Source organism: Ceratosolen solmsi, unplaced genomic scaffold, assembly GCF_000503995.2.
Source record: "Ceratosolen solmsi marchali unplaced genomic scaffold, CerSol_1.0 scaffold10, whole genome shotgun sequence".
Taxonomy (NCBI): domain Eukaryota; kingdom Metazoa; phylum Arthropoda; class Insecta; order Hymenoptera; family Agaonidae; genus Ceratosolen; species Ceratosolen solmsi.
In genome coordinates this window covers 10026718-10084217 of record NW_011948412.1, presented here as the reverse complement: position 1 = coordinate 10084217, position 57500 = coordinate 10026718, and the positions used below count along the sequence as shown (strand labels likewise).

At 34.0% G+C, this 57500-nt stretch overlaps 4 protein-coding genes across 5 annotated transcripts; 2 read left to right on the top strand and 2 right to left on the bottom strand.

Moving 5' to 3' along the window:
- The first annotated feature begins 4926 nt into the window (after positions 1-4926).
- LOC105359287 (multidrug resistance-associated protein 4-like) lies at positions 4927-19313 on the top strand. The gene is made up of 15 exons (XM_011495844.1): positions 4927-5084; positions 6469-6579; positions 8197-8331; positions 9629-9833; positions 10328-10550; positions 11094-11757; positions 12060-12558; positions 12791-13078; positions 13513-13742; positions 13936-14459; positions 15123-15353; positions 16558-16901; positions 17284-17529; positions 18217-18519; positions 19100-19313. The coding sequence occupies exons 1-15, from the start codon at positions 5011-5013 to the stop codon at positions 19238-19240; spliced, it is 4218 nt and encodes a 1405-aa protein (XP_011494146.1). The 5' UTR covers positions 4927-5010; the 3' UTR covers positions 19241-19313.
- A 4761-nt stretch (positions 19314-24074) lies between these two features.
- LOC105359276 (type 1 phosphatidylinositol 4,5-bisphosphate 4-phosphatase) lies at positions 24075-29169 on the bottom strand. The gene is made up of 7 exons (XM_011495833.1): positions 28895-29169; positions 27886-28138; positions 26507-26694; positions 26207-26416; positions 25817-25957; positions 24742-24796; positions 24075-24299 (listed from the first exon to the last, which is right to left on the bottom strand). The coding sequence occupies exons 2-7, from the start codon at positions 27956-27958 to the stop codon at positions 24214-24216; spliced, it is 753 nt and encodes a 250-aa protein (XP_011494135.1). The 5' UTR covers positions 27959-28138; positions 28895-29169; the 3' UTR covers positions 24075-24213.
- Positions 29170-33661: 4492 nt separating this feature from the next.
- Positions 33662-47301, top strand: Pur-alpha (Purine-rich binding protein-alpha). Of its 2 annotated transcripts, none has more exons than XM_011495820.1 (7): positions 33662-34315; positions 36762-36812; positions 41318-41436; positions 41570-41672; positions 43867-43985; positions 44178-44405; positions 46597-47301. In XM_011495820.1, the coding sequence occupies exons 1-7, from the start codon at positions 34279-34281 to the stop codon at positions 46915-46917; spliced, it is 978 nt and encodes a 325-aa protein (XP_011494122.1). In that variant the 5' UTR covers positions 33662-34278; the 3' UTR covers positions 46918-47301. The 2 variants fall into 2 exon arrangements, with proteins under 2 accessions (XP_011494122.1, XP_011494113.1); XM_011495811.1 differs by having other exon boundaries at positions 43867-43997.
- A 7549-nt stretch (positions 47302-54850) lies between these two features.
- LOC105359256 (uncharacterized) lies at positions 54851-56065 on the bottom strand. Its single transcript, XM_011495798.1, has 2 exons — positions 55787-56065; positions 54851-55702 (listed from the first exon to the last, which is right to left on the bottom strand). Exons 1-2 carry the CDS (start codon positions 55982-55984, stop codon positions 54902-54904), a joined length of 999 nt encoding a protein of 332 aa, XP_011494100.1. The 5' UTR covers positions 55985-56065; the 3' UTR covers positions 54851-54901.
- Positions 56066-57500: the final 1435 nt, after the last annotated feature.

The window sequence follows — 57500 nt, the reverse complement described above, 5'->3', positions numbered from 1 at the left end:
TGAAAGCAAAGACGCTAATCACACCCGGAAACCCCAAGTTACGCATCAAGCGATATTTAAATAATGCGAGACGTGATACCTCTCACGCATCTCCTTCACGCCCCTCCATCTTTATCCACGGAGTAGCGTATTAGGAGATCTTTGTCCTCCCTCCCACCTCTCTTTGAGCAACGCTACGTGTACAAGCCAATTAAAGTATTAATAAATACTCCATTCGTAAGTGAGACTGTACATAAATTGTTAACAAAAATTATATAAAATGCTGCAATTATTGTATGTACCGAAAATTCTAAGCACTTAAAACAGAAGTTTTTAAATAAACGGAAATATTTTTAAATAAAAAAAATACATAAAATTCAATTTGTAATTTACAAATTTCTAAAAAAGTTATGTATTAAAAAGGTGTTTTTGTTTGTTTGTTTGTTTTTTTTTTTTTTTTTTTTCATTACTTCTGACATTCTAATTTATAACCATAGGAATATTATGGTTTTAAATGTTTAACCATAGTAAAATTAACGTCATTTTATCGGGTGTTCTTGAATTATATAATAATTTCACATTCGCATAAACAACGCTTGAAGGCAAAAAAAAAAAATGAGAAAACACTGAAAAATCAAAGGGTTGTCATGCAAAAGAACTGTTAAATATTAATTGCATATAACTATCGATTATCTACACCTATTTACTTCAAAAAGATATTTTGTTGCGCTCTCATATACAACTATTGATACATATACTCTGAAAAAAAAAGAAAAGAAAAAAAAAATATATATATATATATACTTTTAAATATATACGTTAGAAAAAATTCCATTAATTAATAAGAAAGTTTAATTTCAAATCACCATTGGTCGTAGATCTTTTATACATATTTTATATATTATTTACTGAAAACTCGACAAATATATTCCATATGGATATAATCCAATTAAGCTAATAAAAAAAGAATATAATTTTAATTATTTCTTTAAATGAACTAAAGTAATTATTTAAAACGAATTACAAATTGCTCTTTCAATGTAAATTCTTTTCGAACGAAAATCTTTTATATTATAATATCTGGCTAATATTAATGTACTTTGCATGTTATTAAAGATAATTTAATTCAATAATATTTAAGAATAATTTTCAAGCTACGATTATGAGGACAATAGTGCTTTAATATTAATTAAAAATAAATCATTTGCAAATAAAATTATTTTAATGGCTAAGTTTTACTGTCATAACTATTAAATAACATTAATTCACAATACTTAGGAATGATGAATATTCAAGCGTAAGCTGCCTGTTATCTTATGTATTCAAATATTTAAATGCCTACGAAAATGTTTCAGTACCATAGTTAATTAGCATATAATATGATAATACAGGATTGGATAAATAGAAGAAGAAAAAAAATATTATGCTTCGAAAGGTAATAATTTGAAGAAAAAGTCTTATTACGTTAAAAGAATTTACTCATCTCTAAATCAAATAAGCCTCATAAATCTTATATTGTACGACTGTGACCAAGTTACTTTAATATTTCATGTCATTTAAATCGAGCGAGGGTAGTCAGTAATTTTGTTTATAATACATTTACTATTGGTATTATTTATTCTTATGTTGATAAAGTATCTAATTTCGACAAAATTTTATGATTTTACGTTCTTTTTTCTTTTTTCTTTTTTTTGTAAATTCTGTCTCGTATCTCTTAAAAATGTCGAAAATATTTATACAAACTAACAATTTCCATTCTCATAATATATATATATATATATATATATATATATATATATATTGACTAAACAGAATTTACTAATCTAAACTATATAATTTAAAAGTATGTGTAAATAAAATGATTATACGATATTATAAATTTATAATTAATTTCAATTGTTTCGAAAATATGCGATAGTTAAATTTACGATAATATTCATTAAGTATTTTATTCGAATGATAGTTTAATTTTTCAATTTCATTAAATATTTATATTAGACAATATGAATATTCTAAAAATTAAAAATAACAACAAACAAAAAAAATAGTTAAACGAACAATCTCCGTTACAAATAATTCAAATTTCATGCTATTTGCATCGTTATCATTGAAAGTGTATTAAAATTAATAATATAATACGACAATTTTTTATTTTTTCAATTTATTCGGTGCATCGATTTTGTTATATTAAGTGTCCTAAAAAGCTAAACACAAAATATGTATAATAGAATATAAATAAATAAACAGTTTCATCGAGTTCCGCCGTTGACCAAATTAATTAACATACAATTTATTTACTACTGTAAATTGCATTGATCACATGTTTAATAATAAAATATTAGATTTATAAATAAGTAAATTATTAATAATTTTTAGTATTTATCCCTATGATATTACAATTTTATTATATTAAATTGCCTTAGTTTATTAGAACTATCATGACCTTCAATATTTATTTTAATTAATGTAATCTACTGGATGTAATAGTAACACTACATTTATTAAAAATGTATTGAACTTTACCTATAAATATTTACTTAGATGTTAATTGGGTTGCAAATAAAATTAAATAAACATTCTGATTAAGTTTTACTTCAAATGTTATTATTACAAATAATAATAATAATAAAACTATAAAAAGGAATATACGATATTCAACAATGTGTTTGTGATTCATGTATTCATTATTACAGTCGAATGCCGTATACGAATGCCGTATCTGTATGAATATTTTTTTGATAATAAAAGGATAATTGTATTTACCCAACCCTATGATATGAAAACTAAATATTGACATTTATCGGAAAGAATAAAAATTCCATTTTTGTTTTCGTTCGAAAAATTATTATTATCTTTTTCCTCTAACATTTTAAGAAAATTAATCCTTAAAATGGGAAAATTGGTTTAATAATTATTTTGTAAGCAACTTCTGGGCATAATTATTTTACGAATATAAAATATTAGAATATCTTATGCCATTATATTTATCGAGTGGCGTAGAATGGATTGAAATCACATATTTATTCATTTAATAAAATGATAAATCAATTTTATTTTCGTTATTTATTTATTTATTTGTTATTTATTTATTTATTTTTTGTTTTGTTTTTTTTTTTTTTTGTTTTTTTGTTTTGTTTTGTTGTAAATTTACTTAACAACTAATTAGAAATAAAAGATAATAATGCTAAAGAAATAGATTTCTTTAATGTTAGTGGTAATAAAAGTAGCAAAATTTTGAGGAAACAATTGTTAATGGGACTTGTAAATTTACTAATCTCTTAATATCTTTAATCATAATATACTTAAATAATGTGTTACGACCGCAAGAACAAATAAGTAATAAAAAATAATTTTGTAATCAAAAACAAAACATGAGAGAGAGAGAGAGAGAGAGAGAGAGAGAGAGAGAGAGAGAGAGAAAAAAGTGTAAACGAGAAGCTCTTATTAATGACGAAAAGTTTTTAGTTGTTAATTGGAATAATAATTTCTTCACTGTTTACATAATCGATCACTTACACATATTGATTATTATTCGTAATATTATTAGGCATTTCTAAAACTCTTTTAAACGGTAATAAACAAATATAGACGATTTTTTTCATCTACATTATTAGAATTTGATTTAATAAAATAAGCCCTACATATCTAATTTTGTGACAATTTTATAGATTTCATATATTTAATAACCGTTTTTCCTTTTATTTCTCTTTTTGTAACTCTAATAATACTTGAATAGTTATTAACTTAACAGAACATTAAGTACTTTTCGTTATCGTTATGTTTTCTTATCATAAATTTTAATATTAACTGTCCTTTCTCTGTAATTTAGAATTACTATGCATCGTTAATCCAACATTAATTATATGGAATTCGTATCATCATCCTAAAACATGAAGTAGAATGACGAAAAAATTTTCCAAGAATAATATCAAGTAAGAGTGTTCCCTGTATTCGAATCACTTGACTCAATTGATCTTTATACGCAAAAGTAATTGATCGATTAATGAAAATTTACTATATTAACGCTTTGTCTATTTGTCTATTAACCAAGCTGTCGCTTACTGTAAGATTCTTTTGCTGCTTTCGCCATGTTCTGTTAGACATTAAGCATGATATATTGATTCTAAAGTACATTTGTAATTAAATAAATAAAGGGCATAAAAATCTTTTTAATGAGAATTAAATAATAAATTCAAGTAAATTATTTATATATATAAAGCAAATTGCTTACACGTGCACGATTTATTTGTTTTTCTCTACTATCGTTGAGAATAATACCAAACGACGACGATTATTTGTCTGATAAAGTCAACAAATTTTTCTTCGTTTGATAAGTGACATAGCATTTGTACACATGCATATGCATACCTTTATTGTAGTGAGAAGCTTTCATCGTAGAAGATAATTTTGCTCTGATAATTACATTTTATTTATTTTTTTTTTTTTTTTTTTTTTTTTTTTTTTTTTTTTTTTTTTGTACAAATAGGAATCCGAAAGCTCAAAGCAACAATCAATTGTGATCTGCTCAGTCGCAGTGCCGCTCAACAGCCGCCTAATACAGAAAATAGCTGAAACAATATCATATTGTAGAGAGGAAAATGTGGCAGCAATATAAATAGGCTTCAGAAATAATTTTCCACGGAAACGTCTAATGTTTCAAAATTATTGTGTGCCAAGTGATTACAATATACAAATGATTGCATAGCAAAATTAATGATAATATACTGTAGATAATAACGGGAGTTTGGAAAATTTAAGTTTTTCTTGCATTTTTACGGATTTTTTTTTTTTGTTTTTTTTCTTCTTTTTTTTTTTTTTTAATAATTTCGTATTAATAAAGTATTATGTAAAATTGTGTAAATACGAAGACTGTTATTGTTTCTTGCTTGTTTTTATTTATTTATTATTATTTGTGTTTTGTTTAAATAATAATAATAATAATAATAATAATAATAATAAAGTTAAGAATAAAAATCTAAGTGATAAATAAGTGTAAATACGTATGAGGGTCGATAAAACTTTTCAACGATCATGGACACGACTAAATCTTTCAACAATCCGAATCCACGAGAAAGTGCCAATTCAATTTCAGTTTTGGTATGGTGGTGAGTAATTTTTCACATTCCTTTGAGATTAATATAAATTTATTTTCAAATTCATTATTTCTTTCTCAATTTGTGATATAAAATTTAAATTAATCAATAGTATTCCAACAAATTAATTTCAATATACGTTCGATATGTAGAGATAAATCAATAAAACAATAAAATCTTGTAGTATGTGGGGATTGAATTGATTTTTTCGTTGTTAAATGTAATTGAAACGACAGATTTGTAGATTTGACAAAAATTTATATTTCCTACTAATAACTAAATTATCGATAGACAAATATCAACTTATAAAGTTTTGATGGCTAAAAATTTTTTTAAACTATGTATTCCAATATTTATATTTACTCATATGTAAATATTTAATTCATTTAATGAAATTGAAACGTTAGTTTTATTAGTTTTCATATTGTTCCCTATTAATAAATAAGAAAATATGTACTTCCTTTCACGAGTTAAATGATAATAGATTTAAAATAAAATTATCATAAAAAAAAAAAACTAACTGTACATTTTTACAGTAAATAATTTTTCAACCGTTTAATTCGAGAAATTGAAAACTTGTAATTACAATTTTTAATTATTTAATGAAAGGTAAACTTGATTTGGAATAGATAAAGATTCGAATATTTAAAATTCTTATTATTTTAATTGTAATGACAAAAATATACTTTATTACGTTATATTCAGACTATTCAAATAATTCAAACTCTTATTTTTATTTTTAGGGAATAGATTTATTTTTTCATTCATTTCACAATAAGAAAGTCAATATTTTTTTTTTAACATTATGTTTCAACTGGTAACTAGAAAAAATTTTTTCAACTTTTTTTTCAACTTTAAAATTTTGTATAATGAGCGTGAGCGTGGATGTTGAAGGAAAAGTAATCGATATATTAATGGAAACATTACGTTCTATAATGACTTTATTTGTTTAATGATTTGAGTCAAATTATCATAAAATTATCATAAAATTATAAATTAAGAAAGAAAAGAATTTTTTCTATTCATTCATAATTTATAAATGATGAATGCAATCGAAATCGATCGTCAATTCGAAAAAATCAGAAAATTATATTTGTAATTAATGGTTTCGGTTCTACTAGAGTTTGCATTATTCAATATATATCAACACAATGTAAGAAAACTATAATATAATAAAAAATTTAATTATTATTTACACATTGGAATTTTATATTAATAGATAAGATTTTCAGATAAGTTAAAAAAAAAAAAAAAATATTCCGTGAAGAAACATGGAATACTCAAAACATAATTTGTAAAATTCAATTCAATAAATGTCACATTGTCAAAAATTTGATAATCACTACTTTATCATCACAACTCTGATTAAAAGCTAACTATTCACTATTCATTTTAGGTGGACCCTCAGTTTATTCAAAAAAGGCTACAGAAAGATCTTAGGACCCGACGATTTATACGATCCCATACGTAGCGATAAATCCAATGTTCTAGGCGACCGTTTAGAAACGTTAGTATGACTTATCTTCTCTCCTTAATTCGAACGGTACTTTTCAAATTATTCCAACGTTCGCATGCGTAAACAAGCAAAACTGCACAATACGTAACGAGAAGCGTTGCAAGCCTCGTACAAAAAGGCGCATAAGCCGAATGCACGAAGCAGCAGCGAAGTACACCCCCCCCCCCCTCACCACCACCCATCCACCACCACTACGACATTTCAGAAACAAGTGACGTAGGCAGCTCGCGAGTACGAACATACGATGCTTATTGGCACAAAAGCGGTGATGTAAATATCATTATTGTCGGGGTTTGTTAGCCCCGCTATTTTTGGATTGGCCGCTGCCTTGGCCAGTCGTCGTACTCGCAACACTCGTTACTCGATGGACAATAATAGAGTGGTTTGCGAGTGGTAGTCATTATTGTCGTTCTTGAAGAACTTTGCTTTTGTTGACACTCGTGATTGCAATAATCTTGCCAATCAGCAAACGATGAAAATATGGAAAAATAGAAGAAGAAAAAAAGTACGCGCAAAGGACATCGTCGTTGCTTATTCATGGACATGGACATTATAACTGAGCAATCGCATGTTGCGGAAATTAATGTCGATTCTCATTGTATTCTAACTGATCTTTCCGATCTTCTCCCAATGCATCTCGACTAATGCATTTAAATTTCAATTTAATAGAGGGACTCTAGTTTCAACATCACCAACGATTTACTCATGCTGGATCATCTTCCAGAAAACATCACGATTGTTTGGGTTAAAAGGAGCCGAAAGTATTCCCCCGATGTGGCAACGAATTTCACGAACTTTACCGATTAAGATCGCTTCGCTACCGTCTGCTTAGTCACGAAATTCAGCTCTCGGGTATCGGCATCGTAATTAAAAAAAAAAAAAAAAAAAAAAAAAAAAAAAAAAAAAAAAAAAAAAAAACTTACAATTTCACTATTACCGCTCGATATTGACTGGCTCTTCTTCAGCATCGTACTTTAGCTTGTCCATAATTATAAATAAACACTGCATTTAAATCGATATGTTACTTCAATTAATCTCGCTCTATTATCTCGTAAAGTGCCGAATTTTATTACATTGTCGGATCGACGAGATTCTTCCATAAGACATAAATTTTTTTTTATTATCTTTCGCCGGAGTGGTTTTTTTTTTTTTTCGACATGATGTTCCGATTACGTTTAGCGAAGGACTTATCTCTAAAATCATTGAGTCTACTTCACTCTACATTTTATTCTTATTGTTGATATTTTGATATTAGACAGTAGAGCTCCGTTCATAAAACTAGAGCTATTAATAATTCTTTACAAAATTGCATTCGTCAGTTTTACGATTTTAAATTGTCCAAACCTGTCGTTCGAACCTTTTATGAATGACAATTAATTTCAATATTAAATGCATTATTGTTTTAACCAGCAAAGGACATTATTTTATTCGGCTTGTAAGACCGTAGAAGATGGTGCGTGGGAGGTCACTATTAGAATTAATCGTCTAAATTTCTATTGATCGTTATGTAAAAGAAAAAAGAAGAAGAGAAAAATTATAAAATATTACTTTAATTTGGTCATGTATTTTGTCATAGAAAGCTTTATATCGAACAACATATGTTTACAGGCAGTGGAAAGCAGAATTACAAAAGGCAAGAAAAGGAAAACGATATCCAAGCCTACTTAAAACAATTTTGCGAACTTTTATTTTCGAGTGTTTCATACTCGGGTGCGTTCAAATACTCAATGAATTTGTACTGAGGTATGACAACTATGTATTTTCCGATCTTTATATTACGAAAACCCTATTTGTTTATTATATTATCATAGTTAAAGCATTTTATTGCCTTGCTCTAGTATTATGCTATTAATCGTGTTTTTAATCCTGCAAGATAATTGTTGTTTTTGAGACGAATAATTTCACATTGGAAATCTTGTAAGATTCGTGTGAAAATCTATTGTTTTTTTGTTTATTTATTTATTTTTGTTTTTTTTTTTTTTTTGTTTTGTTTTCGTTCGTTAAACACGTTCCCTCTTTATAATTGATTATATAATATAATATAATTGTATACGCATTAATGCAACATTTAAATGAAATAAAAAGCCTCAATTTATAATATAAACTAATATTTTTCAATCGCATAAATACTTCTTTTTTAATAAGGAAAAAGTTGCTGAAATTTATTTGAAAATTCACCTTTAAAATTGCTATAAAACTCATGATTATTATTATTATTATTGTTATTATTATTATTATTATTATTAATGTTTTTTTTGTTGTTGTTATTGTTGTTGTTGTTGTTGTATTATTATATTATTATTATTATTATTATTATTATTATTGTTGATGTTATTAACTAGTTAATTATGTGCTTGCTGACATTTTAGTGATTCGGGAAATTGTTTATTACATCTTTTTTCTAAATTCATTGAAAAAATGTTATTATTTTATTAATTACGTACACTTGTAGTTAGTAAAAAACTTATGTTTATCAATTTTATCTTACCGAGTCTTTAGCCACTTAATTCCTTTTTTTTTTTTCACATTGACTTAATCTAACATAAGATCTTCTTCGTTACACAATGACTTGTTCTATAAAATCTCAATGTGCCACTAATTTTCTTATAATTTTTTTTACATGTGAAACGATAAGATATTTTTTTCTTTTTCTTTTTTTCTTTTTTTTATGGAAATTTTATTTACGGTGTAGAAAATCTCTATTTCATATCAAGAGTATATAAAATAATATATTTGTAAAAGAAAATTTTATATATTATAAACAATTGTAATTATAAATTATTACAATCGGTATGATTAAATATTTCGCTGTTAATCGTTTTTATTGTAAATTAAGGCGTACGTATACAACATTTACTTATAAAACAATGCTTTTCTTTCTTCATTCTTTTTTTTTTTTTTTTTTTTTTTTTTTTTTTTGTTTTTTGTTTGTTTGTTCGTTTGTTTGTTTTAAATCAAATTAAGCTTAATAATATTCGGCTATCTATAATGAACAAATTATATTGATAAATGAGCAATTAATAATTTATAATCTCCGTAGGTTAGGAACGCCGATACTTTTAGGTGCTCTTCTACAATATTTTAAGCCCGAGCCAACCACAACTTACGAGGCGGCATTGATTTATGCCGGTGGAATTTCAATTGCAACAGCCATTAATGTGATAACTATAAATCAACATATTTTTGGTGCATTCCATTTAGGTGGAAGAGTTAGAATAGCCGTGTGCTCCGTTGTGTATAGAAAGGTTATAGGAACATTTATTTTTTCTTTTTATCAAACTATTAATAGATATGATAATAAATCAACAATTTAGTAATTTTAATTTCAATTGCAATAATGGATTATGTATCTTTATTATTATGTATCTGTAAACGTAAATATTACAAACAAACAGCAAGAAGCATCTTATGAAAATTCATGATTAATTGATTTTTTTCTTTCTTTTTTTTCCTTTCATTATTTTATTTTCTTGTCAACCATTTGATTGATTTGTATATTGTGTCCTTATTTGGCATTCAAAGAGTGTGGCCATTAAAAAGGAAAAAGAAAAAGAAAAATCCATAAGGAAATGTGATGAACTGATTAATCATAATGTGATTTATACGTGACTTATATCAAGTATATAAAGCCATTAAGAATGAAGCATATTTATTGATTTCACTCGTGAAAAACCATTGACATTGGATGATTTACCAATAGTTAAATTTTTTTTTTTTTTTTTTTTTTCTAAAAAAACAGGCGCTTTCCTTAAGTAACTCGGCGCTCGGTGACACAGCTCCAGGTAAAATAGTGAATTTAGTGGCCAACGATGTCAATCGATTCGATCTCGTTTTCGTTTTCTTACATCACATGTGGTCGGCCCCGCTCTCAGCTTTGGTAATTGCATATTTCCTATACCATGCAGCTGGCTATGCTGGGATTATCGGAATTATCGCCGTCTTCATTGTCGTCCCAATTCAAGGTATGTTTTCGATGGGACAATACTTTAAGGGATTAATGGGAAACTTAACTTCAGCCCATGGTTTATACAAAAATGTTTAATATAAAATCGAATTTTCACTGATATTTTCAATCGAGTCGTCATACCTTTATAATAATAATTTATAATAATAATACAAACAAAAACAAAAACAAAGACAAAAAAAGATTTGACCAAATATCAAGCTAATGCCTGTGTTAAAAGTTATTGATAATATTCGATAATGAGCAAACGTCAAATATCTATTTGGAGAATGAACGAGAGAGAAAGTAGGACGGTAAATTAAATCATTAAAGGATACGTCAATTCGTTGCATTTATCGTTGTTGTCGTTGTTATTATCATCATTATAATCAATGAACCTAGAATGATAGTATTTGGTATGCTTTAAAGACAAAAATGACAGGTATAATATAGTATCCTCGTGGCATAACAATTACTTGTTACGTTAGTTCATCTACATTTTATTAGCTCCAAGGTCGTATTAATTGCGAATGGTTTGACATTTGGTTTGGCTATGTTTCAGCCTATACCGGCAAACTCTCGTCCAAATTCCGACTACAGACGGCTATCAAGACAGACGAGCGCGTACGTCTGATGGACGAAATAATATCCGGAGTCCAGGTGATAAAGATGTACGCGTGGGAGAAGCCGTTCTGCGCCCTCATCGAGCTGGCTCGGCGGCTCGAGCTCAAGGGCGTCACAAAGAGCTCCTACATCCGCGGCATATACATGACCTTCAATATATTCACCACGCGAATGGCCTTGTACTGTACCCTGGTGGCGATGTTGCTCTCGGGCGATAGACTGTCCGCCGATACCGTATTTGTATTCTCGGCCTACTTCGCCATACTCGCGCACACGATGTCCGGGATGTTCGTGCGGGGCGTCGCCGAGATCGCCGAGTGCATGGTCGCGGTAAACAGGCTCCAGACCTTCCTCACCTACGAGGAGTTCGAGTCAGGTAACGTCACCAGCGATTTTCTCTTATCGACCTCGAACGGCACCATCAACTCCGACTCGCGGTACAGCTCGATCAAGGCCTCTAAGCAGGATCTTCCCTATATCGACGAGGACGTTAATCATGACGAGGGATCGAGCGATAAAAGGAGGCAGAGCTACGTCCTCGCCAGCGAGCTATTAAAGAGGAATTCCGAGGATACCGATAGCAAGAATTCTAATAATACAAAGTGAGTCTCTCTCTCTCTCTCTCTCTCTCTCTCTCTCTCTCTCTCTTCTCTTTCACGATATATAATTTTAATTTAGACTCTGTAATATAGAATTCGTGTACCGATCGCGTGAAACTCTATAATAATTCGATAGTTGTTGAACTCTAGAATAATAATCGTACATAATATCTAAAATATCGTCGAAATTTAGAATGATATTAAAAATAAAAAAAAAAAAAAAAAAAAAAAAGATCGGTGATAAGTATAAGTATTAATAATAATAATAATAATAGTAATACAGCTTTGAAATTGTTATTATGCAGTCATGACGAGGTTCGTGACGAGTTGTATAGCGTGAAGCTGAAGCACGTCACGGCCAAATGGGATTTGCACTCATCTGAGACGACCACCCTTGACAATATCAATGTTAAAATTGAGAGGGGAAAGATGTATATAGTGATTGGAATGGTCGGCTCGGGGAAGACATCGCTCTTATCGACGATTCTGGGCGAATTACATCTACTTCAGGGTGCCGTGCGAGTCAAGGGTGGCATTAGTTACGCGAGCCAAGATGCCTGGGTCTTCGGTGCGAGCGTTCGACAGAATATTGTCTTTGGTCAGGAGTTCGATAGGCAAAGGTACCAAAAGGTCGTCAAGGTCTGCGCCCTCCTCAAGGACTTCAAGCAGTTCCCCCAGGGCGACCAGACGATCGTAGGAGAGAGAGGCAGTTCGCTTTCAGGTGGGCAGAGGGCGAGAATCAATTTGGCAAGAGCCGTTTACCGACAAGCAGATATTTACTTATTAGATGATCCACTGAGCGCTGTAAGATTTTGTTTTTTTTTTTTTACAAAAAAAAAAAAAGATTCTCCTCTTAAATATAAGACGTTACACCGAATTCATAACAATTCATAAAGATCACGACGTTTCTCTTGCGCACGATCTACGTACAACCGATCGCGCCTGTATTTGCCTAAATACGTACAATAGCAATTTTATGTAACGTATGCATTTACGCATGTGCGCGGGTGTGTTTGTATTTTTTATTAAATTATAGGTCGACACTCACGTTGGAAAGCATCTGTTCGAGGAATGCTTGCAAAGGTATTTGAATACCAAAACGCGTATACTAGCAACGCACCAACTGCAATATATCAAGAATGCCGATTCTATTATTCTCATGGAGCAAGGAAAAATACGGCAATATTCGGATTATCGTGAATTGCTCGATAAGCATCCGGAGTACAGTAGTCTAATAGCCGAAGAGAGGAGAGGAGAGACGAGTAACGAGTCTTCGATCGATGTATCGCACATTAGACGTCAATTCTCTTCGTCGAGCACTAGGGTAATTTAATCGAAAACTTTAATAGAGAGAGACCACCTACCACCTACCACCTACCACCTATCACCTACCACCTACCACCTACCACCTATCACCTACCACCTACCACCTACCACCTATCACCTACCACCTACCACCTACCACCTATCACCTACCACCTACCACCTACCACCTATCACCTACCACCTACCACCTACCACCTATCACCTACCACCTACCACCTACCACCTACCACCTACCACCTACCACCTACCACCTATCCCCAATAGACAGAGACCGTTTTTAATCTCTCATCCTTATACTTAACGATCTTCCACCCCCCCCCCCACCTACCACCTATCCCCAACCAAATACCAAATACCAAATAGCCAAGCTCGATGATGAAATATAATGAAAATTCTCTAATATCCATAATTGATAATTGTTTTATCGAACAGAGTCGAACGCCCGACGCCAGTGTCATTGACTCTGACGCGGAAGACGAAGAGGATGATGCAGCACAGTTGGCAGATTTCATCGAAGGCACCTCTCGTGGTACCGTAAAAGGAAGCATCATATTAAATTATTTCAGAGCCGGCTTGAGTTTTCTATTTGCCTCGGTATTGATCTTCCTTTTCCTCCTAACTCAATTTATGGCCAATTTCAATGACTACTTCATCCCAGTGCTGTACGTATTGCGCCCGACCATTTAATACTTAATATTAACAAGGCTAATCGTAATCGCTATATAATAGGCCAATAATTATGGAAATTGTCTATTGAATTGTATTATGGTGTAGCGAATGGGGGTATTACGTTGAAGCAAACTCGGCCAAAATTGCGACTAAACGATAGGCGGTTGAAATCGCTTTGGATTTCAGGGTCACGGCCGAAGAATCCCGAGCTTTTTACGCGGACCAGCGCAAACACGAGGCCAATAATTCGACGTTTTCCATTAACAAGAGCATGACGATAATAGAGGAAAGCAAAATCCTCGCTGTGGAGCAGTACATTTACATCTACACGCTGATCGTCGTTGCCGTCTTCGTGATCGGTATAACTCGCTCGTTCGCCTTCTACAATGTTTGCATGCGCTGCAGCCAGCGCTTGCACGACCTCGTATTCGGAGCCCTCATCCGGGCGAGCATGCGATTCTTCGACACCAATCCAAGTGGTAGGATCCTCAATCGCTTCTCCAAAGATATGGGCGCGATCGACGAGCTCCTGCCTAAGGCTATACTCGACTCGGCACAGATTATACTTATGATGTTTGGCTCGCTTATCGTCGTCTCGATTATCAATCCGATCTTTCTAGTGCCCATTATTTTTATCGCGTTCATCTTCTATTGGATAAGGAAGATTTATTTGAAGACCAGTAAGAATATCAAGAGACTCGAGGGAATGAGTAAGTAATTAATATATTATGCTGATTAATATACAGTCCGTTCGATAAATAATATGCAAATATCTCGGCCACTCGGATTATCGATAATTATTCGCCTCAATTTGCCTTAAAGCATTATACTATAGTAGCATCAGTAATTGTATAATTATTGAAATTTAAACCTTAAATATACGCATCTCTCGACTATTACTATAAATTTTATAAATTTAGCGTAACTCTATGTTGAGCCAACAAAAACAAAAACGAAACAAAAAACAAAACAAAAAAAAACAAATAAAACAACAACAACAACAACGACGACGACGACGACGACGACGACGACGACGACGACGACGACGACGACGACGACGACGACGACGACGACGACGACGACGACGACGACGACGACGACGACGACGACGACGACGACGACGACGACGACAACGACAACGACAACGACAACAACAAAATCAAAATCAAAAAAAAAAAAAATCAAAAAGAAAAAGAAAGAAAGAAAAAAAGTAAGAAAAACCATAATAGCTCGAGTACTTTTCTTCGCAGTATTACTAATCGAAATTAAGCATTAACGATTATTAACGATAGCCACATTACTTGGTGGGCAAATATTGCGATTTAATGACAATATTACATCGTCTAATATTAGATAATAATTATTTTCTACAGCACGATCTCCAGTTTTCACGCACTTGAATGCAACACTCAATGGACTGACAACCATAAGAGCTTATAAAGCGGAAAAAATTCTTAAAAAGGAGTTTGACAAATTTCAAGACATACACACCTCTTCATGGTACATGTTCATCGCAACCAGTACCGCTTTTGGCTTCTCGTTGGATATATTCTGCTTCATCTTTACCACTTTAGTCACCTTCAGCTTTCTCCTGCTCAAAGAAAGTAAGCAATTGTAGATGTAATTTCGTCATTGACATGTTTTTACAAATTTTCATAAATTATTAGTTAAAAGTGGGGTTTTTTTTTTTTTTTTTTTTTTTTTTCGTTTGTTTGTTTATTTGTTCGTTCGTTTCTTATGATGATATTAAGCATGTAAAAGTTTGTAATGTAATTGATATTGTGCGGTGGTAGGGTTTCTTTTTCTTATTTATTAGAAATTTATGTAAATTGAAGATAAGCGCGAGAGATTATCAGAGCCAAGCTCTGCGACCGGATAGAATAATAATAAAAAAAAATACCTAACTACCTATGAAACAACTATACAACATTTACATGGACTACTCGTTCGATTAGTTGACTTGTTCTTTCATTATGATACAATCATTTTTTGTTACATTTTTTTTTTGTTTTATTTTTTGTTTTTGGTTTATTTTTCTCTCTCTCGTTGATATCGATTATCTATTAAAATCTCATAATTATTTGATCTTTGCTAGTTCTATAAATGCAATATTCAAGAGCATGCATATAGGTAAGTAACTTAATTATTTTTACACCAATTAATATTATAAATAATGAATGGTTTACCTGAAGAGGGTGAAATGAAAAATTTTATATCATTAAGTTTTTGGTTTTGCGTAGCGTAAATGACTCCCATCATAAAATTATGACGAAACATTATATTTGACATTTGACGCTACAAGTCTTATTCTATTAATTTCCTATGCAATCTTACGTTACATTCTGAATCGAAAGTAACATTCTTTTAAGACGAGTTTAAAGTAATTTTTGTCAAATTAGTTATTGCAGGTAGTGTAGTAGATTAAAAATTTTTTATTAATAAAAATATATGCATGTATCGACATGATTTACTTTGGATCTTTTATACGATCTCGCTTAAGTACTCCATTATTATTTATAATTTACAAGGATTGTTATGCTTAGGAACTCTTGATTGCCGTATCATACATTACCCAGTCGATCTATCGGCTCGTTTTAATGTCATTATTGGTGGTATTAGTCTCGAATCCCTTAATAATGAATTTTAATACTTTGGAATAAGTCAGATTGCATAAAGTTTGCGGGCCTCGTTTGTACAGGCAATGATCAGTCGACGTCACTCAGACCTTAAACAAGAGCTAAAACGAACATTGATAAGGTCAAGCGACAAAGTCTTGACGATGATTGACTAATGAAAGGTTTTACTTAGCGTTCACCGGTGGCCAAGTGGGCTTGGCCATAACCCAAGTGATGGCGATGACGGGTATGATACAATGGGGGATACGACAGAGCGTCGAAGTGACGAATCAAATGATGTCGGTCGAGCGGATACTCGAGTACACGGAATTGGTACCCGAGTCAAATCTCCGTGATATGGGCACGATGACCAAGAGGAAAAAGAGGAAGCAGGTGCAGGAGAATATGCTGATCGAGACGCCAGACGATTGGCCGAACCAAGGCCACGTCGAATTCAAAAATGTGTATATGCGTTACTCGGAGGATGATGCGCCGGTACTTAAGGGCCTAACAATGTCGATTCGGCCGAGTGATAAGGTGTGTACATTTTTTCATGTGAATTAATTTTCTCGCGCAATACAATGAACAAGGATGATTAATTAATTATCTAAAGGAAGCAAATGCACAAAGTTATCAAAGATTATTAAAAAAGGCTGTCTAACGATTTTATACTCTTACTCTTGTTTATTACAGAAATTCAATTGGTCTCTCTCTCTCTCTCTCTCTCTCTCTCTCTCTATCTCTATCTCTATCTCTATCTCTCTTTAATGCAAACACATTTCCATATTGTATGAAATTAAAACTAGTAATTTTTTTATTTTTTTTTTTTTTTGTTCAATTGTAACTGTACAATATACTTGAAACGCAAGCCTCTAATTATTTCGAATTAATAGTATTTGCAATGAAATTTTAATTGCAGGTAGGAATCGTAGGGAGAACGGGTGCTGGAAAGTCCTCCTTGATTTCTGCCTTATTTAGATTGGCTAAAGTGGAAGGTGTTATAGAAATCGATGGAATTAATACTGGCAATATAGCATTGGAAGATTTAAGAAAACATATTTCTATTATACCACAAGATCCTGTTTTATTTTCCGGCACATTGCGTCGGAATTTAGATCCATTCGATGAATTTGCCGACAAAGTTTTATGGGATGTCTTGGAGGAGGTATGAAAAATCGGTCGTTAAACATTAACTTAATATATTATTAATTATTATTATCATCGACATGCTCATTATTATTGATTGCCATTACTATGAAAAATATAAATATATATATATATATATATATAGAAAAACATTACAAAGAAAATATTTTCCTGCAATTTGACATAGTAATGCTAATGATCATGAAAATCGTCAATCTTGTAATTTTCTCTTTCACAATCAAATATCACCATTCTTTCGACTTTCGTCTCCCAATTTCTAAAAGTATTTTTACTTTTCGCGCATATATAAAATGGCATAATTGCTTTAACCTGCTCTATTATTAGAATGAGATTTTTTCAACGCTCATTTACATTGAAAGTACTCGCGACCGTTATGTAAAAGTAAAGAAAATTATTGAAGCAAATTCGTAGTGGAAAAAAAAGAAAAAAAAAACGAAAAAGTGAAATGAATGAAATTATCATACGCGTCATTCATGACGTCGTGGTAATATTATCGGCTTATAATATATTTTTATAATCTTGGAATGTGGTGCGGTAGTTGGCTCCGGTCGTGTTTTTTAACGAAATTCCCAAAGCCGCGGACACTTGGTGCCCTAATGCCACCATCCCAGTTACGCCAGTCTCGTTTAAAATTAAAATCGCTCCTCGATAAAAAAAAAAATCTCTGTTCGCGGCAAACGCCAAGGTCGAGCTGAAGGACGCGGTAATGGCAAGTGGCAATGGGCTGTACAATCGGGTCCTCGACCGGGGCTCGAATTACAGTGTCGGCCAGCGGCAGATGATCTGCCTGGCCCGGGCGATCCTGCGCAACAATAAGATCCTAATGCTGGACGAGGCCACGGCCAACGTCGACCCACAGACGGACTCGCTCATACAGCGCACCATACGCAACAAGTTCGCGCCCTGCACCGTACTAACCATCGCCCACAGGCTCAATACCATTATGGACAGCGACAAAGTGTTGGTCATGGATAGGGGTCGTCTTGTTGTAAGTACATTTGAGTTGGCAGACGGTTTGTTTTGTTTTTTTTTTTTTTTTTTGATTTTTTTTTTGTCTTTAAACTTTGGTCGAGATCGGGTAGCGGGACGACTGCCGCTGAGTTTGCACACGTTAATAATTATTTATTCGTTTCTTTCGATCGTTTGACGTTGATTGACGTATCGCGAATTTGCCGGCATGTAAGATGCGCCTATTTAAATTTATTCGCTTATTCAAACGAAACTTATCGATATGAATAAAATCATCTTGTACGTGGGATATTTAACTTCGCTTTATAAATCGATACTCTCGGCAGAGTATTGCAAGTTGGACGTAAGTAATGTAAGGAAAAATTACGCTCATTTAAATGAAATACAATGCTGACATTTTATTGCTTTGAAATAAGTTTTACGTTGTAGACGAAAGGCAGCATTGCGTTTGAAATAACGAGAACAACAGGCAGAGACAGTTTTTAATAAATGTTCCATGGTCTTAATATTTTTTCTTTCCTTCTTTCTTTCTTTCATTCTTTCTTTCATTCATTCATTCTTTCTTTCTTTCTTTCTTTCTTTCTTTCTTTTGTTTTCAGGAATTTGATCATCCACACATTTTATTACAAAACGAGTACGGACAATTCACATCGTTAGTGAAGGAAACGGGACGCGCCATGTACGAACAGCTTTTCAAAGTTGCGAGCCAGGCTTATTATGCCAAGCGCACGGAAACATAATAATGCTGACTTTTACATCTCGTTATTGTTACAAATTTACCAAGAAATCGTATGATATGTTCAATTAAACAAAAACTCTTCATCTATCGTTCGTCTATTAAGCGATGGCTTAAATCTGAAAGCTCTCATCTGAAACAAATTCATTGCCAAGTAATGACTTTTGCCATTACTTATTTACAATTAAAAAAAAAAAAGAAAGAAAAAGAAAAGAAAAGAAAAAAATTATCGCATCAGACAGAATATTACTTCGAAACAATACTTCATTTAAGTAGATAAAATTTCATTAAATTTCGATGTTAGGAAATTTTTCATTTCTAAAAAACCAAAAATAATTTCACAAATCTTTATTAAATAAAAGGTAATTATATTACACGAGCGAGTAAATATTATTCTTATAGCATCATCAACTATCTTCCTTCATTATAACTTATGATTGATTACATTGATCGAAATTTGTGGGACGTTAAAATAATTTCAACGCACTTGAAACAATTGTTTGCTAATTTTCTTATACATAGATAAATATTCTATAAAATGAATAGTTTGGTGCATTGATAATTCATATATTAATAAATAATGTTAAATATAAATCTTTCATTATAAAAAATGCCCTTAAAATTAATGTTTTTCATCCTTTGGTAGGCCTAGTTAGTGGTTAAGTAGTATTATATTTTAATTAATATTTTATAAAATTTTTTAAAAATTCTTAAATCTTGTAGCTATCACCATTTAGTTATCAAAATGCTTTAATCTAAGATTCTATACTATTAATATAAATATATTAATATATATATATATATATATACAAAGTTTCTGGATTGTTAATTATTTGAACAAAGTTTTTGTCTTTTAATATAAAATAATGAATTTAAGATGTAATAATAAAACATTGCGATTAAATTAAACAAGTAATAATTTGGATAAATATTATAGAATTTTGAATAACTTATGAATCACATCAATTTTTTATTAAATGAGCAATTATAAAACTACAATTAACAATTAATAATGAAAAATTTCTACATTAGTTCGAAAACCATATATTTTTAAGCCATTTATAGATATTTACATTTACATTATAAAATTTGTATAAGCAGTTTATTTCAAATCAAAGGAAAAATCATTTGGAATAATCAGTAACTGATTTTTTCAAGTAAATTTTAGGAAACACCGTCAAAGAAAATCACAATGTTTTAATCTTGAAGATTTTTTATAATTATAATTTACCTAATTATCAGTTTAATTTTAATTTAATTATAGTAATAAAATATTTTAAAAATTTATCTGTTAAAAGTTAAAGCAAATATTCAATATATATTATTTGAATGATTATATATTAACAAATCTACATTAATAATTTAATAATTCATATTTATATGATACCATTAAATACAAAGATGTAATGTAATTTAATATCTAATGTAATTTAAGTTATATATGTGTGTGTGTGTGTGTGTGTGTGTTAAAAGAGGATGTTTATTAAAATTAAGATATTTCGAAATTAGGATTTAAAGAAATTCGAAATTATTATATTTATAGACAATAGTTTTTAAAAAAAATTTTAAGAAAAAGCCAATCAGGATAATCAGGAAACTGAAAAATTCATATTGCATAAAGAATCCATGTTATTATTATACAGAATTTATACTAAAAATTATGCAAGTATTATAAATATACTCCACTAGAAAAACATTGATTTGTTATTCAATTAATCAAAAGTTATTTATATAGTGTCATTAATTTTCTTATGTTTCTAATTAAAGCCTTAATAATTGTCTATTATTAATGCTATAAAATCTCATTTTTGTATCAATGTTATTGTATTAAAAACATTTCTATTTTCTTATTCTATTACTTAAGGATTTTTATAATATAGAATATCGTAATCTGATAATCAATTTTATTATATAAACATTTTCTATTTTCTTATTCTATTTAAAAAATTTTATATCGTAAAATATAATAGTCTAATAATGTAAATATAATTACAATCTTTCAGGAAGCTTCAAACTACTTCTAATGCATAACTTTACAGAACTTAAAGTTTTTGCGATAATATATTACTTATTTTTATAATAATTTTAAAAAAAAAAAAAAAAAAAAAAAAAAAAAATAAGCTAAATAAGCCGTCAAAATGATCTAATACTTTAAAGTTTACTTTGAGAACATCGTTATAAGCCTAATACAATTATATAAATATATATATATATATATATATATTTTTTTTTTTCAGAAAACTTTTATACATACTTCTGAATATATTTATATAAATACAACATAAATCGTACTTATATTAATATCATTTATGGTATTAATAAATATTAATATTAAACTATATTATACGTGTGTATGTGTGCGTATGAATGCACATGGGTATACATACATATATATATTTATATATATATGTACTCGATGCGTATGCTTATTATATTAAAATTAATCGTCACGTTAAATCTATGTACATAAATGCAAATTATTCTGTGAAAATATCTTTATTGTATAACAAATAAAATAAATTTACTATATCAATAATGGTTTTCAAATTTAAAAAATTCAACTTTTTTATAATCAGAATTTTTATTTCGTTACAGATATGCAGACGAATACAGATTTTATAAAATCAATTTTTGCATGAATATAAAAAATGTAGACATGCAAAAGTTGGATATACTTGTGCTGATTGATGCAAATTCATTTTACAGTTCATCAAATTAGTTATTAATTTTAGATAAATTTTATGAAACAAAAAATAATACAGTCGTAAAATGATTTTGTAACTATATATGCACATTTTTAAATTAATTATTAATACACAGGCTTTATACATTAAATCACATTGAAATATATGATGCGACGTATCATCATCAATAGGTTCATAAAATTATTACTCTTGTTATCAGACTATAAAGTTTTATCACTTTCTTTAAGATCTATTGCACGTTTTTCAATTTATATACAAAGTAAAGTGTAAAATATTTGTCTCCGTGTCTTAAATAAACAATGTTTTTTTTTATTATTCATTAGTATTTATATATAAAATTTCATTTATTTGTTTTCTGTCATGCCATTCCACGTCGTGAGTAAATGAATGTATGGCTAAGAAATAATTGAATGGAGTATTTTTTTTATTTTAGTTGAAGAGATATTTTGCAAAAGGAGTACTAGCTTCAATTGTAATTTATATTACTATTTAATGATGAACACTGATGCTGTCTAATATTTGTCATTTTATCTACAATCATTGCAGAAGGCATCAGTTCCTAGACATTTCTTAGATGCAAACGTTTTAAGAAAACAGTTGTTTCATTTTGTACACACTCTACCGACCTGACATTCACTGAATTTAAATAATAAAGATTCAAACAAACATTGAAATTAAATGATTGAAAATTAATTGCTTAAAATATTTATTTCATTATGCTCCAAAATATACTTTTTTTCTTTTATTTTCCAATACATTATCCATTTGTTTTCAATATTTTATTAACATTTTTATCGAAATCATGTAATGACTATATAATAATATAATATTTGGCAATGCTTCTTCAAATGCCTCTATTAACGTTCTTTTAAGTCGCATTCATAGAACTATATATTTTGAAATTAAATTGTTATAAAAATAAAATGCCTCTTTTCTTAAAATGTTTCCATTGAGAATAGATATTTTTAATTCATTTTTAAAATTTATACTTAAATATAAACAAAAATATCAATGTCTTAACATTATTTAACACACAATGTGCAATTAATTTTTCTATAATTTCAATTTAAAGTATAAAATATAACATATTTTTTAAAATGAATAAAAAATTATTTTTATACTTTTGTTATCAAATAATTTGGTTATGATTTTAAATAATTTAAATTATATTGAAAGTCTAGTAATACAAACAATTAATCGCATAAATTATTATTACAAAAAAGCTTAAAGAGTCTTTTAGAAAATATAAATGCCAAACTTGTTTTCTTTCCTAATTTTGACGGTAAAACTTAATACTCTATAATTATTCATAAATTGAGTATTAAAATAAAAATTTTAGCTACATAATTCCAATGTAACCCGTCTTCTTTCTAAAATCGCTTCATTACTTAGCGATTATGTGGAAGAGCTCTTTCATATCTTTCTCTTGACTGTTCCTCTGATTCACTCAATAACATGTATATTTCTCACATTATATACTCAGTTTATATGTGTTGCGCATAGACATAGAACCTGTTTGTACAATTTTTGTTCATATTTCATATATTTTCGTTATTATTAATAATCTTAAAAAATAACTAGATGTAAAACATATCATCTTTCTAACAAGGTAATTACAAAATAAGAAAAACGGAAAGAGAAAAATAACATGCTTTTTCTCGTGTATGTTTAAATACAAAATTAACGGTTTTTAATTAGATGATTTTATAAGTTATATAAATATTTGTAATGGTAATTGTGTAAAATTAATAATGGTGACAGAGATAAACAAAAAGTGCACATTACAAGGATTAAAATGATCCCATGTCTAGTGCCAAATTTAAGGATATTTAGCTCATTGTAACCTTAATTCAAGTATCATTTACAGTTATATCATTCAAAAATTTAATGTCTACTTTAATTTCTGATCCAATTAAGTCAAATAATGACTTATTATTTGTTTACCTACTTTACTTTTAAAAAGTAATATCAAACGTAATTTTAACAAAATGTAAGGTCAACCAAGAATTTGAAGAAGTTTCTTCAATTGTTTAAAAAAAGCATGTATATTAGTTTTTATAAGAAAAATACTTTTTTTTAGAAAGTGTTAAATTAAGTGTTAAATAATTTTCAATGGAGAACTCGTTTGTTTGTTTGTTATATCTTTGATATACATACAGCTCATTTCAATTCATCCTAATCAGATTAAATGTAAACTTATTTAAATAGATTATGCAATTATAATGTTAAAAGATATTGTATGATATAACAGTCTTAAATATTCCTAATAAAACTATACAACACCTTCTATGCGACTAATTTTCATTGTATAATAATAGAGGCTTCTTCCAAGAAAAAGAAGCGCAATAAGGAATGCACCTGGAAAAATAATATAATTGATTATTTATATTAAAAGTAAAAGAAAAGAAAAGACAGAAAATTTGTTTGCAATTATTTTTACAAAATGTATCTATTTTTTTTTTAATTTATCTATTTATTTAATAATTTAATATGAAATAAACATCTTGAGTTTATATAAATAAATTAAAGAAAGTATTCGATGAAATATAACTAGAATGCAATTACTGATTATTATACAAGAAAAAGTTGTTTACTAGGGAGTCATAAATTTATAAACATAAATCAATAATAATAAAGATATTATTATATAGATAAATTAACAAAAATTTTAAACTACTTTTACTTTAACACCATAAAGAAAAATTGTAAATACTACTCAAATTATTTCAATTTGATAATTTAAATAATAATTAAACACCAGACAGATATTAAACAGTATTGGAGAATTTATTATACATACCAACATAAGCAACATAGATTCCTTCATTAAGATATACAAGTGTGTATGTTGCAACCTGGAAATAAAATTTATTTAAAAAAAAGCTTTGAAAACTGATAACTTGAATAAAGTTCATTTGAATTAAAAATGTATGAATGTATAAAGTAATATATAAAGTATAAAGGCCAAGTATAACGATATGAAATAGTAACAACTACATATTACTATCTATATTTATTCTCTTTGTTTAATACACCATTAATTCCCCTTCTTTTGCTCTGTTTACTTTTCTCTGTTTACCGATATGTTTACCTCAATTCACAGTATTTACTAATGTAATATATAATTGCCTCATTAAAAATACAGTCAAATTAGTATATTTGATAATATTATAACCATTTCTTAAAATACCTTGCATTCAATATGCATTTATAATGAAAAATGATAAATATTTCTTACTATAAACAATTTAAATGTATTATTTAACAACCCAATTATATGAAATGTATTGTGATTATAAATGAAATTGTATAAAATGAACCGATATTTAATATTTATATTTTAGTAAAATTTATTATATAATAGACCCTGGGATGTTAAATCTATAATTTAATACAAGTTCAATTATTGAAAAATGCACTAATTCAACAAATTAATTACAATAATCATTTCGTATATTCACGCATGTTTCAATTGCAATGATATTATAATATATAATTAAATTGAAATAAAATTTTTTGAACAATTTATTATGCCGAGGAAAATCTAAGGCTCTTAATGAATTTTAATTGATTTAAAACTAATAAGAAATCATTTGCGATTATTTAATAAAAGATATAATTATTAAGATGAATTATGAAATGTACTTAACAATGAGTTAATCTACCAATAGTTATTAACACATACATATATCATTTGGATAAAATAACAAGAATGTTTTATTATTATAAAACAATTCTTTCGCACTTTTTTACAACTTGTTTTAAAAGCTTAAAAAAATATATATATAAATTCTTTTAGAAATTTATTATACAAACTAAATGAAAAAAAAAAAAAAATTAATCAATAGAATGTAATTAGTGTTTAAACAACTTACCGTTATAATAATTCCAAGAATTAAGCTAATGACTCCAAGAATAACAAAAAGGGTTCCACGTCCTCGTGCAAAATCTGGTCCAACGGATGATATTTTTCGACAGTGTGGACAGCGTGCCAAAGCATTATTTAATGTATTAAACTACAAAATAAAGCGTTAATATTATAATGACTAGGGATGACATCGTTGTTTTTCCAACATTTCTTATGCTTAATAAAAAGAAAATATATGCATAAGAGTACCTAGTGCGTAATATTTTAATTTTTCATTCATTGACAAAATCCGAATATATCCATAAGAATTTAAAAACTCATAAAATAATAAATTTCTTATAAGGGTCTTATTGATTAATATGTTAGCGGGTTTAAAAATTTTTTTTGCCAAATTTACCAGAAATGTATCATGACAATGGCCACAAGAAACTCGACACATTCCAGGCATTGACAGAGCTGGTGGCGTTACCGGACTAGGCGCTAAATTAATTATTTGTTTACAATTAGGCCTCGGACAGGCAATTCTCTGCGACGAACTTTTACATATGAGCAAACAGTTGCACGGACATCGTACATATTTCTTTCCAGCAGGAGCATTTTTTATGGGCTAAAACAAGTAAGTCAAGTACAATTATTAACAATTAGTCGAGAAAAAGTTAATATCGTGCTTATAAACATTTGAGAATGCGACACTTACAGTTGCTTCGTTACACTGATTACACTTGACAACATGCTGATCTCTTTTACCACATATATCAATCATTGCTTGACAAACTCTGCACGTGACCCTGTGCATACTACCCTGAACAGCTTGATAAGGCGGTGGTAATTCATCGGGACCAATAGAAGCAACCGTGTTGACTTGTTGCTCTGTTTCTGCTCCTCCTATATTTATATATAGTATACGATTGTATTGCGTTAACGAGAAAAGAATTAAAATCATTTGTTTGATTAAGCGAGAGAATGAGCATGATTTAAGGATGAGGTTAGATTAAAGGATAGAGTATCTTTTATAATGAATTGTATTATTAGTATTATCTATGATATTAAGCTAAAGAATCGATTAATAGCAACTATAAATGCAAATTAATTCTACAACAATGGAATAGATTATCGCTTAAGTTCAGTTTGGATGGATTATAAGAGAAATTTTGAATTTAACTTTGTATCAATCGAAGATTGAATTATTATAATACTTTTTATGTTTTATTGTAAGGCAAGAAATAAAAGATTGAATATCAGCACTGGCTAATTAAATATTTCAATGTCGTAACAATGTCAAATTGTGCAAATAAAAGTGTATAAGATTGTAATTGGCCCAAAATTCATATTAACTTATTTATAAGAATATTTATTGCCCGATCAATTTAGACACGAGACCTTCTTTATAACTCAAACAAACATAACTCAGGTAAAAGCTATTTTACACGAGGAAAGAAAACATTAAGTTTTTCTTATAAATGGATAAAAGAAAAATCGCTCCATGCTAAGAGATTATTCTATCGATGCTGTTTGTTGTTACTATTATGGGAGCAAAGTTGAATATAATATATAAAAGCGTACAATTTAATCGGGTTGAAACCAAGCATTACACCATAATAATTTAATCTAATAATTCGAATGAAGAAATTTAACGTACATAATTGAAAAAAAGCACTATTTATTGCAAAATTTCAAAGCTTTGGCCTCACTGTCAATCACGATTCAATAAACAAATCTTAACATCCTCCTTGCAAAATCCATCCACATGTATAATAAATTTAATCGAATGCAAAACTAACGTGCTCAACACTAATGATGAAATAGCTCGTCGGCACTGTCTCAATCAAATAAGTAATCATCCATCAAATTAATGACATTATAATAGCGATTAACATTATGCGCAATCTGGCTCGTCAGCATTAACACTTAAATCGTAAAATCCGAACACAATCCCGCATAGCGCGATATTTACTCACTACTTATAAACAAAAATAAACAATGCAAGGAACCGCGTAGTGCCCGTATCCGAATTTCCAATGAGCCATTCATTGGATGGTTGGGAATTGTTTTTGAGCTACTTGTCAGGCCATTTACCATACAGTTTCGGCAGGGTTTCATTTTCGCTCCTCAACAGTGGTTGCCGCTCGTTGTCTTTTTCTTCGTCCATAGTTCCTTATCCCTCGGCGACAGCCAAACCTACGGCAACGACGTTGACGACGTCGACGACGTTGAACTCAGAAATTCCTCGCTCTTCCACTCCCCCGTTGATTGTTGAGGCACCAAACACTGTAATGACGTGCTCTCGGTAAAGTCAATGCTGATTGCGGGAGGGCGCTGTGATCGCGTTCTGCCAGCATAAAGGATGAGAGAAATTAAATCGCAGGCGGGAGATTTGAACGTTCCGTCCCTGCTAATGTAACGACCGATCGAGCTAACGACGATTGGAAATAAATAATAGACGGATGTCGTGGCGTTTGAGTGCTATACTAACACGAGCAGGTCCCGTTCGTTTCGTGGTTGTCCAGTGATTATCTTAAGTACTTACGCACGATTATTGATTTAACGAGTCAGGGTTTTAAGTTTTACTTTGTCATTGGATGTACGTGCGTGAGTGCGTGCGTTAACTCGCGCTAAAAAAAACTATTTATCTTATTACGATCGGCAATATAGAAAGGGCACGGGATTTCTCGATAACATGTCATTTGCCAGCGAGTCGAGGGAACACTGATTGGCGAAACAGAAAATTTTTTAAATATTATTTATTTGAAATTGTGACTTATTCGCAATTTAGTAATCGACATTTCATCCTCGTTGTTTTACAATAACCATGCATAAATGATGAACGACGACGGGTAGTTGTGCCGAACGACGGAATATTTGACGAGAAGTGGAAGGGACAAAATGTCAAGGGAGGAGAGATAGAGAGAGAGAGAGAGAGAGAGAGAGAGAGAGAGAGAGCGAGAGAGAGAGAGAGAGAAGAAAAGGGTTACGTGGATGAAGTAACGCGATTATTACGCCCGTAATTCTTAAACCCGTATGTTAACGATCTTTTATTTAAAATTAATCGAACTAAGTCTGTTGATACGTCTCGAGAGGAGATTACCATGTCAAGTTTAGTTAATCGCTCGTCCCTTCATTATCGAGGCAGGATACATTATTGAAAGGTGTTGGAGTAGTTACGAGCGTACGTCTACATTATTCATTCGAACGATTCTTCCGGAATGCTGCGGTGAAAGAAAGCTCAAGAGGCTATCGCGATGAAAGCAATTGCACCGAGAGCACACGTATTTCAAAACACAGTGTCTACAAATTCACTGCACTAGTCAAATGTTGATTTAGCTAATTGTACATAAGTTCGGCCCCTTCCGCCCCGGTAGGCAATAGCAACCTAAGCCCGTAACTCCTTACCCTGCGCCTATCCCAAAGACGAGGAAAAGAAGTCGCCGATGTTGAAAGCTAGGACTTGCCACGATTATTAGTACTATCAAGGCGATGGCTGCAGCTCTTGCGGCTCACCACGCAACTACTAATTCGCAGTCTGATGCTCGCTACTAAGGGGAAAGAGGCAGTATTAGGACGCGAAGGGGAACAACACGTGCGCGACGAGTTACTCGACGACAAATGAGAATGCTAGGCGAGAGAGTCGAAAGAAAAAGTGATCGCGAAGGGAAAGCAAGTCAGCGAGACGACGGACGACGACGACGGACGACGACGACTGCGCTGTGTTGCTGGGTCAGCAGGCCATTTCTTCAATCGTCTACGGCTTATTCGCACGCGCCCACACCCAACCCACCTATACCTTTAATAAGCGCGTTACCTTATTCCGGCTTCTCGCCGAGAGAAAATCCCAACGCAACACTCAACTTCTCTCCCGAATACGAATAACATAAAATGAATAAGAGCTGCTTTTTGACGAATTTCAAACGATTTGGCATAGGGGACGGCATTTCATTTTTTTTTTTTTTCATATCACCAAGACTAATTCACGCACACGAGATTTGAGAAAATACTATTTAACGGCATTGATTGTTTGTTCGTTCTTCCCTTTAAATTGCTTATTTATTCTTATTTAAATTCATTTAAATAAGATTTAAATATTCATAATATTTATGATGATAACAATGATGATAACAATGATAATACAACTGAAGCTCGATATATATATATATATATATATATATTTATATATGTGTGCGCGTGCGCGTGCGTGTGTTGAATATGCATGTTATGCTATTCACATTATGAATTCATGAAGACTCTCAATGTTCAATTACAATTTGTTATTTCAATTCTTTAGTTATTGTTAATAATTTCATATTTTATTATTCGCAAATGTTTATGAAATCAATATTTACGAATACACGTTGTTAAAGAATTTTCCTTCATACCTCGAGAAGATATTGCTAAAATTAAACGTCACGAATTTTTTATTTAGTTTGCAAAAAAAAATTGTAAAATATCATAATCTTTATTTATCATTGAAAATAAATATTTTTCGTTATTAGTAAAATATCTTGTGCTTTATTATATAATTCTAAAAATTAAATTATCATAAAAATCCCTATTGGACGTGTTAAAAAAATCGTATTTATTATTGAAATATTGAATTCTCATTAAAAAGAAAAAGTATATTGGATATTTAAATTTAGAATGTATAAATTATGTAAAATAACATATTGAGTATGCAATTGGTTTATATAATATTACAAAGTATTTCATTTATATTTTTTCTTTTTTATTAAAATACGATATATTAAAAAAATATAGAATTTAAGATAAATTAATAAATATTTTTACAATACTGCTTCGTTTATTTAATAATAATAATAATAATAATAATAATAATAATAATAATAATAATAATAATAATAATAATAAATTCTTTCTCGAGATATATAATTTATAACAACATTTTTATGTATTGTTCGTACATAATAACTTGAATATTAATTATAATTGCCTATTCTTTTGTGAATTAAAAAAAAATCTCTTTCTCAGTACTATACGTATTCATAATAAATTCAATAAGCAATTTTACTCATATTATAATCGTAACGGAATTACAGTTGCATTTTTATTTATGAGAATGCACTTGTAAGTCTCATTCCTAAAATTTAATACGTTTTTGTAGTTAGTGTCGAGATATGTTGTCCATAAAATATATGCAGTTTAATTGGGGGGGGGGGGGATGGTTGCGCTAGTGGTGGTGGCGACATTGTTGCCATAATGGTCGTTGCTCTTGTTAATTAAATTTTATTTGAGAAAACATTTTGCCAATTACTGTACTTGATGTCGATTTTGCTTGAGAAAGACTACCAAAGTCAGATATATCGCAACGAGTTTAATACAGATTGAATTATTTTTTAATCTAGTATGCCGTCATTGTTGTTTTTCTCAAACGACGAGGCTGGAATTTACGACACTAAATTAATGCAATTATATGCATTCTCATTATTCTCTATTCGTTTCAATAATTGACTTACTACGAGCATAATTTTCTCATATTCGAAAAACACTTGTAATTCTTACATAATAGTTTTTAATGTTTGCGTATAATAATGTCTTTATACTGATTGTTATAGCTTTTAAATTTTCTGCTCTTTTGCACTATTTGCACGAGCGTAAGCGACAATGTGTGCGTACGACACGTGCTCGCGCGATGAAGTAAATGGTTGAAATTCTTGAAAAATTATCAGAACCATTTGACTAATTCCATAATACGGCAAATAAAGGGAATTGAGATGAGAGAGTAAGAAAATTATTTAATTTTTATGGTAATAAGCCGTAATAATAAGGTGTAATTTTTACATCTATAGATACATGTTTGAGCGAATGTGTAGTTTACTAGTTTTTGGTTTACAAAGCCTTTGGTAATGCGAGCCAAGGCTTTGTGCAATAATCCATTGTGTACGCGAATTAGCCGATGAAAAATGATATCACTTTATTCTTTCGACTCTTATCATTACACGCTTTTCCATCATTTTCCTCGTCAACTTATGATACAAGTGATCCTAATGTATAATGCACTGATCGAAAAGCTTTCTACATACGCGATTGTGGCGCTATACGGATAAGTTGCACCGAGCTTATTTATTATCTCGCGTCTACATCGAATTATTACGAATTTATGTGAATTTAATTGGGAAATTCATCTAATGACTGGCGCCGCCGTGCCCATTAATATAACATCTTCAATGTATAAAATTTTGGCCTTTAAAATAATATATTTACAATATCAGATACCAGCGATCCATCGATTACCACATAAATGATAAATGTCCGTGCGTGCTGCAGCACTTTCGTAAATTGCCACGGAAACATCAGGACAATAATTAATTTCTTCATAAGCAATTGTTCCTCTAAATGCAATGTCGGAAAGCGACGTGCGAAACTATTATACCAATGCAATTAGTATTTAGCCGATAGATCAACGATGAGATTTGCATCGAAGACTGCCGGTTTATTGGTGCGCGATGAGATCAATGGTATAGCGAAAACGAAGGAATTCACGATCTCTACGATTAAATTGACATCGCAGCAGCGTTGTAATTTAGCCGTCCATCTATTGATTAGCCAATCAAGTGATTTACGGTGCGAAGGTGGCGGCGATAAGGACACGGGGCTTGGGATATCACTTGACGACACGGAGCGAGATGACGTCCCGTGTCAAATGACAAGCTCCGTTCACGTTCGGCACGACGCCTGGCAAATTTTCGCAAGTCAGAAGGAATTGTTGGAGGACAATTTGTCGAAGGCTCTTTTCCTACTAGATGGCTAGATGGTTACATGGATGGATGGCCACCGAGTAGCGCGCGTTACAATACAAAGATGAAAGAAAGAAGAAAAAAAAAAAAGACCTCCACCACCACCACCACCACAAATCGCCAATCGCCAATCGCCAATCGCGCAACTCGCGGTCTTTGCAAATTTACCGCCTTTACCTCGCGCGCACTACACGATGTCGTGGATCGTGGCTGCAAGCTCCGCGTGTCCGTCGGTAAGTCGCTAGTCGTTGGGTTTCGTACGCAAGACCACGTTCCTACGGCTTCGTCACGGGTATGCGGGGAGGGGAAGCGTCGGTCTAAGCACGCAGTGCCCGTACCTTTACCACGATCCAAGCCACTCCGACCACATCGTCAACGCCAACGCGGCTCCGTAGCTCACGGGTACGCCTGGCAGCAGTCAGCGCCGGACAATGGCTATGGATTGGGTAGCGCCGCGAGGGGTAGGGGAGACAGCAGACGACGCTCGATAACGTTCCGATGGCGCCACCTGGAGGCAGTATCCATCGCCGTGTTGGTCGGGAAGCCGAGGATGGAGGACCGCGGACGATTATTCGGCACTAGCGCCTTTCTATCATCGAGCTGTCCATCGGCATAAGCAGCCCAGGTTCCGCGCGCATCGGTGACCCGCGAGGAGCGAGAAGGATCAAACGGTAACGGCAGCGGCAGCGGCAGCGGTAGCAGCAGCACTAGCACTACTAGCACTTTCACCACTACCATCGTCATCATCATTGTGACTACTATTGCCAACACCATCACGAGCAGCAGCAGCAGCAGCAGCAGCAGCAGCAGCAGCAGCAACAACAGTCGTATCAACGGCAACGGCAACGACAACGGCAACGGCAACGGCGACAGCAGCGGCGGCAGCAGTAGTAGCGGTAACAGCGCTAACAGCGTTAACAGCGCTAACAGCAGCAGCAATTTTAGTTGGGTGCGGCGGAAAGAGGAGAGCGAGGGGGCGCGCACGCGCGCGCCTGCGTGCGGACGAGCTCGAAAGGAAGGTTCGGTTTCGGCTCGGGCGCTGACGACAACGGACAGCGGAGGGAGCGGTGACTCGTTGGCGGCTCGAGTTGCGCGCGAATGAAGGAGCGAGCTGCAGGAGCCGAGGCGAGCGAGCGATAGCTCAACCAGCAGCACTGGGCCGCGACCAGGAAGTTCCAGAATTTCCGAACTCCGCGAAGGATCGTGACCGCGAGAGGAGCTAGAAGAGGACGAGCCGAAGGTGTGCGTGTGTGTGCGCGCGTGTGCGCGCAGACCCGCTCGGTTAAGCGCGCGCGCGCCACTCGCGCGTGTGCCGTTTTGCGCCCTGTGTGCGCCGCGTGTGATAGGGGAGAGTGCGCCGCAAGGAGATTCCGCCGTCGTAGCCGTCGTTGCCGTCGGCCGAACGTACGCGGAGACACGGCCCGGCTGACTGGAGGGCGCGCGTGTGTCTGCCCACGGCGGCAGCGGCAGGAACAAGAGGAGGAGGAGGAGCAGCTACAGGAGCTGGAGCTGGAGCTACAGTAGCAGCGAGAGTAGCGGTAGCAGCGGCGTCGACGAGGAGCCCCAGCGAGCCGTCGTACCTTTCGTGCGAGGCAGGGCGCGGGCCGAGGTCGGCGCTGCTGAGGAGCGGAGGTACGAGCGTAAGAGAGGGAGGGAGGGAAGGAAGCCCACGTCAAAGGCGACGGTAGAACAGCAGCCAAGCGGATCCGGACGAGCCGACGTCATGTCCGACCGGGAGAGTCTCGACGATCAGCCGCAAAGTGAGTATAGGCCGTTGCTCCGGCTGTCGTGGGCTCGCGAGGGGAGTGGCGGTTAGGGGGGACGACTGCGAGGGCTGTAGGACGGCCGGGCGGGAGGGAGGGAGCTCGCATGCACGAACGGACGAACGATGCGAGAAAGGTAATGCGCGCGTGTGCGTGCGTGTGCGTGCGTGTGGTCATTGCCGCGGTGGGGACAGGGGGGAGGACCCATGGGAGGGCCAGAGGTCGCGAGCAAGTAGCGCCGCGAGGCTCTGCTGGATCGGTGGGACCGATGGACTTTCCGGGCCTCGTGGCTTCACACGTCGCGATCATCGAGTCCTCGGGCCCACGTACTTCCTGCCCGCCCTTCTGTCAGGCAGCTCGTGAAAATTGCCTATTTCTTTGCCAACGGAACTCGGGGATCCAAGATGGCCGGTTCACCTATACGTCGGTACGTGCGGCGCATGAGCGCCTTCAAATCAACGAGGGCGCGCGCGCGTGTGTGTACATGATAGATAGATAGATAGATAGAGATAGATAGATAGATAGAGAGAGAGAGAGAGAGAGAGAGAGAGAGAGAAAGAAAGAAAGAATTCGCGTTACTACCCGTCTCGATGCTTGTGTTCTGCTCCATGTCTCCCACTCAGCCCGACCCCCTCCGCGCAACTCATGAGGCGTGCGCGAGCCAAACTATTCGCCACAGATTTGCAACTTCCGATGTTGCCGTTCACCATGGTCTCGTAGTAAACGTCGCTCTCACCATCCTCGTCTTTGTCCTCGTCCTCGTCATCGTCTTCATCCTCATTCCCATCGTCGTCTTTTTTATTTCATTTCATTTCACCGATGATTCATCATCGACATTATATATCATAAAGACAGAGATGGAGCCGTGGATGATATTGAGACCACGCGGTTAAAATGTATATTGACGAGCATCGGCCGACTCTCTATATCTCTCTTTCTCTCGCTGATACTCTCGCAAATTCTCTTCCTTCTCGACATCCGCCCCCCCCCCCCCGCCCACACACCAATCACTTATTTAGCCATGCCAAATGCTCTTTTGTCTCGTGGATGATCTTTTGTTTCGCGAGCACGGATCTTCGTAACAGCTGTCATCGTACGACCTGGCGTTCATCGCTCAAGAATCCAGGAACTTTGGCGGAGCTTTGTATCTAAACTGGTCTCGCGCTCCTCGCAACTTTACGGGTCGGCCTCTCGTTTGCATTTTTCTGTCATTCGACGACCATCGAGACTGCCATCTCTCTCTTACTCTCTCTCTCTCTCTCTCTGTCTGTCTGTCTGTCTTACTCTTTATCCGCATTTTATTCCCTGCGCTTCACACTGACATTAGCATTTTTAATCTCGCACGCAGAGACGAGACCAGTGCAACAGCCCAAACTATTTCTATCTTGCATAGTTAATGGCTAGAACTTGGTCGCGCTTCAAGTTCCGAAACTTATAAAGGTTATAAAATCGTTAAATGCCGCGAGCTTCGAGGGCTTTAGGAATAATCTCACTTATAATGAAACTCGGCTTTAAATAATCACAATATGTGCGTTTATAATGAGGTGCATAATATGGATTCGTAGGATTTTCACGAGAATGGCCGGTATTGCGTGCGAGTGCCTGGTAGAAGAAGAATGAATGAACCGTTGCATATGATAATCGAGGAAGATCCCCTATGAAAATGTTAAATATAGAAAGCGTCGGTCGCTTGTTAACGGGAATTACCCTCACATAAATATTTCGTTCCCCGAGGATATCCATCCGCAGGCGCCTCGACGACACTCTAAAACCTCGTTTCATCAAAACTATTCGCCATGATCGTCGGGCCATTGCAAGCGAGGCTCAATTAGTCGAGGAAGCAGCTGTTAATTTATCTCCGGAGTTATCGACTACGGTCCCACGTGTGATGTAATTCCCTGCCTCTAGTTCTGGTACACGAGCGCGCGCGCGCCTTCCTCCTTCTTTTATCCGTCCAGCCGCGCGACTCTCCTGTCCCCTCCTCCCGTTCACGCTTCGCGCGCTTGACCGCAAAAGCGGATTAGCGAAAGATGCCGAGGAGATGGAAGAACAACCCCCCGTGGCAGTGCGAGGAGGTGTAGGAGGCAACGGTCGAGTTGCGATACGGGAAAAATGATTTAAAAATTTGTCGCTCCGGGCGAGATGATGGAAACAGGCGGCGGTGGAGGCAGGGGGGAGCGGCGGGCGATGTTGGTGTCGGGCGCACGTGCCGTCGTCGAGGCTCTTGGCCTCAAGAACAACCCGACTATAGAAAAAGCTGTACAATGCGCTCGAGCCTCTCCGTCCCTTCGTCGTTCCCCCGCTCGTCCCCTCCGCCCAGCCACATGAAATAATTGCCGTTTGTGCGGTGCCCAGGCACACGCTTAATCCACAGCACCGACTAACGGGGTGAAATTGTTATTATTATTATTATTATTATTTTTTTTAATTCTATTTTTTGCAGAGTATGGAGCCTCTGGAGGTATGGACGCCACCGGTGCCGACTTCGACTCTGGTGAGTGGAACCGATGAAATCTTTTTGGCTCTGCGCATGTGCCCGTGCAGAGCCCGTGCACCTGGGCGGGTACGGGTCGCGGAGAAAGGAATGACGGGGGTGGGAAGGAACGCCCGTCGCTGGAGATACGGCAGCTGCCGATGGTGCTGGTGCTGCTCCTGCCATGGTTGCTGCCGTTGCGGCGGCTGTGGCTCTAGCTGAATTCGTTGTACCTGCCCCTCTTTAATCGGGACGGATTTATCTCTTTCGAATTGGGCGCCTAGTAACAGGCCTCCATGACGAGCCCCGTCGTATCTCCTTGGTCTCTTTTCTCTTCCGCACGGGAGCCGAGCTAATGGAAAAGTCCGCGGTCGAAACGTTGCTGAACAGTGCTCGAAAATTCACTCCGTTAACCGCATAAAATAGGAGGGTGGATGAGTGGGTGGGGAGGAGACAGAGAGAGAGAGAGAGAGAGAGAGAGAGAGAGAGCGATAGACAGTAAACCACCGATTTAGCCAAAGAGAAAAAATGATTGAAGAAGGGGGTGGGGCTGGACGTTGGAGGAGATGGAGAGAGAGAGAGAGAGAGAGAGAGAGAGAGAGAGAGGCGACCCCGGATGAAAAGGAAAAACTGGATATGCATAAAGCCTCTGGAGAGGATGGAAAAATTACGTTGTGTCGTGGCGAATGGCGGAAGACGGGAGGAGGGACGGGAAATGATTGCGCGCGCTCGTGAGAATGTCGGAGCAGCGGAGCGAAAGAGAGAGAGAGAGAGAGAGAGAGAGGCGAGTAGTCAGCTGTCTCGTGACGTCAGCGCTCACTGCGCCGCACAGACCACAGGGAAAGGGAACGAAGCCGATCACGTGGTACGTTCGTGTCACGTGGCGTTGGCCGCTGCCTCTGCCTCTGCCTCTGCTGCTGGTCGCCGCTTCCCCGTGATAATCCCTGGGCCATCGCGTTCCTCTCGCGTGACACCGGCGGCCCTCGTAAATGACCGGCACGTCATTATCGCGAATTTCGCATACTTAACGAGCATGCGGTTTCGCACGTATCCTGCGAACCCATCCTCCAAACACACACACACACACACACAACCCCCGATTTAACATTTTATTTTACCTGTGTATTGCGCTCGGACTATACTACGACTTCTTCTCTCATGCTTCCCCCCGTTTCTGCTGTATGCGCGAAACTTGTATCTGTGCTACCAACACCTCGACGCTTCATACACCCAATGCATAAGAGTGAGAAGGTTCTCGACTATTATCTCACTCACAGTCTTCCTCACCCCGTGCCTACGATTGTTCACCCTTTCTCATTTTTGCGCCAGTGTCATGCTTCCGGATGGCAATGTCCCAATAACTATTTCATGCAGTGGGCTTCTGTGTTTTTTGAACCAGCGGTTACCCGTAAATTATCTCCTGTCGGTATTTTCATCTGTGAATTCGGTCGTCAATCGCCACACACCACACGCTGCATGTGCGACCCACGACAGACGAAACACTACACTCAATACCACATACTCTGACAAATAATTCTTTCCACAATGTTTTCCATAACTATTCGAGCTTTCAATAACTTAACCTTAAATCTTTGCTTTGGCTGTGTTGAAATAAAGAATAGAGAATGTCTGTTTGTTGCCTGCAGCGTTTTCAATTAAGGCGTGGAAACACAATCAATACTAACATCATGCATCGTTAAAATTAAGTTCTCGCATCTCTTTTGTATTGTGCGATCACATTTTTTTTATTTTTTTTTTTTTTTTGCTTCACTTAAACATTATCCAAATGAATAAATTTAGTTTTTACGCTCGCATGTGTATGCAATGCCTATCAGTCTGTACTCTTGCTTGTACACATATTATGGCAACAAACTTATATAGACTGTGATGATAAAGCTTTCTCTTTCTCAGATAAGCCATTGACATTTAAATGTATTCTGTAAATTTTTTTAAGAAGTAATTTTACATTTCATCTTTTATTCATATTTCTTTTGAACACAGTGTATATGCGTGACATTAGAAAAATCATACTTTCTTAACGAGAGTTATTTTCATTTGAAAATTTGAAGGGTTGACAGCGAATGAGTGAGTACGCGTGCCTGATATTTTATAAAGTTTATAAAATCCTAATGGCATTACCTAGTCTATATAGAGAAACTCATGATTTATTTATCGATTTACATGGGCTGACATAATGAGAAAAATTCAGTATTGGTATCCCGAAAGTATTATACCTAATAATGTTTAGGTATTTGCCTAACTATTGTCCCCTTCCAAACTGTTAGGTAAATCTACGTGCGAACCTCTAACATTTCCATTGAAAAAAAAAAGTTCGTGTGAAACGTAAAATGATGCTGGATACATAAGAGTATATAATAACCAATCTTTTAATGCCATTGATCGACCCGTACGTTATTTATAATTTACTCCTTCAAAAGTCTCTAGTGACAACATTTTATACGAACTCGGAGACGGAAGATTAACATTAATTTAACCATTATTCTTAAAAGAAATTTCAACAATGTATTATACATAGAAAAACGAAAAAAAATTCGTTATTATTTAGTGTTTTTGTTTGTTGTTTTATTTTTTTTTTTTACGTGTAATTTTTGAAAATTCAACACTAAATTGTAGTTAAATGTACGGTAACGTTCTATTTAAAGAAGACACCATGACCGGATCGTCTAAATAACGTTCTATTAATAAATCTTAATCTTTAAAGGCTGGCTTACGGCACTTTTTGTAAGGGGAAAAACTTTGTAGAGCCATTTCGGAAGATCCTAGTAATAAATAACATAATGTATAAACGTTATTCGTAGCCTAAAAACATTCACATCACAGATTCAATTGATGCGGGATTCACATGCCCTCTTGTCGGCTAACACTTGAACACTTTACATCCCACAGTACTGGAAAAGTTTGGCATTTGCCGAAGGAAAGGGCACTTGGCTTTGACAAAGCGAACTAGAGAGATCTCTCGATCAAATTATTTAAACTGGCGATTATTTCTTAAAAGTTTCTTGAGAGGAGAAGACTAAGCCACGATTAATTAGCCTGTGCTCTAGATTTGCCCGAATACGAAAGCCCGGAACTTCCGATTAATACCCCCTTCCCCTCCTGCATCACCAATCATCCGTACGCACAAACACACATTCCGTTGCATATTCACATCCCAAGGAGCAGCTGGTGAGAGGAAAGATGAATCGGCCACGTTCGTCGATGCTTAGTCCTGCGCCCCAGGAGTCGCGCCCCACTCTCCTGGTGTCCTTGACACAGTGCCTCAACCCCTCCCGCGCTTACCTGATAAACGGGCCACACTTTGAGAGGAGCGCCACCGTCTTCGTCGACGTCTGTCGGTCATTAAGGAAGCGGGGATGTAAAGAAGCGTCTAAGATGGATAATGGGGCCGTGCGGGACCGCCTGCATAAATGGGTCTTTGACCCCTCGGTGCAGCTGTTATTGATCGTCCAGAGGACTCGAGCAGCATCGCTCTGCTTCTCGTGGCACATCACCAAACGCTACCCCCTCTGTTCTCCTCCAGCCCTCACGCGTTCGATCACATACATTCTGTGACACATACGTGTGACCATCTCCCAGCCGAATCGTCTTTTATCCTTGGCATTTATCGCGAGTGTACGAGGTTGGGAATTATTTTATTGCCCCACCTGCAGCCACCTCTCCAAGAGCCCACCACCACTCTCATATATATATATATATATATATATATATATATATTGATTGACAGTATTACGTTCTCGCCCTGCACTCGATCATCCTCGCAACGCAATGAAGAAATTCTATTAAATTACCCGCCCGTCCTTATTATTATTATTATTATTATTATTATTATTTGACTTGCTACGGAGAAGCTAACAGAAATGCGGCAAATTGATTGTTCGCACGCGTTTGCATTAGAAACTTGTGTGGGAGTCACTTTGCCGTGTCGTGTCCCAATATCATCATATCCGTGTCCGTGTTAACGCACACATTCAACAACAACGCTCCTAATATGGCATTATATACCTGAATCGTGAATTGTACGTTTTATCATCTTTTAATAATAAAGCCAAAGGCAGTCGTCGCGACACATTAATCCCCGCCTTCAAAATATCTTACTTTAAGCTAATAAAAACATTTACCGACGCGATTTTATCTTCTTTGTCAAATGGCTTTCGAATGCGAATTGATAATATTCTAATGGGTCTAGAGCCAAATGCTTTGTCGCAAATTGCGTTAATTGCCCTGTTAAATGATCTTGAGATGCTCGGATTGTCCCGTCCAAACTCTCGCGTTCTGAATCTGCTAATCTTTCGGGGCAAACGTTGGTATTTTCGTAATTATATTAAGACTTTAGGGTGTCGAGACTATGAAGCAAAGAGCCGTGCAATTGTCTCTGTATATAAGATAATTTCTCGCGGCTGTGAGAAAAGAAGGCCATGCCCGGTAGTGCGTGCGCGTGCGTGCGTACGCGAATGTAACCTTGATGGAACGTGGAGTAACATAGTTTTCGTTATCATGCTTTACAGGTCAGCAAGGGCAGCAGGGCGAACAAGAACTGGCAACGAAAATGCTTCAGATACAGAGCAAGAGATTCTATTTGGATGTCAAGCAGAACAAGCGCGGGAGGTTTATTAAAGTTGCTGAGGTATTGTACTCTATTGTCTTACATTATTATTATTATTATTATTATTATTACTATTCCCTTCGAGAATGCATTATCTAAAGGCAACGTAATAATAAATTCAGAGAAATTAATGGAGCCTTCGTATGTATTTTAGATCGGAGCTGATGGTAGAAGAAGCCAAATTTTCCTGGCACTCAGTACTGCGTCAGAATTCCGGGATCATTTGTCATCATTTAGCGATTACTACGCATCCTTAGGTAAATTATTTGCATAAAAAGTTAAAGGATATTGGCGAAGCTTTTTCAAACTCATTAATAATATTTTTTTCACAGCAGCAGCTGCTCTCTCATTAAAATTTACTCCCATCATTATGGAAATAACTTGCATTTTAAGCGTTAAAGTCTTTATTTATGTATTTGTTCTTCATATCCCTCTTCAGTTGGATAAATTACTTAAATAGTTCAATAATAGAGTCGAGTGTAAAATCATTAGCTCGTTATTCTATTTATTATAATTTTAAGGAGCTATAATTATCGTATAATGGAACGTACGAGAAAGAAAGCTCATTAATTACATTAATGTGCACTTGGTATTTATAAATGTAATTAATTAATTAATTAAAAATTTAACGAGTATAAATTTAATCGGTGATTAATAACGAAAGTAGAGGTGCATATTAACGGATATAATAATATTTTTATAATTATTCTAATATACGCATTGTCAATTATAACCAAAAAACTACGTATCATTGATTATTTTTCCGAATCGACATAATTATGACAGATATGTGTAGAAATTTATTACACGCCGTCTATTAATATTATACAGCGATTGAACAATTGGAACGCACGCGCAATTAGCTTTTAGAAAATTAATTATTTAATATAAATTTTTACCCTACTATTATTATTATCCAGTTTATAATTGTGTTGCAAAAATTATCGTATCCATATTTATAAAAATACTTCCCAGTGAATTAAAAGTATTATTAATAATTTTCTTTACATAAGTGAACCATTTCTCATTAATTTGACGGTTACAATAAATTTTTAAACTTTCGATATTTTTCCAATGAACAATCGTCAAGACAGAATTTGTTCTAAAAAATATTTACAGTTTCATTTAATTAATTAATGTTTTTATTAATATGCACACACTGCGAGCATACGAGTTTTTCAATTTAAGAAATGTAGCTTCGAATAAGTAAAGATATCAGTGCTGTAACAAAGCACAAATCCATCGATTATGTCCACATAAAATATCGTTCATTGTCGGATTTTAAAATCACAAAAATCACATGAATTGTAACTAATTTTTGTTTCTTCCACTTAAAATTAGTTAAATACGATGTGTGCCCGATAAAATTGAAATAATACATTGATAAAGGATAAAAGCATCGTGATACTTTTTTTCTGCCATTCGATGATATATATTTCGAAGGTTTTCGTTTCACTGAATATGTGAAATAAATAAACGAGAATATAAAAGATTCATTTAATTCGTTTGGTTTTGTTTCATTGAATGTTATAATCAACTGTAGTACAGAATAATAAATTAAAAAAAAAAAAAAAAAAAAAAAAAAAAAAAAAAAAAAAACGAAATTATTGAGAGAAATAAGTTTTTCTGTTTTATTTACGCTTTACAATGGTGGCAGCGATCATAATTAATTAATTTAATAATTCTACGGCCTTTTAAAAATGCTCTTGCGACATTAAAATTCAATAGGAATTAAAAATAAATAAATAAATAACAAACGAACAATAATGTAGCAATATTATAAAAGGATTATAGTAGAGGATGCCAATTTATTTATCCTCTTGTTTGATTTGAAATACGGCAATTTTACGATTATCTATTTATTCGTTTGAAGGGTAAAAACATCGTTTAGTGTGTGGTAGGATTGGCGCGACGAGAAATTGGTAATGGAGAAAAATTCCGATGGTTATACAAAATCGTCGTACGTGTTGAATGATGGCGACTGACACGCGTCTCGCGAGGTTATTCCGCCGAATGACGATGACGAGACGGTTCGTTTACCCCAAGTGAGGCAATTTACGCGAAATAACGTTGCTTTGCCCCGAGCGTAGTCTTATATAGTCACTGCGACTATTCCTTCGAATGCTGACGAATCGAGGACGATCGATTACTTGGAAAAAAAAACAGGGCCAAATATCACACGTGACAGGTCGAATGACGCGCCCCAAGGGCATTAGCAATAACAATGGCGGGTGGACGGGAACTTGGTTAGCTAGAATTATTTGGCTATTTACGGTTTGCGGAAGAATTTGACCTTCGCGATGATAGATTACGGCCGTATCCTAATGGCCAATTTGGCTCGAGCCAATGTCCACCGATAATGCACGAACTTTTATAATTTGCAATGTTGATTTAATGCAATGCCGCAATAATAACCTACCATAACCGCGCTCCTTACTCTTAATTTTACAGGACCTCCGAATTCGGATAACGTACCGGACGACGGCAAACTCAAGTCGGAAATGATGGTTAAGGACAACAGGCGATACTACTTGGACCTGAAGGAAAATTCTCGCGGACGTTTCCTGCGGGTGAGTCACCCTGTATGTACCGACCAGCAAATAAATCACGTTTATTATAATCGCACATTGTGAAATGTAAACGATATTAAGAATGAGCTTTAATGAAACAAAAACAAAAAAAACTGCATGTCTCGCTCGAGTGATGGCGAATGTAAATAATATCCATGTACTGAATGGCGATCGACGACGTTGATGTTGCAGGTGTCTCAGACGATAACACGTGGCGGCCCGAGGACGCAGATCGCGATACCGGCCCAGGGTATGATCGAGTTCCGCGACGCGCTCACGGATCTGCTCGAGGAGTTCGGCACGGATGATGGCGGCTTCAAGGGCGACTTGCCCGACGGCCGCTTCATGCGCGTCGATAATAAAAACTTCTATTTCGACATTGGCCAGAATAACCGCGGCATCTACATGAGAATCTCCGAGGTTTGTACCGACGCTGACTGACTTGCCTCCTCATCCGCATTGCCTCATCTCCCGTTTTCGGCGAGCTCGCTTTACGAATTCACACTTGCCGGGTCATTGCCCGACCCACTCTAATAGTTGTAGAATGCTTTGAGAGGTGTGGGTGTTAAATATATCCGACACCCATATGCTCAATTCTCTTTATTAGGTATTCGCGTATATTTGCTAATGTATTTGCTAATGTATTTGCTACTTGTTTTGCAATTAATTAGTCATTGTCATTGAATATTATATCGGTACTGGCTGACACTTTTGAGACATTAATTATGTTCCTAATTTTAACCGACTTTTCATTGAATTTCAATGCATTAAAAGTGGCAATGATTTTTTATTTCTTCTCTTTTATTCTTTATTTGCAAATTTACTGGCAAGTATCATTTTATAATCAGGTAATAATAGAATATTGTCATAAATCAAATACATTGTGATGTTACAGTAAGTTACGAATGAAATTTAGACATAACAAGACAAGCAATAACGATGAGACCGATAAATTGTTAATGACCGACATTCTAATAATATCTCGTCGAATTTTATAATAATCTATGAATCGCCGAAGCAATTTAAAAACAAAAACAAACAAAAAACTACCTAAATTCATTTACTATTCGTTTATTCAATATTTTCACTTGGATCATAAATTCATTTGCTTTAGACAATGTCACGAGTTTCGTAAAAATGAAATATTTCTCTGTCTTTGTTTGCTACGTGTACAATCGAACAAATTTATGATGAAATTTGACATTTGTTAAATATTAAATACGTAATTTACTCAACATTGGCTCAACACCAATTTATACCAACTAATAATGGGATATTTTACAGCGGTGAATATTAAATAGAACATTAATAAAATAACAACTTAATTTTATTCGTTTCAAAAGCTAAGATTTTGGTAATAATTTACTATCAAATATATATATATCATTACATGCCTATAACGCAGCTTCAATTTATGAGAGAAAATGTTATTACAACGTTAAGTGGTTGAAAGCGTGAAAATTCAATTATTCTTCATTTATAAAACATATATTATCGACCGAATATTTTATTAAAATTTAATTATTTAGTTTTTACTTTTCCAAAATATACGTATTCTTAAAAAATATTACATACCCGATTTCTGCTGAGTTTTAAAATTTTTTAAATTAAAAACTTGTATCTGTAATTACATAATATTTAACGTTATACATTACTTGAAGAAAAAAAAAAAAAAAAAAAAAAGAAGAAAAAAAAGTTCTGCTCTTTTTACATTAAATATATGATTGTGAAATTCTAGAATTGTGCAAGTCGCTATATAAACCACGAACAATTAAAATAAATTAAGGCAATTAAAAATATTTATATATATTGGTTAAACATTTACATTACATTTAGATATTCCGTTTGCTTAGTTTAATTTTCTTCGAAAAAGTACAGAATTTTCTATTCTTTTAATAGAACAAATTACATTTATGATAATAATATTACATCAAACAATTTTAGAATAAGATTGTTGCAATAATTAGTAACAAAAATATGTTACATTTGTCTTTCTTACCGTTCGACTTATTTAATATGAAAACGATCCACACTGCCATCGAAAATTAATCGAAACAACAATACAGAATTGATTTTTGATGTTTCAAATACCTTCTTTTTATCAAATTATATTTTATATGAATGGTGGCTCGTTAAATTGCTGTCTTGTCGTAACAAAAAATACTCTAATACTTTAAACAATTTACAGATTCGTCTGCTTACAGAAGATATTATTTTCTGTAGATATTTTCATGTAACGCTGCTCAATCCACTACTCAATACTTAAAATTAACTGTCATTGAAAATGCATTTCGTCTAGATAATGCACGCATATTGTATTGCAATTGTAAATCAAACGTCACACAATGATGCGCGTTAAGTGCTCGGAGTCGTGTAATATAATTTTGAATTTTTAATAGTAAGAAAAACAATGCTAACATATACTTGCTAAGTTTTTCATATTTCTGGTATCAGAAAAAAAAAAATATGCATACTTTATAAGCATTAAAACGACGGTAGTATTTTTGAAAATATAGTTTAATCCAAGCAAGAACAATAGCACTTAATTTAATAATAACAATCGATGACTTTCAATCCAGCGGATTAATATAAATCATGATTTATACCTTAGGTGAAGACCAACTTCAGGACAGCCATCACCGTGCCGGAAAAGTCGTGGGCGAAATTCCGCGATGTATTTGCCGATTATTGCGAGAAGATGAAGGAGGGCGGAAGTAGTCTCACGGGTGGTATGAGCAACATCGGCGGAACATCCTCCGGGTCTAATAACGTCCTCGGCAATGAAAATAAGATGCAGGGGGTGGCGCAGGTATCGCCACCGTCCGGGACTTCGCAGCTGCAGCAGCAACAACAGCAACAACAACAGCAACAACAACAGCAGCAGCAGCAGCCTAATCCGAATTCGAATTTAGACTCTCCTCTGATCAAGTGAAAAAGGCTTTAACTTAACTCGAACTTTGGCAATTTACACCCGTAACTCGTTTATTCGAATCGTTATGCGTACCTACAAGAGCGTACTAAATATTAAATGAAGCATTTGTCAGAGAATCATCGAGAGTCGAGGAACATACGCCATCGTCTTCATCTTATATCCTCCGTCGTCGTGGTCGTGATTTTCTGCAAAGCAGAAGCGCCAAGAGTTACTACGTGTGTGAACGAAAAAAAGTAAAAAAATCTAATTTCCTGCTGCCACTCCCCTCACAAATCTCTTTAATAAAATGGCCGCTCGAGCACCTTTGAAAGGCATTGGGTGACCTGGTGATTTCTGGTTGTTAGAATCATCGATTATAAAACAGTCTTGAACGCGATTGCTTATACATGCGCCTAAGCATGTATATGCATGTGTATTAAATAAAAGAATATATTCTTTTATTTTTAACAACGTAGAATTACCCAATAATTAGCGCAATATTATTTCTAACATCATGAAACTATCAATCATACATTAGATACGCTCATTAACATTTCATGGCACTAAATATTATCAGAATAAAATTTTTATTTATCCTTTAATTCCCGACAATAATACTTAATGTTTTATATGTATATAGATATATATATATATATATATATTCAATATTAATTATTATTATTATGAATTATTATTATTAAATTGACGACGAGACGGGTTGAGAGACTTCTGTTCATCGATGATTTGCAGATCTTTAGATAATATGCCTATGCGATTAAATAAAAATAATAATTAAAAAAAAAATTTAAAAAAAAATTAAAAACTGATATCCTAGATGGATACGAGTTGCCATCGATTAACGTTATAAGCGCTACAGTTCATTTCCTAAATATTTACTGAGTTTGGTAAGCATACGATTTGATATGTTTATTATAAATGAAGTCGTCATTTCGATTCCGTTCTATAATGATATTCCACAACTAATTAAGCACTTAGTGATTTTAATTTTGAATTTCGCATAATTTTTCGCTCTTTGATATGTGTAACGCCCGATCTAAAGATTCCGAAAGCCGGAAATGGACTATAGCGAAGGTTGCGTTACAATTGAATTTGATCGTTTAGATTTTATGGATAAATATTTGTTATTATAACGATCGCATCGCCCTGGAACAGAGCCGAGCATCGACCCTTCCAGCTTCGCTCTTTGCTCTTTGATAACTGACTGGCAAATAAAAATACCATAATGCAAGTCAACTTAAGAAGTAAAGGAAAAAAAATTAATATTAATTAATTGTTCTTATTGTAAGGGGGGGAGGGAAATATATATATATATATATATATATATATTATAAAATGATGAGCCTTTAAGGCTTTTTCTGATACACGTTCACAGGCTTTTTCGTGTGAACATCCTTGATTTTCTGACGGGTGGCTGCTGACAAAAGGGTGGCTCTCGTCCCTTTCCTAAGCGACTGTTGATCGGTCCTGTACACTATGACACCGTACATTCGTTTAAAAAACTGAAGAAAACGACGTCTCTATTAAATAATAATATTGAAATAATATATAAACATAGGGTTGGGGGGGGGGACGAAGAGATGCTAGACCCATACGAATCTATATGATATTTACATTATATAACGTTAATTATGTTGCGCCCCGTTGAACACTGCAGGCAGATAAAACACACGTATACACACGTGCATATGCTGTATATATACAATCTTATATATCGTCTATGTATATCGTGTATAAATACATTAAACACGATAAAAATGATAAATGATGTAAAGGATAAATGACCTTTGCAAAATATACAGTGCATACAAAACACATACAATATCCACTTCCACTGCACACACTTGCACGCAGTAAACAAGTAAACGAAATTTTTGCGCGTGCAATCTCACATAACCCGTACCCTCACGTACCCGCGTGTACCGAAACACATACACAGAGATACATTGAATTGCGATATGCGAATATAATACGGAAGTTGCGTACCTAATTTACGTTACGTTCCAAAGTCGATCTGGCTGACTCTTCTAACACAATTGCATATTAGGCATGTATTATACAAAGGCATATTAGGTATTTATATAGAATCTATATAACTGTATAATTGTAACGAAAAGCCAATGTCTGGCGGGACCCAGAAGAATTGGCATTCAAAATTTGACGTAGGCACAGCCGATTGTACTGCGTGAATAATGACAAAAGATGAAAGACAAATATTGCATTGCAAGAAAGATAAGCAAATTATTTATAACCGTTTTCACCATCTCATAATCGGTCTATTCGATTAACCTTCAGTTTTCACACTTATATGGTATAGTGTTGAGTCGGAAAGACAGAAAGTAGCGCGATAATTGGCAAACGCTTCTTCTGGGTCCCTTCTTTCGGACGCAGGAAGATAGATGATAGAAAAAGGAAATGCTTCAAAGATCTTTTCAAATAAAATGCGACGGAAGAGAGAAAAAAGTGCAGGAAATATGACAAAAAAAAAAAACAAAAAAAAACACACGCAAAAAAGAATAAAGCAAAAAGTAAATACAGAAATGTAAAAGAGAGCTGGTTGTTAGAAATAGTTTGGTGTTTCGTTTGCTGTTTTACATCGTTGCTAAACGGTTGCTGATCGGCCGTTTATGATAAACTGCGATTTTACGTCTAGAAGTGAGAAATAATGAGTGGACACGTTTCACTATTAGTCGACCTACGCTCGCGATTGGCAATGGGATAATCAATGCTGTTATTGCGATCCGTAAAAGAAAAAAAAAAAAAAAAAAACAAAACAAAAACAAAACAAAACAAAGAAAAGCAACAAGAAAAAAAAAAGAATTAAGAAAGCAAAATGAAAAATATTACACTTTTTCGGCGATGTTCTCGCGCAGTTGCGATTGAAATTTTCGGGTTTCACACAACTCGTTAACCTTTATAAATCGAAAGGCTGCGAGTATAGCCAAATTAAAAAGAGCTGATTATTAAATAAAAACTACAGAAAAATAACCTGTTTTCTCTTTTATTGCACACAAAGAAAATTTCTATCGTTCTTGTACGAGAATCGCCATGATTCTGCAATTATTAAGATGATATTGACGACAGTTACATTGTCATTGATTATTAATATGTTTTTTTGTTAGTAAATTTATTTATTTTTTTTTTTCTCTCATCATCATCATGAGAGTAGTCGATATAAATAATATAAACTGAAAGATAAAACTCCTTTATTGCTAACGCATCATTTTGAATAAGAAAATTCGAAACGAGTATGATGCTGAGTCTAAATCATATATTTTTCCATTTACTTTGCACCTGTTGATTAAGCAACTCCTCCACCCCCTCCCTCATTCTCTCTCACTCTCTCTCTCTCTCTCTCTCTCTCTCCCTCCCTCCCTCCCTACCGCAGACACATACTGTCTCTATGTGTATCTTATAGTTAAAATGACACTAATCATCGATTCAAGAGAGTCGTATGGTGAATAGAAGGCGAGATTGGTTTGGTGCTATGATTCGCCGTAGATTATCACTGCGATAACTTCAAAATAAAATATAAAGTAGGATACTCGGTAATATAGCACCGTCCTATTTAAATTTTCTGTTTTCTTCTTCTTTTTTTCCATTTTTTCTGTTAATTTGAAGCGTCGTCTGCACCGACATCCGACATCCGATACCCCACCCACCCTCTACGCGAAGCATTCCAAAGTGCTTTCAATGATTTAACAAGAGAATACCGTACAATGAGATAAAGAAATCGGAGCCCATATTACAGCTACGAAATTCTCCGTGAAATGAAGTGAAATGAAAAAGAGGGTGAGGGAGGGGGACGCGTAAACAGAAAACGATTCTCGCATCGTTCCCTTCGTCATCTATTCTCTCGTAAATTTTGCAACTCAACGCGATTACAAGACTCGAGGGATAAGTGTTAAATTGCAAGGATTATTCATTTTCATAATTTGGAATTTTATTTGATAAAAGCTGTTCTTGCTCCCGCAATAAAGCGCTCCGATCATCGACAACCATTCTGTATCGCTGAGCATAGTGCGACGATATTTATACGATCCATCGAGTAAATCATTCGATTTACGAAGCTAGTCAATACATACTCCGTAGCATTAAGTTTTCGAGAATGATCGGAGAAGAAGGCTAAAGCTCTTCGACAAGTTCTGCAATTCAATAGTGATGAACTATCGCTACCCCAGCATGTAATAGAATGTAATGGAAAACAAAAGAACTAATGGCTCCTTTCTTGTTTCCTGCGATGGATTATTCTGAAATCTCTGAAAAACACGATAAGCTATTTATTGTACAATGAACGTTAAAACGTGTATTATAGATGTAAGGATTTTATTGATTTGCATGTGGTTGTAGAGGGAAGAAGGAGCATGAATTTATTTATTTATTTTTTTTTATTTTTTCGATCAGCCCTTGTCTCTTCTAAATCTTGTAGCGTAAGGTTCGGTGCTGAATTTATATTACATGACATATACGCCAAATGTCTATAATGTGCTGCTATTGCTATGATAAATCTGTTGGCAAAGAGTGACAGGGACTGACGGGGAATTCATTATTTCGTTAAATGATCAATGTTTATTTGAATGTGATGAAGGGCGTCGATCAGGCGAGTCCGAAGAATGGCATTACGATCGTAACTAATCATAAACGGAATTACGTTTATCCGTTTCATCGATGTGATAAAGAACAAAGAACAAAAGAAAAAGAGAAAAAAAGTAGAAAAAAAAAGAAAAAACTTCCCATTCTCGTGCAGTTTTTGCGGGGCGTAAGAGAAGAAAGAGAAGATAAATCGCGATATTATTGACGAATAGTAATAACAATGAATCCATAAACACGGAATACTAACCAGTTAGTTCCTAGTCTCGTTTATCTATTGTCGACGAACTCTTTTTACAGCTATTTTCTTCCTACTCGTAATCGAGTCTAGACATCTGCTTTTATTTGAATGTGATTTGGCTATCGGCATTTAATTCTCTCATCAAATAGTCTAAAATAAAAGCCCTTTTTAGGTAATAGGCAAGTCACATTTTAATTTACTGGACTATGGAGTATAATAGTCGTAAGCCGAGCGCAATTTTCCATCATTAATGACTCCTAAGTGTTCTAAAGCATCTTCATCGAGAATATATGAGTATATTTGATTATATTTTTTATGTAATTAGTAAATCGCATTATCGACACTCTAGACGTAAAATCGTAGAAATACAAATGAATAAAGGAAGCCCCAAAATCGATACAAATGAGTAAAATATTAAAATTTAAGACTCGAAGCTGAATGTCGCAGTAGCGATTATCTCATCGAGTAGACGTTTCGCCCTAGTTCGTAATATTTTAAATTATCAAACGGATGTAAGAATGATTAAATGAAGACGTGGGCGAGAGACCGCTTATTCTACGTTTCGTAAATTAATTACGTAGCTTATGTAGCGTTGGTATTTAATTATTAAAAGAAGAAAAAAAAAGTAAAGAGTAAATCTTTGTATTACATCTATTGGGAACAGGCCTCGCATTTGAATTATTTGATCGAACTTTGATCGATCACTATGTAATTATTTCGCAAAGCTCTAGCACTTTCCTTAATTCTACCGGTTTTTTTCTTTTCTTTTCTATTTCTTGAAATAATATATATATATATATATATATATATTTATTGATGATACACGACTTATTGGGAAAAGGCTTTTTTTTTTATCCTTCTTGGCATAATTAACGATAAAAGAGCGTTAAATATTTTCAAATTAATTTTCAATAATTATTTAAAGGATGTTGGAGAAACGAACGATTGTGATCTTTCGCCCATCGATTAACGATCGTATATCCATACAGCAAGATACCATTTGCATATATGTGTATGTGTGTATGTATGCATATATATATATATATATATATATATATGTATGCGTGTATGTATATATATATATATATATATATATATATATATATAAGGTATAATAATGTATGCGTATGTGGGTGTGAGTGAGTGGAGGGGATAGAGGGATGCGTGCTTGCGGGTATGTGTGATTGATTGTATTAGACGAAACATTAATCGGGTATTGTATAATCGAAAAGTCGCTAAATTCAGAATGCGTGAGTGAGATTTTGTCGATCTATACGAACGAAAAAAGAAATATGTCTATCCGAAGAATAATTGAGCAGTTGGTGTTTGTTCTTACGTTTGTTAGAGATCGAGCAAAAAGTAAGATGAAAAGAGAAGTAGTGTGTCTCGGTAATATTTGAATAAAAGTAATTGCCTCGGCCTCGATATTACATGTAAAACACGTTTGACAAGGTAACACGGAGCATTTCATTATGTATTTCTACTGTCTATTTTCTCTCTGTTCTCATCGAGCTTCTCCCTTTTATTCACGATCGAGTCATTTGTTGTCGCGCACCACTTTTATTTATTTAATTATCGCAGCGGTCGTACGTTAATTGGCTCGCCATTGCATTTTGTCCTTATGTACACACGTAATGTATGAGGCATTTTTTTTTTTTCTTTTTTTTATACGTTTCTTCTATCTTTAGTTTTACGATAAGATTAATTTTTGTTTCAAGCGTCGTTCATTCAGTCATATTACGGAGTAAGATTCTTTGTTTATTATTAATTTTGTTGCGAGAGGCACCGTCGTTTGTGATGAACGGTTACTAAAATCTCGCATTACAATTATAGTTATTAAAATGGTATCGAGTCACGGAGAGAGAAAATGCCGGTTCTCAAGCTTAAAGTTTGTTTATTCTAAGAAACAATTTGTATAAATACGTTTTCAATGCATTATAGTTTTCGTATTTCTCTTCGCGCGACGAGAATTTCGTCGTCAAGTCGTAGCTTACAATGATTACTCGTATTAGATTTGTGTTTACAATAACCAAGTCCTTATTATATTATACTTTGGTGTAACGGCGAAGAAAAAAATACAAAATTTTTATTAACGAAAGTTTGTTTAGTTGAGAGAGAGAGAGAGAAAGACGAAAATTGATCGATTATGTGTAGAAGCTCGTAACAATTAATAAACAGCTAAACTTTCATTTGGAATAATATTTCCAAATTTGCTGCATCGTACGTCGGCCACATCACTAATAAAAATGAAACAATTCGATTTGACCGAGAAAGTCGGGAAAATGCTCATTTATGCCTTGGATACGACAGGTTTCCAAAGAAAAGAGCTAAGCACCACGACATCCGACAAGTGTCCAAACAAACACGGCAAACGAGATTAAAACGTCAGGAAAATCTTGGAAAATCGAGACATAAGTAATTTTCACGTTAATCAAAATCCTTGTTCCTATCAAAGTACCCCATGATTATTCGAAGATGATACAGCAGCGAGCACTCGAGTTGTGTACTTCACTTGTGCCTCCGATACGAACGTTTCCGGTGATCCATCTGTCAATTTGAAAAATTTGAACTCGATGAGATCTGTGATCGAAGTGATTTCTATCAATGTGACCTGTCTTTTAAAGTACCGTTTTCTTCATTTATTTAGTTTTACGACTTACGCAAATTATATGTACTCTCAATACTTTTAAGCTGATAATTTACTCGCACTACTTCTTCCATATTAAATTTGAATAAAAGTAATGAATTCTGACGGAGTCGACATTTTTTCATAGATACTTCAACAAATACATTATTTGCTTTCTTTTTTCGTTTTTTTTTGTTTTGTTTTTGTTTTTGTGTTTTTGTTTTTTGTATTTTATTACTAATTTAAGAAGCTTCTTCTCCAAAGATGTGTGAAGTTAAAAAAGAATACAAAACTTTGATAAAAATAGAAAATCATTATTTATAATTTCATAAGTATTTATTTATGTACAATGTATAAATAAAAATATAATTCATCTACTGGTACCTAAATTGGCACACTGAATTAATAATTTAAATATTAATATCTAATTAACACTTTTTATCTCTCTCTCTCTCTCTCTCTCTCTCTCTCTCTCTCTCTCTCTCTTGTTTTCATTCCTAATTATAATGCCTGGCTTTTCCACGAGAACATCATGCTTCAAAGAATGCCAAATAGTCTGGCAACCATTCCGGGAAATGTGACACTAAAGTTATTGCATCGTCGTGATCGTTTAAGAAAATTTCTTTTAGCGACTCGACAGTTTGTATTCTAGAATTCTCCCTATGAACATGTTGTTTTATTCTTAATAGTATGACGCAGAATTGCAAATGCGTTGGATAAAGATCCAATAAGTCTTTCTTGTTTTTCGCACAATTGATTTCAATTTTATCTAAAACGCATTGTATAAAGTCCCGAGCTACCTCTGAATACTTGGTTTCGATGAAAAATTCTTTCAATTTGCCTGAAACGGTTTGAAAAAGCTGCGGACTATCGATAACGTATTCAAACAACGAGTCCATATTACTTAACAAATGCTCTTTATTTCTATCGGAACAATAAGCCATAAAAGAATCTCCCAATGGCTTTTCGATAAATTGTAATTTTTTATTCAAATATATATTGTTTATAAGAGCCGAATCCAATTTAAACTCATCGCTTTTGCTAATAATATACCGTAAAAACTTTTGGCTTTTCTCAGTTTCATCTAATTTTATAATTCTCTCCATAACCCTTGTGAAACATTTCGTCAAGGATCTTTTCTGCATTAACGCATTGAATAATATTTCAGCCAACTGAACTAGACCATCCGCATCGTCGCAATAGCCTATAATTTCTTCGGAGAGATACTTTTTTAAAAAGCGAATTAAAAAATTGTAAGATCTTTGGTTATCCTTAAAGAAGCGAAGATCATCTATGCCTCCTTTTATTTGACTCCAATCTCTCAACGTATCCTGTAATGTAAAGTTATTCAAAATACATAATTGCTTATTGTACGTAATAAGCGAATGCAATTTAATATGACAATATTAGCTTACTATAAGGTGGAGTCTAACGGAATATCGCTGGTAAGCTTCCTGGGATACCTTGTACGATAAATATTTTGTTAATATTTTGGATAATTCATGGATTACATTGTATCTTATCGGAGGAAAGTCTGGATTTTGATGTTCATCTAACGCCTCAATCGTCATATTACCAGAGCTAAGAATATTTTTCATAATCTGAACATCCATTCTTGAGGCTACTCGATCAATCTTGCAAAATTTGCACTTCAAACGTATTCTAAGGATACGTCAATATTTGCAAAAGAAAGAAAAAATTTTTTTCCCTCCTCTCTGGCAATCACTTTTCATCGAACGAATCCCACTCACTTATCAAACGTTTATTTAAAACTTTACATTTACCAATTGCTCTCGTTCAATACCATTTACAATTCTAATCCGATGCATTGCAATAGCACAGAAAATACACGTAAATATAAAAGAATTATAAAAGATACGAGACTAGAGAAAAACGGAGACTATGCCGGTTTCCAATAATTTAAATTACATTTTATTCTTCTAAGAAGCCACTTGACTCCAACCAGACATTAGACAAAACTTCAAAAGTCCAATGATTCAGAAATGATTGGCAGTAGAGAAGGCTGGAGACATTGATGGTGCTGCCCCTCGTCCCATGTGTCCTTCCTTCCTTCCTTCCTCGCCTTACCAACGCATTAACATTATCACATAACCTACGTAACGATATATCATGTCTAATCATTTACATAATGTTTTTTTAATGCTCGAGAGGCGTTTGCCATGATATCCATCATCTTCAGAATCATTAAATCGATTATACTTTAGATACTACTAACAACAAGGTTATTCGTATGCCTAGTAAATTATTAAATAATACAAAGTGGCATAATCACCCTTTTCTTTCATAAATATACAACACCTCTAAATATATTATATGCATCGTATATATATATATATATATATTAACGACTATCGGAAATTCATAAACGAGAAACATTTCTTACGCGGAAAACTAATGCCGATTGGCAGAAATGCTCTTATGTACCGTTAAAATTCAGCAAATAGCTGATAGATTTGCAGAAAGCTCGCGATCCTATAGAAAGTTACGGTATCGATCGTTACGGGGCAATTTTATCAAACAGCCAAATTTAAATGTAAATATTTCTTCAAATAATTAATCTACAACTAATCTAATTATTATCCTTATTAATATTCATTTATATATATATATATATATATATATATATATGTATCATGTAATTTAATCAAACGTTCTCTTCCATCAGCATATCCCGATACTATCAAATGTCATTAGTTTTAATATTGAAATTTCGCAGCTCAATGGTAGCTGTAATTAATAAGGGAAACCTGATGTGACGAAGAAATGAAAATGACAAATAACAGATTAATAACAACTCTAAGATGTCTATTAACTCGACCACACTGCGGCTGAAAACACTATTATAGCAAATACAATTAATAAAGATATTTATATACTCTCGCACGCTCTCTACGACATTAGTTATTAATAAGGGAAAAAAAGTGTTGATTATCGATGAATCGCTTAGAATACCAGTGAATCAAATAGACAAGACATTAATTGATAAAGTAAATTAAAAGCATTCAAAAATAAAAATAAAAAAAAAAAAAAAGTAAAGGGGACTTTAAAAACCAATGCTTTGTGTGAAAAAGTATTTTATTCAGAGAGCAGACGGATAAAATAGCATAG

Excerpts from the sequence above, each read along its gene's own strand:
- Pur-alpha (XM_011495811.1), top strand. The coding sequence starts at position 34,279 with ATGTCCGACCGGGAGAGTCTCGACGATCAGCCGCAAA. Across the intron at positions 34,316-36,761 it reads TCTCGACGATCAGCCGCAAA|AGTATGGAGCCTCTGGAGGT; the intron begins GTGAGTATAGGC and ends TATTTTTTGCAG. Across the intron at positions 36,813-41,317 it reads CGGTGCCGACTTCGACTCTG|GTCAGCAAGGGCAGCAGGGC; the intron begins GTGAGTGGAACC and ends CATGCTTTACAG.
- LOC105359256 (XM_011495798.1), bottom strand. The coding sequence starts at position 55,984 with ATGGATGTTCAGATTATGAAAAATATTCTTAGCTCTGGTAATATGACG. Across the intron at positions 55,703-55,786 it reads CCGTTAGACTCCACCTTATA|GATACGTTGAGAGATTGGAG; the intron begins GTAAGCTAATAT and ends TTTACATTACAG.
- LOC105359287 (XM_011495844.1), top strand. The coding sequence starts at position 5,011 with ATGGACACGACTAAATCTTTCAACAATCCGAATCCACGAGAAAGTGCC. Across the intron at positions 6,580-8,196 it reads CTAGGCGACCGTTTAGAAAC|GCAGTGGAAAGCAGAATTAC; the intron begins GTTAGTATGACT and ends ATATGTTTACAG. Across the intron at positions 13,079-13,512 it reads TCTCTTCGTCGAGCACTAGG|AGTCGAACGCCCGACGCCAG; the intron begins GTAATTTAATCG and ends TTTATCGAACAG.
- LOC105359276 (XM_011495833.1), bottom strand. The coding sequence starts at position 27,958 with ATGGACGAAGAAAAAGACAACGAGCGGCAACCACTGTTGAGGAGCGAA. Across the intron at positions 24,797-25,816 it reads TTCTTGGAATTATTATAACG|GTTGCAACATACACACTTGT; the intron begins GTAAGTTGTTTA and ends TTTTATTTCCAG. Across the intron at positions 24,300-24,741 it reads AATCTATGTTGCTTATGTTG|GTGCATTCCTTATTGCGCTT; the intron begins GTATGTATAATA and ends TTATTTTTCCAG.